Genomic DNA, 71,212 nt, shown 5'->3' on the forward strand with positions numbered 1-71,212 from the left:
ACAATCTAAATCACGTAATCACAAGGAAATTGAATTAGGGTTTACGGAAGAGGGAAAATCAGAGGATCCTAATCAGTGCGCGACCGAATTTGATCTCGGCACCGTAGAGGAAGAATTGATGAAGTCTATACAGTCATGTATGGCTTCAGCCCTCTGAGAATCGATCGGCGCGACACTCGTTCTCGCCCTCTCTTTCAGCGGCGGCGGATGGCTGTCGCGGCGGGACTTCTGCGGCGGCGGCGCCCTGGTCGTTATCCGCACGACCACCGCCACCACCTTTCCGCCGACGTATTTGAGGTATCTAACCGGTGTGATGAAATCGCAGGTTCTCATGGTGCAGCCTTTTCTCTGCGCATGCTGATTCACAGCTTTTCTTCCTGCTGAATTCTGTTTGCACAGACTGCCTTTGCCGGACATTCCAAACGCCCTAGCTATGCACACTCAGTACGCTCTGCTTTCGTCTGTGTGTGTGTGTGTGGGTGGGAGAGAGAGAGAGAGAGATGCGAGAGAGAGAAGAGCGTAAGATGAGCTGAAATCATGTTGGGGGTTTAAATAGGTGTTTTGAGTGTTAACTGACGAGCAATTTTTTTGTAATTAGTAAATAATAAACCCATTAATTGGGCAGGTAGGAGTATTCAATAAATTAAGACAGCTACTTCATCCTTCCACGAAAATATGACTTCTCTTTTGTCATTATGGTTCGTTCATTAAATTGCATCTAATAAATCATTTACTATTAATTGTCTAACAAATCAATTTTGGTGGACTTCATTCTCCCCTTTATACACATCTAAAAATCATTTATTAACTAAGCGATTAGCTCCAGTTGGTTCAAACCCATGCCTTTTATTTCAAGGTCCCTTAGGTTCAAGTCCGCGCGGTCTAATTTATTTTGGGTACGAATATTATGATGTATGCAAATCTGGCTTATAAAGTGAATTGTTTATAATTAAAATTGAAAGATATATTCCCTCCGTCTCATTAGTATGGCTCCCTACTTTTGGATACAGTAATTAAGAAAAAAATAATTAAATAATAAAAATGATATATAGTGGTAGGGTCCTTAACTTTTTGTGAGAAAAAATAATTTCAGAAGAGATCGTTATTAATGGGACAGACAAAAAAAGTAAATATGTCATTATTAATGAGACAAAGGAACTAGTTTATAAGAGTTATTTAATTATGTCAAATCAAATAATAAAGATAAATTTTTTTGCGGTACATCGTGTAATTTTTAAATTATGTTGAGCGTGTTTGTTTAGGTACTCCAAAATAGAATGAAATAGCACAAATTAAAAGTTTAGAAAAATTCAAATGGAACCAAGGATTTTATTTTAAAATATGTTATACTTTATATTATATTTTTATAATTGTGAAGTGCTCATAGATCATAAAACATTATAGGTATTTCATCCGTCCCATTAAACTTTGTTACTCCCTCCGTCCACGAAATGAGTACCCATTTGTGGACGGCACGGGTTTTAAGAAATGTATGGAGTGTAGTGTGAATAGTTTAAGGGTCCCACTTTTTGAGTGTATTAATTAAAGAGATGTGTGGGGTACACTTGCCAAAAAGGGAAATGGGTACTCATTTTGTGGACGGACGAAAAAAGAAATATGGGTACTCATTTCGTGGACGGAGGGAGTATTTTTTTCTCAGAATATACCATTTAATATTTGACTTGCATGTACTCTTTTTTTATATGAATCACATACATATTTACACTATAATTTTTACTTTTTTAATTAAGCATGTTAATAAAAATACATCAAATCTAGTGAGAGTGAAAATTATCTAGTAGAGTAAAAAAAAAAAGTAAAGTAATGTTATATAGTACATGACAAATCACGTGATGAGCGTCCTAATAAATTATTGTTCTAAAACAATGTGTAATTATACAACAGTATGTTTGAGATAAAATTGACAACATTTTGGGAAAAAACAATGTGTACATATCCTCTAGGAAAATCATTTGAATTTTAGTTCATTTTGAAAACAGCCCTCATTTTTTTACGCTAACAATGCGTTTACTTTGATTGTAAAATTTTCATTAAAAAATGATAGATAAGAAAATATGAGAAAATATTATTTTTCCTCTTTTCTTTATCATATGTGATATGTTTACTATAAATGAAAAGATGAGAAAATATTAAAAAATATTTTCACACATGTACTTTAAAATAATATTAGCCAACATTAATTAGAGAAAATGGGTGAAAAGAGGCTGCCCCAGAAAATATTTCACCATGTGCTAAGAAAATTTTCTATCATATATAATTACATGTGAAAATAATGAAAAATTAGTGAAAATATATTTTTTCTTTTTATTTTTTCATCAAAGTCAACGCACCTATAATATACCATTGTGACATACTCGTTACATAAATTGCACACACTACACACAGTGTGACACACAGAAAGTACATGATATGCATATATACATTATAAACACTAGACACACACATACTTTACACCTATGATGCACAGATTCTTAAAAAATCAGCATGTACGGCGAATCGGATTCTTTTAGTATGCGATTCTCTCGGATTCTCGTCGGATTCGCACCCGATTCGCCACGTGGCGTATCTTTTAAAATAATTTATAAAAATAAACCGAATTCGCAAATTCCATAGGCGAAATTCACGTATCTCGTGCACGAAATGCCTACACAATGTTATTTTGATAATTTTATTTTCAATTATGACTTACATATTGGACTAATAATATTTGAATCGTTATATTGTTGCTCAATTAACTTATATAATTGAAAATGCTTAACTTTTGGGTAAAATAAAATGTAAATTACATAGAATTAATTTAAGAAAATTTAAATTGTATATAGTTTATAAGCATTATATATCATAAAATTTTAATAATTAGATATATCCTTAATTTTTAAAAATCCGTATCCCTGTACTCGTATCGTATCGCCCCCACATCCGCACCCCGTACCTATGCAACATAGCTTTACACTAATCAAGTCAGTGGCAGACGCATAGAACAATTAATAACAATAACGATGGCCTATATTATTATTCATTTTAAATTCGTGGCCTTCTTTTTGTACCTTCACCGCCGGTTCAACAACAATAGTAAGGAATTATCATAAAAAAATTTACCCTGAATCATCAATCTAAAAGGAAAATTAAAGGAAGAAAAAGTTGGTTGCAGACTTCAATCCTTTCTATGCATAACATAAATATAAATTTGCTTTTTTGTCCTTAATTATAGTACACGGAAAAACTAAACGATTATCAATGTTGATAAAAAAAAAGTAACATGAAAAGTTTGTTACATGATTCTAAAATACGGCACAAGTTTTATCTCCAAATAAAACACTAATTTGGAGACAAAAAAAAATTAGAGGTGGTCTTGGGTGCAATCGATTGTACCGTGCAATCCGATTGTACCATCACTTAAATCATGATCTGTACTCTAACTTGAATCTATATCATGATCCTAACCGTATAAATAACACTATTTTAGATACAGGTTAACTCGGTTGCACTCAAGTTTTTGTGAATAAATTATATACTCTACATTAATCTGTATCGTCTACAATCTACTATTTGATCTTATACATACATGCACTTCTTTTCTTTACTTCTACACTTATTTTCTTTAGAAGGAGAATAGCGGGGTTTGTTACTTTAAATTTTATTGTTAATACTATATAGAAAATATTCCGTTTCTGGAGGTGCCAAATGAATTTTTTAGATTTTTTTAAAAATAATTAATACTAATATGTTTTTTATTCCCCCTTTGTATGATGATTCAAATTAACCTCTAATATATTAATTGAAAAAAAAAGTATTTTATTAATTGAGTTGTGCCTTTTTATTTTATTACCATTTTTTTTTACGGGAATCTTACACTTATTTGATCGAACAAAACTTAAAAAATACTACTACCATCTTCCTCAAAACAGAAAAAGAAAAAGAAAAAAAAAAAGCTACTACCATCATTAAGTATAAGAATTAATGTGCATTCATCTATATTCTTAACATTGAATAAACTGCAGTTACGACTGCACCGTCAAAAGGGTTGACGGAGACATATGAAAACAAAAGTGGTAATATGTGTTAATTATGTTGTAAGATTTTGACAGCCTTAAACTTGTACATACTACTTTTTTTCTTTGTCTTAGATTCCCTAGTATATTTTTCTAGGTGTAACATTTTTTTAGTAATTTTCTAGATGTAACATAAAAATGATATACACATGATATCGACCGATTGAAGCTTTGGTCATGAAAAAAAAATATATATATATATATATATATATATATATATATATATATGCATGCCAAATCGAAAACATATACAGAATTATATGAAATAAATTAATAAACAAACTTTCCATTGGGAACATGTACTTCTGGTCAGTCATGCATTTTCATAATTCTAGTGCATGCCCCACATAACATGAACGGTGACAGAAAACGAGGTAATTAATTAAGTTACAAATTTTGGATTTTATATCATCTAGTAAAAAAATTTACCTTACAAATTATGTTTCACTCCTTAATACTTAAAGATAATCTGTAAATTTTATGTGTGATATATGAATAAATATTTATAATATAGAATTTCATATAACGTGTATGTATAATTTCAAATTTTATTGCAGTCCTTCAAAATTTAAATGCGTTTGAGGTTCCCTCTCTCACTTTTCAACGCCCATATATTACTATTATAAATTAATACTTAAAGATAAATCTGTAAATTTATCTGTGATGTATGAATAAATATTTAATCTTATAATTAATTCTTAATAAAGTTAATCATAGTCAATTTTTATTTATAATTATTTTAGCATTTATTTTTTATTTTAGTTAATAATTAGTCATTAGAGTATATTACATAGGGTATATGTAAATTTATAAGCTTCAATTGTTAATAATAAATACCCGCTATGTCCCACAAAATTGTGCATCACTTTTGGTGACACATATTTTAATAAATGTTAAGTGAGTGTATTATGAATGGAATAAATTGCAATATTGAGAGAGAGAGAGAGATTTGTGGTAAAATTATGAATATGTTGATAAAATGAGATAAAAAAAAGGGGGTTTGTAGTAGGAAAAATGCTCAATCTAGTTGAACGTACAAAAATGATAGAAAATACATATTTTTATGGGACGAAGTCCCTGACGGATAATTAATTATCCTTTACTATATTATAACAATTCAATTATTTCCAAAAAATAAATTTAATAATAAATATTGAGACAAAAGATTGGAATTGGGAGAGGGCCATGTCCCAATTTACTATTCTCAATCTTATCAGCTGGTGGGACAAGTTAAGGTTATGATCAATGAATTTGGAGCAAAACGACCCTTAATGTATGCATATGTTTCTTCCTCATTTGTTCCTTATGATACAAACATCAACTGCCACAAAACAGTAATTCCACAAAATGTACTAGACAGCTAATTGCCAATTGGCCCTTCTTTAGATATACTCATTCGTCAAATATCAACAATATATAAATTAATGATGTTAAATATAATACATATACTTATATGCATATTCACATTTCAGTAGCATAATTTATAATATCACTAGTACCAGTAATTACAAGCATTTTTTTTAGAGCAAGTAATTACAAGCATGTTATTAAATATGAGTTATTTTGGATCTAAATTTTTACCCCTTTCACAATGATACAATTTCGTAAAATAGTCCCTAAATATAAAATTGAAATGATGCAGACTGCACTTTCGCTAGGACTCCTAATCTACCACTATTGTTAACATACTATTATTTCTCAATCATTATTTCCAAGAGTAATGATGAAGCTGGGTTTAGAGAAAACTAAGCTAGCATGGTTATTAACTATCTTCTAAACTTTTTTTTTTTAAAATTTGTTACAACCAAAGAAAGGAAAAAATCCACTCACACTCTAGCTCCTAGGGTGACTCGAACCCCCGACCTATTGGTTGGAGGGGAAGCGTCTTACCAACAGACTGCGCTTCATCGTCAACTATCTTCTAAACTTTAATTTATCTAGACTTGGACGATGAAGCGCAGTCTGTTGATAAGACGCTTCTACTCTAATTAATAGGTCGGGAGTTCGAGTCATCTAGAAGACTAGAGTGTGAGTATGCTTTTTCTTTCTTTGAATGTAACAAATAAATAAAAAAAAATCTTTGAATGTAACAAATAAAAAAAAATATCTGGACTTAGCTAGACCCATATTTTGGGGAAACAAGAAATGAGTAAAGACTAAAGTATCAACTCTGGCCAAGCAAACAAGTACTAATTGGGGATGGCAATTATAGCTAATTAGGGGCCCATGATAATCAAGCACTTAATCAAATAGCTAGGAAGATGGAGATTAATATCTTAACTATAAGCAAAGCAAATACACTACCAATAAAGACACCTTTCACCCTTTATTCTCTTAATGCGCAAATAAATAAAGTGAACTTTTGGGAACGAACACTAAAATATGCGTAATTAGTAGATTAAATGAGTTGGAGAAAAAATATATATTGAGAATTGTAAGAGAGCGTTTACTTTGTATGATAAATAAAATAGATGATTAAGTATTTTTATTTTTAAAAGTATGATATCTTCAGTCCCACTTTTTCATGGGATAAGAATCAAATAGAATTAGCTTGAATGATAAAAATAATCAAGAGGCTTGAGATCGATATTCCAAAATTGCAATCTATCAAAGTAAACAAGAGATTAGTCTTATTATTTTTATCAGTCAAGGCTAATCCTTCAAAGTAAACACCTCCTAAAACTAAGTATAGAGATAGAAAGTGGTGGGCACATTAGTTAATTAATCATTTAATTATTTGTCAAAAAAGAAATGAGATATTTGTAATGGAACATCCCATTATGAAAAGTGGAATATTTGTAATGGGACGGAGAGAATAAATTATTAATACAAAAAAAAAATACACACTTATTATTTTATCCCCAACTCAAAATAGTCTTTGCGGTGAATAAGAGATTTATCATTCACATCTTGGTAGACTCTTGGTTATAAATGAGTGTTTTTAGACTATTATTCACAAGTGCGACCTCTTGTGTGTGAACAGTGAAGTCTTGGGTTCAAATCCCATTGCTCCCCTCCCCAATTCCTCGAAGTTAGAAAAAAATGAGAGTTTTTTAGACTATTATTAATCACAACTCAAAAAATTTATCTGTTTTTAAGATTATAATTCACAATTTAGAATAATCCTCATTGTGAAGTAAAACTTTTGATTATAGTAATTCACAATTCATAAAAACTCATAATTGTGAATCAAAATTTTATACTGTAGAGTGTATATAAATCCCAGTGAAGGTCAATCGATTAGGACCTGACAAAACATGCCTTGAGATTGCAACTTCACAATTCTTAGCTTAATCTGATCCAAGTGTGAACGCGTAGACAAATTTGAAGCCGTACTTGTCGAGAATTTATTGGATCTAATGACAATTACGTAACATTACACAAAAATTGTGTTTTGTTCTTTATTAGTAATATTTTTTGTTTTATTCTTCTAATTTTTCTTTTATATATGAGAATAAATAGTTTTATGTATTAAAATTATAATTATACCATTTCATATACTGAAATGTGAAAACGATCTAAATTAAAATAGTAAGAACGAATTTTCTAGACTCACACATCTAATTTCTATTATATTTCAATCTTATTTATTTATTTTCACTTATATATAAAAAATATTATGCTACATACCTGACTTGAGTACCACTCACATTAACGTTATTATTTTTGTTTTATACAATTATTTGGATTTTAATACCTCATAAAATATTGTTATTAAGATAATTAATTTTATAAATTGTATATAAATCAAAGTTCGATTCGTTATTTTTGTCAATTGTTTGAAAAAGGAAAACGAACAAATTAAGCTTTGAGTTTTATGTAATTTTTAAAATTAACTTCATTAACAATTTATGAAGATAAACATAAATATATAAACCAAAAAGATAACGCTAACATGGATTGAACGTGAGTAGTGTTCACGTAAAGTGTTAGAGTTGGAAACTCTATTTGTTTTTGTTGTCATTTATATGTTTGTGGTATGTATGATCATATGTGATACCAGATGTGTTATCATGACTGGGCAGAATATTTGGAGAATATTCTTTTCGGATTTGATCAAGGTTTATGGATATACTTGGACTCTTTAGAGTGTTTGTTCCGTGTTGGACACTCTTGTGATATAGTGATCGACTTCTCAGAGTATTAAAGAGTTGGTTTAAGCAAGGACTTTCGATTGCAACAACTATATAAGTCGTCTTCAACCTTGAAGAAGGGTTGACCCTTTTTGTGCATTATGTCGAGCAGTTCATGAGCGCCGCACCTTGCTTTGAGAGAACATCATACTTTCGTATTTATGTTCTTGTTTTTCACTAGCTTTCCGTTTATTCTCTGTGTTGAGCAAAGCAAGTCAGTTTTATCTGTTTTGTGAATTATTGGTTGTAAGGGATTAAGTGTGTTCGTCGGGGCTCACACTTAGAGAGTTATTGTTATCTAGCTTTCAACGGTTTATCGTGTGTTGGGATTTTGGGAAATTATAGAGGCATTAGAAAGATTGAGTCTTTGTATAAGTCCTGCTGTAATTTAACCTCACATAGTGAATCGTTTTCCCTGGGCGAGGCCCCCTAAACGTAGGTGTTCTATCACCGAACTGGGATACCATTGCTTGCGTCTTTGGTTGTTATTGTTTCAGTTACTTACTGTTTTTAGTATCTCTCGTGATATTACTTGTGGTATTTGTGCGAGATTTTATGTGTTATTGGACCGGCAGGTATTACATAAAGTACTACTCCCTCCGTCCTAATGAAAGCGGTGCGCTTCTTTTCAACACGAGATTTAAGGAGAATAAGATTGTAGTGTGTAAAGGTGTGTGAGGGCCATTATTTGTAGTGTAAAATTATTACCAAAACAAAAAATGCACCACTTTCATTGGGAGTTGGGATGGCTAAAAAAAATACGCACCGCTTTCGTTGGAACGGAGAGAGTGCAACATAACAGTTCTCACTTTAAATTGATCGGATAAAGTTATTTTTCTTGACATCCAAAACAATAGACATCTCTTGTGCAAAGGGATAAAATCTGAAATCTAAGCTATGCAAAAGAAATTATATAATATAAAAAAAAACATTTTATTTTTCTTAACATTGTTGTGGACAAAGTGGAGTGCTAAATGTAATCAAATTCAAAAGCTCTGGTCCGACGCACGGTATTTTATAAACAAAAACTAAAACTGAACTTTGGAAAAGTTTAAAGTGAAAAGAAATTAGAAAGTGTGGAAATGGGACCGTTGAAGAAAAAAGTTGCAAATGAAAAATGGGAAAGTGATGGTAAAAAGAGAGAAAAAAATTGAATTTAGAGTATAATGGGAATCTGTAATTTTATAGAACAAAGTTTGTGATCATCCTAGGGAATTGTATATGTTGGAGCATATCTACCTTTCGGCATAGAGAGATGATGACCACCTCAAAAATGGAAAAATTATGGTTTAGAGTTTAAATAATCTAGCTTAATAATTGTCTGCTCCAATAAAATAAATGAAGTGAAAAACTCGGGCTTTTCACTTTCACAATATTTCAACATTGTTTAAAAGTTGTTTATGTGGGTTCTTTAAAAGATAGTATTTCAACATTGTTTATAACTTTATATGGATTCTTTGAAAAGAAACAAACTAATACGTAGCTCAAAATGACGTGGTCGAATAGCCAATGAGGCCTAGCTCAAGTGACAAAGTTGAAGCACCAAAAGACTCTTCTTTATTATAAGTCTTGGGTTCAATTTCGTCTGCGTGCGGATAGTTTTTTCACCTTTATGTGGGTAGTTGCGTGCGATTATTTTTGCATTTTTGTGTGGTGTAGAAGTCCCGCCTACGTGCGGGTTGCTTATTCGATTACATAATAGACACCTTTTATAATTCTATTTTATTATTATTATTATTATTATTATTATTATTATTATTATTATTATTATTATTATTATATGTGAATTAGGACGTTAATCGGTTTAAGAAAAAAGGAGACACAAAACTTTATTTTATTTTCAATGGCCTCAGTGCCCTACTAATTTATAGCCAGCATTATATATTAATTTATTACTGGTGCGTATTATAGAATTATTATCAACCCTCTTAACGTGTTTAAATTTAATCTGATGAGATAAATAGATAAAGTATTGATTGAGTATTTGAAAAATAAAATGATCATATCCCTCATCAGTCAGTTTGTTTTTTGTAATAAATTTTGTTGTTGGAACATAATATACTAGATGCCAAGACTAAGTGTATTATTGTAATTTGCTATTTTAAGTGTAACAACACGAGGAAAATTAAAATAAATACAAGGATAAACTAAGGTGGAAACCAAGTTCAGAAACCTTAAATTTGCAAGATGTCTTACTTCCCCAAAAGAGACAACCCATGTTATGTAGGCGCATCCGATCGTAATACATCCACATCGTCTCATACGTCAAAATGAAGATATAATAATTGAAAAAAATAAAATGAAATATTGGGAATTGGGATATGGGTGGCTAACATAAATCTTTTAAATCAACCTCACATATTTGGTTCATTTGTCTGCAAAATGATTGGATCATTGGACCAGTTTGTTATACGTTCAACTATATATCCACCCACGACTTTTCTATTTTTTACATATATATATTCTATTTTCTGAATCATACATTCCCTTGTAAATCAGAATAAATATTAAATAACATAATTTGGGAGAAAGATAAATTAGAAATTATTTTAAACATAAAAATTGGAAATTCATACTTGATTTTAGATCGGAATGTGCTTAAAAGATTTGGGCCCTAACCATAATTCAAAACATTGTGTCGTAGGCCCGGACCGGTCCAATTTCTCCCTTTGGGCTGGGGCCCCGATGAGATAAGCATTAACAATTTAAGGCTATGTTAAACAAACCTTGTCAACAACCAAATAATCTTGATCTCTTTCGGTATTTAATTAATTTCTTTTGTTTTATATTATTAACTAGTTTTATTTTCGTACAGCACCAAGATATATACTTAATTAAAATAATAAAAGATTTAATTTATATTTTTTAGAAATATAAAATTAATGAGTTACTTTTGTTATAGTAGTATAAAATAGTTATAATAGTGTGTGTGTGTGTTGGCCTAATGGTTGGAGGTTAATGCCCTACACCTGAGATCTTGGATTCGAATCTTCCGTTACGCGGTCTTTAAAAATTTCTTTATTTATTTTTATAATTTATATAAAAAAATATATTATACTCCCTCCGTCCCGATCAAAGTGGTGCACTTTTTTTGGGCACGAGATTTAAGGAGAATAAGATTGTAGTATAAAGGTGTGTAAATGTGTGTGAGGCCACATTGTTTGTAGTGTAAAATTATTACCAAAAAAAGGAAATGCATCACTTTCGGTGGGACAGCCCAAAAAGGAATATGCACCACTTTCGGTGGGACGGAGGGAGTAATAGTTAAAATATCGTTAAAATAAAATATTTCCTTATTTATTTATGTAATTTATCAAAAAATTTATTATAATAGATAAAGTATCGTTAAAATAAATATGAATTCATTTTACACAAATTCTCTTGCATATCCAGATGTATGAAGGATTCAAATGTGCAGAGATACATATATATATTCAGACTCAGTGGCGGGAGATAATTACCAACTGAGCATCTGGCTCAGTTGATAGATCTAGTGCTCATAATATACTGTGCAAAAAAAAATGCTTAAATTCAAAAACAATATCTAACGAACCAATAAAAAAGTGACATGTGTCATAATCTTTTATCTGATTTTGGGAGGTTGGGGTCAGTCCATAACTTTGGGGTCTACTAAAGGCAGCCTAATGGGGCAAGCAAGATCATAGTTGGAGGCTATAACTCGTGCTACTAATCAAATGAGTTTTTCATGCAACAAAAACATGCATAAACTATAACACCACAAGGCATGGGCGAAACTATACAACAACATACGAGTAATGTGAGTTTGGTATGTACCGAAAAACTCCACAGTTTTGACAGTTTAATTGCAATTAAGCAGTTTGGAAAATAGATGATGAAATCTCAATGAGACGAACATGGTTGTAAATTCTTCATGTATGGATGCTCAGGGCTGGTCCTGACAAAACTGAGGCCCTGGGCGAAATAAAAAAATGGGGCCCTAATATAATATCATACTACCACTACAAAAAAATGTATAATTTGCGACCAAAATTACCGGCGGCCCACCGACGATGGAGGGGACGACCGTGTTTTTCAAAATAGCGGTGGAAATACCAGTGGCAAGGATGCCTCCGGTGATCACCGACAGGGCTGCCGCCGGTATTGTTAATATTAATTAATTTATATACTTAAATATATTACCGGCGGCGAGGTGCAACTAGCATTTGCATTTTAAATTGAACTTTAACTTTTAAATGCAACTAGCATTTGCATCTCGTGCAATGCACTGAAAATAATTTTTGTTTTTACTATTTGTATAAAATTAATACTACTAATTTAATTATTATACTTATAAATATAATAAAAAATTAAATTTAATTGAATATATTTGAATTGAATCTTAAAAAAATAAAAAAGAATTCACAATTATAAAATTTGATATTAAAAACAAAAATAAAAAAAAATAAGTTAAAAAATTAAAAATAAAATACTCCTAATTTAAAAGAATTAAAAATATATTTATTTAAAAAGATGAGAGAGGAGAGAGAAATTTATAAAACTTTAATATTTAAACATGCATAAATTTTACATTTTAAATCAAATATTTTCATAAAATATAGTATCATATTAAAGTTCTTATCATGATCTTTAATTTGATATGCATATTAAATATTTTATAATTAATTGAATTTCACAATTTTGGAAAGAAATGTAACAACAAATAAGAAGTTAAAGAAAATAAAAAATGAAAATAAAAAGAAATATATATAGTTTAAACATAAACCTTCAATTTTATTATAACTACAAAATTGTCACTCAATTTTGAAATTAATTTGAAATTGATTTCAAATTGAAAACTCTCTTTTTAATATAGTATAGATATACTTTTGACAATAAATTATGTTGGGCCCAAAATCATTTTGTTAGTATACATAAGATCTATAATTAATAGGATATATTAAAAAATTTGGGCCCTCAAATTTTTGGGGCCCTGGGCCGTCGCCCATGCCCGCCCACCCTCAGGACCGGCCCTGTGGATGCTCTCCACTGCATCATCACCGCTATTAATCCTTCCACTTGGCATATATGAAGCAGAGCATTTCCTGCAAAACCACACAAGTTTGATATAAATTTAAGAAATGGTATATTATCACATGACATGATTAAATAGCGCAAGAATTTCAAAAAAGTCAAGGCTGGAACTTAGAGAGAGAAGATTTTAACCTTGTGCATTGTTGAAGGAGAGTATAAACCTTTGCAAGATTTGTCAAAGGTCTACACCTTGTGATTAAATGTTGAGTTACTGTACAAAACATCAGCAAAACATCATGCAGCTGCAAAATAGTGCATTTTTTTTTTCCAATTCTAATAAACGTGCATTTTAATTAAAAAAAAAACTAGATCTATAAATATATCCAACTAGAACAGGTAATTAGTTATATCATATATAGATAAAATTTATTTAATATTACATATTAATAGCCTAGAGTTTAAGTTATATAAAAAAATTGAGTTCCATACATTATGTTGACAACAGTAATACTTCTAAAAAATAGTATATTGAATAAATGATTATCCTTTTTTTTATCAAAAACGAAAAAAATGATAAATCCTTTTATAAATTGGATAAAATAACACCCATAATAAACACTATAATGTCTCTTCGAACTGAAATTTCATTCACGACTTTACCTAACAATACACAGAAAGCGTTTGTTGGGAAAGTAAATTGAAAAAAGCTTGGCAACTCTCCAGTTTGCAGCTAAGGATAACAGGATAACATCTCTCTTCTCTCTTTCTCACTTGTTCAACAACAATGGCGACCGCATCGCCTTCATCAATCTCCTTCTTCTCCTCCTCCATTTTCCTCTCCACTCCCAACCCCTCCCCCAAAACCCTCCACTTCCCCCGCCTAAGGCCGCGCGCCGCCGCAATCCAGGCGGAGCTGGCCACAGTCCCCGTGCTCTCCTTCGAAGGCAACCAGGTGGGAACCACCACCCTCAACTTAAAATCCGCGCCCCCGGAGACCGCGCGCTCCGTCGTCCACCGCGGCATCACCACCGACCTCACCAACCGGCGGCGCGGCACGGCGTCCACCCTCACCCGCGCCGAGGTCCGCGGCGGCGGGAGGAAGCCCTACCCGCAGAAGAAGACCGGCGGCGCCCGCCGCGGGTCGCAGCGGACGCCGCTCCGCCCCGGCGGCGGCGTCATCTTCGGCCCCAAGCCCAAGGACTGGTCCATCAAGATCAACAGGAAGGAGAAGAGGCTGGCGATCTCGACCGCCATTGCGAGCGCGCTGCAGAACACGATCGTTGTTGAGGATTTGGAGGAGAAATTCGAGAAGCCGAAGACGAAGGAGTTCATCGCGTTGATGAAGAGGTTAGGGTTGGACCCGAAGAGGAAATCGATGTTTCTGATGACGGAGGTGCCGGATAGTTTGCGGCTGTCGAGTAGGAATGTGGGGACGCTGAAGATGCTGACGCCGAGAACGCTCAATTTGTTCGACATTTTGGATGCGGAGAGCTTGGTTCTCACCAAAGGGGCGGTCGACTTCTTGAATGAGAGGTATGGATTAGATGAAGATGATGAGGATGAGGATGAGTTTGAAGAAGTGGAGGATGATGCTGCTGATCAAGGTTAACTCTTGTTGGTTTATTGAGTTTAGTTTTTGCTTTTTCTTTCACTTGTTGATTTTTACATAGGCTTGGTTGCGTTTTGGAGGAATCTGTATGATCAAATTGATCATGATCATGAAATTTTTGTAGGATTTATTATGTGTTTATGAGATAAAGATGTTTCTGCCTCTTATGAAAGTTATAAATTGTTGTTTTTAAAAGTAGATGCATTAGACGTGTAGGATGGTGTTAGTAGGAAAGAATGTAGAACTTGAGAACTTATGTAGTTAGATGCTAGTGATTGTTCAACTTTGGAGGTTGGAGAGTGAGTTTATTAGGGGTTCATGGATAGGTTGATGGCACGGCGCAAGAATCGAATGACATTGTTTTGAGGGTTCCTGCAAGAATAGAAGGTGCAGTAGATTAGGATTTCCTGTATTGTGTTTTGATCTACCCTGCTTCAAAGGATTTACTAGAAGGAAGTGTGTCGAGTGCCCTAATCGCGCTGATTTTGAAATTTGATGACAACGAGTTGATGTGCGTTAAGATAGATGCGAATGAAATGAAATGATACACGACCAAGTGGAGCTCGTTGGAAGTGATTCATCAGAATTGAGATAGACAATGAACCGTGCCATTGATGATTGCTTCTATCTTGATGATTTCTATCATAGTTCTTTTGCTCCAATTAATGTTATATTTGATGGATCTACAATTAGAATGTGTTCGAACCAAGGTTTCTGACTGCATGTTTTCTTTCACCCTGCATATATAAAACTCTCTAATATACTGCTGAGGTTATTTGCTTGCTATCCAGTCACAAAAAACCACAAAACATCCATTGATTGATTGCTTCTAACTTGTTTCCAACTTTGTGATCAGGAGCTGAGGTAGAAGGGGACACCGATTCATCGCAGTGAAACTCTCTCTCAACCGGTGCAAACGCTATCTATTGCCAGAACCAACAGCCAGTATTTGTTAATGTTTCAGGTTGCAAGTCATGACTGCCTGTATTTTTTGTTAGCAATTAGTACTGCTGCAATCTCAAATTTTGTATTCTAGCTTCATTGTTCAATGGGTTTGCTGCTTCAAATTTTGACCAGTAGGTGAAAATGTTGCTAGGATGCCTATGTATGTAAACCACACTATTTTCTGGTAAATTCATGTTCGTCTATCTACAATGCTTGTGTCCACTTCATGCTATCTTACTTATAATCTTGAGAGAGAGAGAGAGAGAGAGAGAGAGGCACACATTTACAAACAAGTATCTCTGTAACTGGATGAAAAAAGTGATGTATACAATAGTATAGAATGCAACTTGGTCAATTACAAACAAACTGCCACTTTCTACATCAACAACGTTAGAGGCAATTTCCTTGAAATAGTAGTACGATCTTTCTCAATGAAACCATCGTTCATTTTTCTCAAAAAAAGAAAAAATGAAACATTGTTCATGATCATGGGCATAAAAATGCCTTCAAACATGCATTTTTCCAGTAAGACTGTACAAATTAGATATATCGGGTGTTATTCTATGAATATACAGAGCCGCGAAGGTAAGACGTCGACCACCTAGTTTTGTTACCTGTCTTTTCGTCTCCTCCGTTCGAGCATTTTGGAGCGACGGGTTTCAGAACACCACGATAACATCCGAGAAAGGATCGTTCAAGATGCCATTGTTCTTCATCAAGAACCTGATTGTAGAGGGACAAGAGACCCCTGTTTTCCTCTGATAAAAAATGTGAGCTCAGCAGGGGCAACCACCATTTTCAACCATTCTTGCAGCTCTTCGCCTTCTACTTTCTCCTTTTCTACAATCACAGTTTTAAGTCAAAATAGTTGCTAAATATTCGGATTTAGAAGTGTTGAAACGCGTATGCAGAATATATGTAAAAGTCACGCGGACAATAATACCTTCCAGGTGGGCGCCGAGACCCTCCAAGATTGTAGGATTTGCACGAACAACAGAGAGTGCCACGTCAAGTGCCGATTGCAGTAAGGCTTTAACCTCTCTTTGAACAAGATCAACGAGGTGGCCCTATCAAAATAAAACATAGTGGAATCATTTGAGAAGCTAGATAGCACTTGGAACTATGAAACAAGAGATGATTGACTAAGAAAGAGACATAATAAAAGTGCAGAGTAATACTTGTTCCCTTCCCCATGGTGATCCACCAGAGTCATCCATTCCACCACCAGAAAGAGTTGCCAAGGAGATGGGGCCTACGGCTTCGTTGAGGCCATACTCGGCCACCGCCTTATATGCCATATCAGTTGCTCGTCGAATGTCATCAAGTGCACCTGTCGATACACGCCCAGAGTATATAAACTCTTCTGCTGCACGTCCACCAAGTAGAGTAACAAGTCTCCCCCGCAGCTCATCGATGAAGAGCAAATACCTATCTTCAGTGGTTGGAGGGGTGTACGTAAACCCCAGCGCTCCTCCGGATCTTGGCAATATGCTCAGCTTCTGATGAAGCCAAAAAGATTGACATATATTAATCATATTACTGTTCTTAGACTAGTTATCCAGGAATCCAAAAGAACCCCATCAAAAGAAATTTTAAGAGAAATAATTAAACCACGTGATACGAGAAGTTGCACTTTCAGATTCTTTTTAACCACCAGAGAACGCACCAGACATGATTTTCATGCCTTTTATCATACTCTAATTTCATCAAATGACAATTCTACATCTCAGGCATCAGCAGCAACATTGACAATATGTTTAAAACATGAATGAGCTCAACTTTTGCCAATAGTCTACACTAAACTACTGACCGTGGAGGACAACTTGCAAGAGCCAAAACAATAGAAGTATAGAACTATTATTTGAAGAAAGCCCAAAGAAAATGCCACAAAGCAATTACCTCAACCCGAGGTTGTCCAGAAAGAAGATTTGCAACAGCAGTTCCGACCACTGCATGACCAGCTTCATGCCGTGCAACAACAGCTTTCTCACTGCCTTGCAACTTAGTTGTCTTCTTTTCAATACCCTGTAGTGTAGCATGAACCGTCTAAGAGACATAGGAAACTTAACTTGGTGTACATTGATAGAAGGCAACTCAGAAAATAAAGCAGGGAAGTAGTTGTAAATAACTCCTCATTTTTCTCTGTTTTTATGCAAAAAAATCCCCTTCTTTTTCAGAGGTGCACCAACTCACTTCACGTTTTTAAAAAATATGCACAATCTGTGTTGAGCACTTCAATTTTGCTTGGAAACAAGGGCATTTTGATGCAATTTAAAAAACACAAGGGGGTTCGCGCAAAATTTTGATAACACAGGGGTGCTCAATGCATTTTACCCATTTTTATCTTCCTTTTTGTCGTTTACTTTTAACTTTTTGCCCAAATTTGCAGTCCCTGACTTCAAAAATCCATAAAGGCTTAGATATATACATAAAAGTATGGCAAATTCCCCTTTGAGAAAGAAAAAGGGACTGCAAGTTTTACCGCTATTGATCGCTCGACCGCTTGAATGAAATCATTTTTCTCGACCATGGATTTATTACTCCTTCCGGCCAATAAAGCAGCTTCGTTTACCAAATTTGCGAGGTCTGCCCTGTACAAAATCCAAAAGATGGCAAAATAAAACTTCAATAATGTCTCTTAAGATGAACAACATGCACCAGGAATTCTGAGGGTGAACGAACCCAGTAAAACCCGTGGTCATTGAAGCAATATCAGCAAGGTTAACATCTTTGCCCAGAGGAAGCTCTTTCTTGGAAACATGGACATCCAAGATGGCTTCTCTTCCGGTTCGATCAGGTGTTTCAACCTAATACCAAATTATGCATCTTACTATACAGACAACTGGAAATATGCCTAAACTGTAGCATTCTTAAAAAATGATAGCTATAAAAAACAAAAATCTAGTTACCGTAACCACTCGATCAAATCTACCCGGCCGACGGAGTGCGGGATCTAAAACATCTGCTCTATTAGTTGCTCCAAGTACAATCACTGCTGAGTTACTATCAAATCCATCCATTTCCTGCAGTACTTATCTAGTAAGCGTATTTCAGCTCAGCAGAATTTTAAAAGTGATTCAGAAAAAAGTAAGCTAGATTTCAGAGTCTTACAGTGAGAAGTTGATTTAAGGTCTGTTCACGCTCATCGTTACTCACAATACGGAATCGACCATCACGGCTCTTGGCTACAGCATCTATCTATAAATCGAGGAATTGGTAATCAGAAACTTGTAACTGAGCTGCTAAATTCATTGTGAAGAGCAACTAGGGAGAGTGAGGAGGAACCTCATCTATGAATATTATGGATGGAGCCTCCTTCTTTGCCCGAGCAAAAAGATCTCTGACACGAGATGCCCCCATACCAACATACAGCTCTACAAATTCACTTGCAGAACAGCTGATGAAAGGAACATCAGCCTCTCCGGCAACAGCTTTTGCTAGAAGTGTTTTACCTGTTCCTGGTAGACCAACCTGTAGACAAACAGAGGTTGGATTTCCACTTTATTCAGTGCATGGAAAATAATTAACAGAAGGAAATAAGTTTTAGCTAATTAATTATACAGATGAATAAAGTAAACTGAAACCAAACATTTCAATCTATTTCATGATAAATCTAATGAATCTCCAGATGCTAAACTATATATTCAAAAATATTCTTTCCCAAAGATAGAAAGCAGGTTTCTGTTAAATTGGTCAACAAAAGATATCTCCAGTAAATATTGAATATGACATAGCTTCCAATATCAGTTTTCATTCATGTTTGCCAGTTGTTTCTACTTGCTACAGAGTAGAAGACAACTCACCAAGAGAACTCCTCTAGGAGGTCGTGCACCAAGTTTTATATACTTGTCTGGATTCCTGAGAAATTCCTGGACAAAGAAAGCAAGAATATTAAACAATGAATCATGTGAGTCCTCACTACAAGACTAAAATGCCAAAGTGGAAACATACTGGATTAATATAATTTGCAAAAGATTAGAATTTTATGGAAATTCTAACATACCACAATCTCTTCCAGCTCTTCTTTTGCCTCATCAACACCAGCAACATCAGCAAATGTAATAGTTTCTCCTTGTTCAGAAACTTTGGCTCCCGCAGAATTTCCAGACTTTCGGTTTCTAAGCTGCCCCGGGGTATGCTATATTTTTGCAGGCAATTTTTAAACTGTACCCATTATATTTTTTCTGGAGAGACGTATAAGCAGCATGATGATTCTTACCTGAGAAAAGCTTACGGGGAACCGATGAAGAAGACCTGCTAGCACTGCGACATAGAATAAGGCTATCTGTAAAACAGAAAAAGGAAAGAGCGGAATCATATCTCATAAGTAGAATATCTAGGTGAAGGATGATGGCATAAAGACAAACAGAAATTACAAAACACAGCAATATTTTTGGTGGGGGTGCAAGCTAATGTCATGTGGTGGGTGATCTTTTGAGCTTGTCTGCTGTGGATTATTAGGTTTTGCTTAATTGACTGACAAGTCATTGCTTCTGAAGTAATTAACCAGAAAGTGTTAATGTTATATTTAACTACTAAATTCACAAAATTGTAAAAATACTGAAATGGTCAAAATTAGTTCTTTGAGAAACACCTGTTACTAAATCACAATGAAAATGAAATCACAGGACTTATTTTTTTGGTTTACAGTATTATACTTTTTAAGCTAAATATATGACAAAATATAGCAAAGTAAGCCTTTTGGAGCTTCACAGTAATCACATTTACTTGCAAAATGCACCAAAGCCCCTACACATCTTTGAGTCTTGAAGTGCTTTGGGCATTCAACAACCAAGAAAAAGCAGTCCATAACACGTTCAATCAGCTATCAAGTTTCTTAAGTATTAGAAAAAATTCAAAATTCTATCAGCAGTAACTACAAATTATCCAAATTAAAGCAGGAGCACCATATTTCATACCTAAAAACACTGTGCAGCAACATATCTTTCAAAAATTAATGGAACTTTATTATCATAGATATTCAAAATTATGTCAAAATAAACCGCTCAACATTTGGCAGCAAACTAACCAAGAGACAAATAATTAAACTAAAAACTAATCTACCAACTCACCAATGCAGAATTCAAGAATCCTCCAGACCTCTTATCCGGAGACCCAAACTCCACATCATTCTCCAGCATCTTCTCATACGGTGTCTTGATGTCAACCGGCCTCGTGGTCGTGTAGACTACTCTCTTAGTGGGAGTCACAGTCTTCAACAAAGAATCCGAGTCCTGAAACTTACTATTCACCTCACCAACACCACTCTCCACAACCCCACTTTCCCTCTTCAACTTAAACATAATGTGCACCCCATCAACCTCCACCTTCTGCACCTGATTCCCATTAATCTTACTCACAAACTCACTGTACGGAACAGTAACAAACGTGGTAGGCGTCCTCGGCTCCGAGCCCGGGAGAGGAATCCCGGGCCTCAGCAATCTCATCACAAACATCACAATCCCCAATTGTATGAGCAAAACGCCCATCTCCTGAGCATGAATTATCGGCTGCCACTTCCATTTATTACTATTATTGCCCCACCAATTATTCTTCCCCTGCTTCTCCCTCCGGCCCGAGCCCGAAGCAGCACCCCCCGGCTTCTTCGGGCTCTCCGGCCCCGTCGACGCCTCGGGCTTCTCAGCCGAATCAGTGTCGTGCTCGCGAGGACTGTTGGCGTAGATCTTCGTAAACTTCCAATTCATATGATTCCGCAGAAAATACCCCTGCAGCTTGGAAACCCTAGGCTGCAGTCGGAACGGCGATGTATCGTGGAGGTGACGATTCGATTTCACGTTGAAAGCTCTATACCGACTGCAAACTAAGCTGTAATTCTGAACATAATTGGAATTGTTGTATCTAAACGTCGAAATTCGTCTGTAGATTATCGTCGTGTCTACCGCGACAGCCATTGGGGAATAAAATAATTCTGGTAAAAATTAAATCAAATTGAAAGCACGCGATTCAAGAATACATGTATATATATATATATACATAGACACATTTACAGAGAGAGAGAGAGACGGAGATTTTTTGAGAGCGGGGAGATGTGTGGGAGAGAGTAGGGGGTTGAAGAACGCAACATAGGGCGTTGGATATGCCGACGACGGTGGTTTCTGACCGTTGAAAATGAAGCACGAGTTAGTGTTTTTCGTTTTATCCCATTTTTTAATTGGGAGTCTATTTATCCGAATTTAGATTTTTAGAACAACTAGGGACAAATTGTATAACATGTTTTATTGTTTTATGAAAGAAAAAAAAATTATACTTTGACTCTCAAATTATTGAATTTTTTTATTACTTTTAGAACAGTTAACCATTCTAATTGATTTCTTTCATTCTCTCACCAGTACGACCATTTGTAACTGTGGTAAAAGGTTTTTTTTTTTTTATAGGTGTATATAATTTCATGTTATATATTCATTCCCACTTCACTTTGCCAATTATATCGTATGAGTATAAATATATGATATGAGTGCACCATATGAAAAAGATCATTTGGGATCCCACATATATATCACATTTTAGTATATCACTCGTGTCTCAGTCTTACTATCACTTCTTTTTTTCTTTCATTTTTCCCTCCAAATTCAACGTGTCAAAGTATATGTTCAAGGAAATGAGAGTTATGGACTTATGGAGTTATGGTATAAGACTCCAACACATTCCCTCTATTTCTATTTAGCTTTTCGAATTCCTTCCACTAATATTTGGAGTAGAATACAAATTAATCATTTTTATTTATAAATAAATTCATTAGATAATGCGAAACCCATCATTGTAAATACACATAATGCAACGAAACAATATAATATCCCACATCTACGCAAAATAATAATAATAATAATAATATCCCACATCTTTTGGTTGTCATTGCATGCATAGAAATAGGGGAAAACATGAGAAGCTTTGTGAATAATTGAAGAAGCCCTCAAAAAAAGGATCGAGTGATGCTACCAACCAAAAAAACATTACTATATTTTGGCCACATTTCTCGCTCCTCTCTCTTCCAATTTCTCAGCTTCCTCAATATGCTTTTCCACTATCCAAAAAACGAAAAAACGTAGAACACTTTGTTCTTTTATCTTCTAGAAAGCCAAAAAAAAAAAATTAAAAAAATTGAAAAAAAATCCATCACCTCATCTAATCCGAATTCATGAGATTCTTGATCGAGGAGAGACCAGAAACATGGTTCTCAACGCATACGATGCCAAAGTCTGCGTGTGGAAAATGATAAAGATATCGACAAAGACATGCGTGGATGTCTCCAAAAAACATCCCTACGTTACATCATGTTTCCTCTTCATGTTCCTCCTCTACATGTGTTGCCCTCTCTTCTTCTGGATCCTGATCTACTCCCTCCCGCCCGCGATCTCCACGTGGGTGGTTCTCAGCATCCGGGACGACCGGAGATGCAGGCGGGAGAGAGAGAAGGAGAGGGAGCAGAAGGAGAGGGAGAGCGGCGGAAAGATGGTGAAGAAAACCATGTTCGCGGAGGAGGCGAAGGCGAAGGGCAGGGAGAGGATGAAGAAGGCCTACTTGCGCGTGCATTCCGTGAGGCGCAGAAAGGCCAAGGAGATCGAGCGTGGATACGACTGGTGCCTTCAGGGGAAGAGGAGCGAGGCAGAGGACGAGGACGAGGACGAGGAGGAGTACGAGGAGAGCAACAACCGGGACGTGGTCGATAAGGAGGCGATCGTGGAAGAGATACGGCAGGACCAGCCCCCCGCCAGCGCCGACATCTCGGTCAGCTGCGAGATCTACCGCAACCCGGAGGTGGTGCGGAGCCTGCGGCAGCTCAAGGACGAGGAGGAGGAGGCCAGCAGCAAGGCCGCCATGGACGTCAACATAGCCGAGGCCGAGAGGAACGAGCGCCTCGAGAGCTTGATCGCGAGGCGGCGCTCCAAGAAAGTAGTGAGCAGCGCCGTGAGCAACAGGATGCCGCCCCCCAATATCGTGATACCCAAAGTGAGCTCGTGGTGCAGCCCGAGCAGGCCCGTGGCCCCGTCCTCGCCCGGCTCCGCCCCCTCGATGCTGGGGCCCACCAGGAATCCCTTCGACCTCCCCTACGACCCGCAGGAGGAGAAGCCCGACCTAACAGGGGACAGCTTCCAGCAGGAGTTCGCATCCGGGCATGGCAGAGATTTCACGTTTTGTAGGCACGAGAGCTTCAGCTTAGGCCCTTCTCTGCCCATGGATTTCTTCGAGGACCGCGACGACGCCTCCTCCATCGACGATTTCGGATTCAGGCGCCGACGCTCATCCATCGGATATCATCACTTCCCTAAGCCAGAAACTGAAGAATCAGGTAGCTATAATATAGCATCAGATAATATCATCATCATCTCCAAATTTGTTGGTTTTTTAATTAGCTTCTCTCTGTTCGGTGACAGATACGGATTTTGGTGGTACAACGGAGGCAGAATCTGATTCAAAGTCGAATATAGAGAGTGATCATCCCGACAACGATGAGATCAAGGAAGTGATCCAAGTGCATGAGAATCAAGGGCTTGGCGGCGGCGGCGGCGAGGCGAAGACGAGGGCTAATAATGCACTAGACGAGTTAAGCTTGAGCGAGGCCTCGGAGGGTTCATCCGAGGATGACAGACCGCCGGTTTGCAAGATAAACAGAGAAGCCATACTCAAATCGCTGTCTATGCGAAGAAACTCGGTGTCGGTACCAGATATCGAGATGGAGAGCAACGATCAGCTGCAAGAGAACAATCTCAGCTACGCCAACTCTGCTCTGGAGAATGCGAGCAGATTGAAGCAACAATACTTCGCCGATAAGCCTCAGAAGCGGCACGGCATGACCTTCTCCATCGCCTCCGACATGCAGGTCGAGGTCTCGGAGCTCAGCTCACCGCCGCTCACGATCGGGGAGAACATGTCCTACCAGGACGACGCCGACGGGGAGATGGAGCGCAACGCCTCCTGGGACGGCCTCGACTCCTGGGCGGGCTCGTCCCGCCTCTCCGAGGCCGAGGACAACGAGACGAGGCTGCCGCGACCAAACGAGGCCAGAAGCAAGAAATGCGAGAGCACGAGCCGGCCCAGCGATGCCTCGACCAAGATTACCGCTGAGACGACCGCCACCTCGCCGGAGTCCAGCTCCGACGAGGACTCCAGCGAGGAGCAGTCGCCTGCGGCGGAAACAGCTGCGAGCAATGAAGGCGTCCAACGCGTGGAGGGCGAAGGCAGTACTGCTCCTCCGCAGCAGCCGACTATATCGCCGAAATCGGTGCTGCAGCCGACGCTCTCCGTGGCGAGCTTCGAACACGAGGATCGTGAGGAGGTGCGGGCGGCGGAGCATTCGAGAGCATCGGCGGTGCAGTTCACAGTTGGTACCACCTCCAACGGAGCTGCAGCTGCTGAATCATCACAGGTTCGCAAAATGAAATCAGAATCATATATTTCAATCCAAAAAAATAAAAATAAAAAGTATTAAGTCTTTGATGTGCAGCGAAACAAGGACGAAAAACAAAAGCAAGTAGTGGATGGTAGCACCTCAGAAACAAGGCAGGAGAGTAGCTCATCAACATCCTTATCATCCGATGTAGAATCCAGCGACATGGATTACATGAACGACGACGCCATGATTCAACAAATCAATGCTCGACTTTCAACAAACCAACCTACTTTAAGCAGCAATCAGATAGACAAGGTGTGTATGCACATATATTTATTCCTTGAAAAATTGCTTCGATTTGGAGTTGTAACCAGCTGCGTTATGATCACTGAATTAGGGGAAGATGGCTATTGAAGAATCAACGCAATCCGAAACAAGCAGCTGTGAGGATTATGATTCTGAAGTCGAAGATGGGATGAACCATGGAGCTCAACAGCAGTGATTCCAAGTAGCAGATAAAATACAAGTTACACATTTTTTTGCAGAGGAGAAGATGAAGATAAAGATAAAGATGAAGAGATGATGAGTGTGTTTTATGTTGGAGAGATGAAATGTAACATATTTTGCAGGGGTTAGAAAAAGTTGGTGAACCCAGTTTTCAGCTTAGATAGACTGAATATATGCATAGGAGATAGATTTATACTGTGGAAATCATTAGTGTAAACATATCACAATTTCAAAGCATGTTTGATATATATATGCATGCAGCTTGAATTGGAGCTTCACCACTTATGTATTAGATTGTATTAGTATGAAGAAAGGTTTACTTTCAATCTGCCCAACAAATTAATCTTTTAAGATTTTCCAACTTAGCAAGAGTGTGATTAATTATATATGCATATGCTTATATCAAATTTATTAGTAGTATTTTTTGTTTCCTTCAATTTTCTATTGGAATTAGCAAGAGTGTGATTTATAGTTACTTTTTTATTTTTTGTTTTTGCCTATAATTTTTATTTCAATCTTTTGCCCATAATATTAATTAGAATTTGTTACATTATAATTAGTTTTTATTTTTATAGTAACTCTTTTTGAAATAAATAAACATGATGTATGGATAAGTTTGACAAAAATAATTGTGAGATGACGGGCATCTTTAAATGAAGTAATGAACTTCCTAAAAATAGTATTGTGTGATTGTCTTTCATGTTATGATATGATGTATTAAAATATGTCTTCTGACTCAAAATTTATATTCAAATACTAATTAATAAACACCTTCAAAATTAGACTATTAAAATTTTATCAGATTTAGATGTTTTATTTACCGATTTAATGGAACTAGAAAAAAAAAAGTTGTACTACATCGAAACACAAATTTTAATTAGATAATTTAGATCCCGTGGTGATGGAGCAACAACCGTTGTGAAGGATGTTGTCATAAAATAATGAAACAAAATAAAAAAATCTGTTAAGACAAAGTCGCGATTATGATGTTGTTGTAGTAGAAGAGAGAAGAAAGGGATCTCAAGTGATTTTCATTATCTGCCTCGTGCAGACTGCAGCATAGTGCTCTACGTTATTCATTGTACGATTCGGTATTGCCGTTGAAATTTTAAACCATCTCTCTTCTCTCTCTTCCGCCATTCTCACCGCGAACCAAACAATCCACTATTTCAGTTGAAAATTCCAAAGTGAAGCAAAAGATCAAGAGAATCCAATCCGAAGCGATGAACTGCATCTACAAAGACCCTTTAGCCCCAATCGAGGCAAGAATCAAGGACCTCCTCTCTCAAATGACGCTCAAGGAGAAACTCGGCCAAATGACTCAGATTGAGCGCGTCGTCGCCACCCCTTCCGCCATTAAAGACCTCTCCATAGGTCACTTTCAACTTATACTAGCACTAACTTATTTGTGGGCTGCCCCAAAGTTTCTTTTTTACTTACTTATGAATTCTTACAAATTGTTAGTATTGCCACTTTGCTTTGGATTCTTGATTTTTCCCTTCTGTTTAGTTTCCCAAGTTTGTAGGAAGAGTGTATGATGACATAGACTGCTGCTTTCCTCTATATGATCTTAGTTTTCTGAAAAATATTTGGTATTTTTAGTACTGTCTCAGTTTTCTGTAAAATATTAGGCATTTTATTATTATCTTAATTTTCTGTAAATTATTAGGTATTGTTTGGTCAAATTATTGATTGATTATGCCATTATGCACTCATGCATTGATTTTGGTTAGCTGCTTTGTCTCCGGAACTACAGATGTTTCATTCAAACTAGATTAAATTTTGAGCTCCAAAGATCTTCATATATATGACCAAGGGTTGGAATCTTTCTGCAAAGTCATACGATTTTGATTGCATTTTGTGATTGGATTGGTGCAGGGAGTATACTGAGTGTTGGTGGGAGTGGGCCTTTCGAGAACGCAAGGTCCTCAGATTGGGCGGCCATGGCGGACACCTTCCAGAAGGCTGCGCTGCAGTCACGGCTTGGGATCCCGTTGCTGTATGGGATTGACGCTGTTCATGGTAACAACAATGTCTATGGGGCTACCATTTTTCCTCATAACATAGGCCTTGGAGCTACCAGGTTGAGTTTGTGAACTAAATTCTTTGAATGCTAGCTCGATTTTATAAGCAAATAGTATTGAATTATACGTGGATTGTACACTTGTAGAGATGCTGACTTGATCCAGAGGATTGGTGCTGCAGCAGCTCTTGAAGTTAGGGCAAGCGGAATTCACTACACTTTTGCTCCATGTGTTGCTGTGAGTTTGTATTTTACTGCGTCTTTCATTTTCTAAAACTGATTGATAAATTTATATTTGAAGAGAAATAAATGTATACCTCATAGTTTTCTGCGTGGAGGCTGTGTTCATAGCCGTTTATGTTTACTTACATTTAAATAGTACACTGCATTTGGATGTGGGCTTAACTGAAAAGATTGAAAAGGAAAAACAAGTGAACGAAAATCAATTTCTTTGTCTTAACAGTGTAACATGATAAAAATAGTTGATAAAATTGGCACTAGCTGAAGAGGACTAGAAAGGAAGAACGATGTTATTGAGTATCATTAGAAGTTAATTAATCCAGATTCATTAGATACAAAAATATCTCTCATATAGCAGTTTATACAAGTTTTACCCTTGTCTGCTTTATGAGACCTACACAAGCAAAATACTCCCTTTTTTCAGTAAAATCGAAGGTCTTGTGAAGTACAGAGACACCGAATCTCGTTTCCATTTATCTTAACTGACTCAGATGCAAACAGAATCATGAATGTTGTGGTATAACTAGAGTCGATAAACTGTCAGACACTAACATAATATGTTTGTTGAGTTGCTGGTGAACCTTAGTTCGCCTCTTTTCTTCTCTTTTGCCTGCTTTATGTTATGTCTTATTTCTTTGCCATGTCGTCATAAATTAAGATTATGCAAACAGGTTTCTAGAGATCCTAGATGGGGAAGATGCTATGAAAGTTTTGGTGAAGACCCTCAGATTGTTAAGATGATGACTTCGATGGTCACGGGCTTGCAAGGACAACCTCCCCAAGGATACCCAAGCGGCTATCCCTTCGTTGCTGGAAGGTAGAAACCACTTGAAAATGCACCTTTTGCAAAAAAATCTTATTGTTAACAACTTTCACACATGCAACGGCAACTGTAGCTAACAGATTACAATGCGTCTACAGACAGGATCACACGAAAACAATCAAATGAACTGGCGGGACCAACTTTTGTAGAATAAGGATTATACATAGCTTAGTCAAAAGAATGCAAGTTTTGGTAAATAAACACAAAATAGCAGTATTGATCCGTACGGACCCTACCTAATGAATAACCAGTGAAATTTTGATAACTCAGTAGTCGACATATTCTAGAGAGCTTATAGGCCTGCCGTATATTCATTCTTTAAATGCTTTCTCCATAATCCGTGTAGTTCAAAATTCCCTTTATCTGGATTGTTTGACTGATGAGAATATTTAACTTACAGAGAAAATGTTGTTGCATGTGCAAAGCATTTTGTAGGAGACGGTGGCACCAGGAATGGCATTAACGAGGGAGATACTATATCATCATATGACGAACTGGAGAGAATTCACATGGCTCCTTACCTTGATTGCATCGCTCGAGGAGTATGCACTATCATGGCATCCTACTCTAGCTGGAATGGGACCAAGCTACACAGTAGCCGTTTCCTTCTTACCGAAATTTTGAAAGAAAAGCTCGGATTCAAGGTAAGCCGCCTATACGGATCCAGAAAACGATCCCACTCTATGCTATATCCTCAATCCAAATGTCTGCTCTTTCTTCTTGTAGGGGTTTATCATTTCCGACTCCGAAGGCCTCGACAGGCTATCCAGTCCTCATGGATCCAACTACCAGCAGAGTGTTCTTTCAGCAATCACTGCAGGAATCGATATGGTAAAGAATCACTGCTTGTTGAACAATTTCAAGCTTATTTGTCCTGAACATAATCCCCTTTACTGTCTCGACAGGTGATGGTTCCTTTCCGGTATCAATTATTTCTGGCGGATTTGCTGCATTTGGTGGAGTCTGGGAAAATACCAATCACCAGAATCGATGATGCAGTCGAAAGAATTCTCAGAGTAAAATTCGCCTCTGGCCTCTTCGAACATCCCCTGAGTGATGGATCGTTTTTGGGTACAGTCAGATGTGAGGTGAGCTTTTTAAAACTTGTGGCAGTGTGCATCAATAATGCAGTCGGATATTGAAAAAATGGATAACCCTCTTGTCCAAATTATAGGTACCATGATTTTGGTCAAATTACAATTAAAATTCTAAATCTCAAACATTCTCTATCAAACAAAAACCTTAGATAATATAAACACCACAAGTCTTTTTAGCCATATAAAATCCTAAATGTCCAAATCCAAAATCAGTTTGTGGCTCTATTATTGGATTTACACCTAGATTTGAACCATCATTTTCAGTTGCATTAGATCTTGGAAATCTAGTGGTTGGTTAGTTGATAATGTGCTGTAGCACAACAAAATCTAAGATAACTTGATACATACATTAGAACAACTTAGAATTATGTCTAGTTATCTACACTGTTTTCTAGCTAAAATGATATCGCTGAGCTCGGCTGTATCTTTGAAAAGCAGTTTTTGTTTTTTCTCTTTTCCTCCAGTCTTCCTTGGTTGCAGAGACTAGTATTTTACAATTTTTCCCTTGAAAGGGAACCACTAATACATGGATCATTATGTCAGCAACACAAGCAACTAGCACGTGAAGCAGTTCGCAAATCCTTAGTCCTGTTGAAGAACGGTAAAGATTCAAAGAAGCCGTTTCTTCCACTGGACCGAAACGCTAAAAGAATTCTTGTGGTCGGAAGGCATGCTGACGATCTGGGATATCAATGTGGCGGGTGGACAGCGACTTGGGAGGGAAAGAGCGGCAGAATAACCACTGGTAAGTTATCTCGATCATCGGGGCACAGACAATATAACATATAGTTATTATGTGCTGTTTTTCAGAACACAAGGTCTGCTTCTGTTGATCTCCTAAGCTTATGGCATGAATTGCTGGTCATGTCGATTTCTCTCGACTTTGTGCTTATTATCCGACTCGTGTTATTTCATCATGTTTTCTAGAATTCTAACGAGGAGTTGGGAATACGACAGGCACTACAATTTTGGAAGCTATAAGAGAAATTGCTGGGGCCAAAACAGAGGTCATATATGAAGAAAATCCATCTGGAGCCATAGATGGGAGAGAATATTCCTTCGCCATCGTTGTCGTTGGCGAGGGTCCGTACGTGGAATCTGGCGGCGACAGTTCAGACCTCAAGATTCACTTCAACGGAACCGAACTTGCCAGTGCCGTTGCTGATCAAGTCCCCACATTGGTGATCTTGATATCCGGCAGGCCTGTGACTATAGAGCAACGGCTCTTGAATAAAGTGCACGCTCTCGTTGCTGCGTGGCTGCCCGGCAGCGAAGGGAGTGGAGTCGTGGACGTCATCTTCGGAGATCACGAGTTCCAAGGAAGGCTCCCGATGACCTGGTTTAAGGACGTCGCGCAGCTCCCCATGCACACGGAGAGCAACTCGTACGACCCTCTGTTTCCGGTCGGGTACGGCTTGACGAGCAGCAACGATGCTCTCAAGGACTAAATGCTCATTGTTTTGCATTTTAGTTAGTCTCATTATCATTATAGGTTATATCGGCTTAATCCTTTTCAACCTTATTGCTTGTGTTAGGGCTTCGAAAATTTACAGAATGCTGTGAAATCGCCACATCATGCAGTGTAAATCGAGTCTAAACGAGCTTTCAATAATTAAATTTCTTCTCATGCTAATGCTAATGCTACCCTTTTTTCTATAAATTCCAAATATTTCTTATTTTGATCTTTATAATCACCAAAAGCGTAGCCACAAGAGAGAAGCGTGAATGCATACGTTCCTTCATATTTAAGTTATATACTCTTTATGTCTCCTTGATTTATGACAAAAGATGTCAATCATGCATTTTTCTTCTTGTTATTGTATGAAAACCAATTAACATCAAGAATAGGCCACTACCCTACACAACTCACCCACCCCACCCAAAAATCAAAGGGCAAATATGGTCTTTACTTCGATTCATTATAGCAACAAGAATCAGAATATAAAGCCAAGAATAGAGATAAAAACCAATTGGATAACCGAAAGTTTAAGGTTCTAGTACTATTTATGTGGTTGGAACTGGTTAAGTAGATAATATTTTGGAATAAAGTTGCTTACTTTCTGCTGCAACTTGTTCAAATTCTTCTTTTTTTTCTTCGTATACATGTATATACATATTGAAATAGGGAAGATTAGCTGCTCTAATATACACGTTCGACGCGAGAACAATTTAAAGTCGAGACAAGAGTTAGACTATTTCTCGCATATCGGGAGAAGGTTTAGGTTTTCCAATCCCTTGAGACAAATGTATGACCCTAGTGCCACGTGTGTGGTAATCAAGATTGTTTTGACTTTTATTTGTTGTGATAATAAAATTAGTGCAGGTGCAGGGGATAGAATATGGTAGCCATTTCATCTCATTGTGAGGGAAAAAGTAAAAAGGGGTTATTCTGTAAAATGTTCGTTTCAGATTTCATTGAATTATTTGGTTTTGTCCTAGTACTGAATATACCATCTCAACTTGTGGCCAGTATCTTGGGAGTTAAATTCAAAAGTGGGTTCGCCCACAAATAAATATCACACCAATATATGCAAAATGTGTAAAAAGATATTTCAACTCTTTCCGTACCCTATGGAAACCAAGTGAATAATAGACCAAAAAGAAAGAGATGATCAAATATAATACTAATGTGATAATCAATCTAGAATCTTATCACTCAAAGGAACCATCCTCTTGAGAAAGATTTCAAACAAGTTTTCTTAAATTTTTTTTTGGTGGAGAAAAATGAAGTGCAACTGATTCTTGGGAATATTGGAATGCACACTCAGCTTCTACTGAAAAGCTTGCATTCAAGTCAAATCCAGCATGGCCAAGAACAGTAGTTTTATGCCTTATTTTTTGGTGTGTGTGTGTTTGTGTGTACTGTGCCAAAATCTAAGGTATGGTTTCTGAGTCAGCCAAATTTGAAATCTGAGATCCCATTAACACGTTTTATCTCCGAGTATATACCACTACCCTCCAACAGTGTAGGCTCGTATGAGCTCAACCCGAGAAAACGAGGCGTTGGTGAGATACGAACCTAACCCGACCTCAACCATGAGGCGTTGGTGTGATACGAACCGAACCAAACCGAACCTGACTCAACCGAGTAGGTGGATTTTGTTTTTGTGAAGTTGATCTGATCATATGGCAAAATGGACTAATAGAATTCCTTCCATGATGGCTTGATCTTTTTTAAATACAAGGAGTATCACATGAAGATTGTTTACTTTCAATCTCTGGCATTTTGAGATATTTATATATATAACTCTCTTTTTTTTTTCATACCTAGCAGCAGTGTCTACCTCAAATGCCAAATCACATATTCACAAAAAGGGAAAATCAAGAAAAATCACAAACAAAGCTAAGCTTTTAGGCTAAAATGTTAACTATGCCTTTCTCAAACCAACAAGAACAAATGCATTATGCATTGGGGTAGTGCAGCTCCGGCTGCATTTGAAACACCGCGTTTTGGGAGCCCATGAAGGCGTCGTGCACCACGCCCCGTTGCAGATGGTGGCCGTGCATCTTGTGGCCGAACGAGGCGATGCCGTAAGGCGGGGAGGAGAACATGTTCCCATGGCAAAGTGAGCTGAACCCCATGACTGCCTCATTGCTGGCCTGGCTCCACTGGTAGTTGGGGAGCTTCTCCAACTGCGGTGCCAGAACGGAGGGCTGCTCCGGCGAGGGCTGCTTCTTCCTCTCCGGCGAAGGCGCCTGGTGGTCGTTGAGGTTCACCGTTGTGATGTCGTGAATGCTGGCTCGCCGTTTGTCCTTCCCACCGGAGAGCTGCCGGATGAAGTATTTTTGGGCGTGGCTAGCTACTTGTGTTGGAGTTCTTGTGATCACAAAATTCCTAGATATGTTTCTCCAATCGCCTTTTCCGTACTTCTTCAGCCCCATCAAGAACAATCTGTGGTGCAAAATCATTCAAGAATTGTGTCAAAAACATAACATATTCTGCCAAAAAGGATAAATGATCAATACACAAACAAATTCATTCAATTCAAGAAATTGTGTCAAGCATAACATTTTTTCATAATCTTTGCAAAAATTTGATCTTGAAATGAAATCTTTAGCCAAGTTTCTCCATCCAAATGACTAAAACCAATCAATATATCTTGCAAAAACATTGAACTCGAAATTAAATGTTCTCTCAAGTTTCCATCAAAATGATTAAGCCAAGTTGCAATTAAATACATAACCAAATAATGGAGCAGTAGTAGTTAAATAAAGATTGAAACAAACACAATACATAAAGAAAAACTCACTTGTGCTCCTCCTCTGTCCAAGGCACACCCTTCTTCCTTTCCTGCTCCGACGGCCTCCCCGGCGGCGGCGCCTTCCTTCCGGCGGCGAAGGAGTGCTTAAAGCCGTCGTATCCATGGGCGGCGCTGCCCCATTCAAGCGTAAAAGGAGACGAGGTGGTGTAGCCAGGAACAGGGATGAGGCCTGCCTCAATACTACTCACATCATCTTCCAATTCTTTATACTGCCTAATCACATCGCCGACGGTCTTTCCGGGCACCATCGCCGCCACCTTCTGCCAGCGGTCGGGGGTGTTCTCGTCGAACAATGCGAGGGCATTCTCGAAGAGCTTGTTCTCGGCGGCGGTCCACCGCGTGCTCCTGCTCTCGTCAAGCAGCCAGCTTGAATTCGAAAAATACGAGCTTGGTGATAAGATCTCCATGTCCCACCTCATCAAACTTGCATCACTTGAGATAGAGAGAAATGCAGAGAGGTGGGAAGCTTGAGAATGGGCATAAGTCAGTGTTAAATCAGGGAAGCATTTCGGAATCAGAATACCTTTTTCCTCAACGCCCACCTCTCACTTAGAGGAATCTCAAAAAGGGAAAAACAAAAAAGAAAAGAAAATAAATAAACCCACTTTTTTAAAAAATCAATGAAAAATCCTCTCAACTTGGACTAATCCTAAAGATTATAGCAAATTGAAATTTCCTCGAATTTCAGTGACTAAAACCCTTCATTAAGATCTGGAAACACCCAGGAAAACAAAATCTTGAAAGCAAGAAAAAATTATAGGAAAATGACAGACAGAAATTTGATTGATGCGAGCAAAAGGGATTTTTTATGCTGCTGATGTATATACTAATTTGGCAACAAAGAAAACCTGAAGCTTGCAAAAAGAGAAGGGACAGTTAGAGAAGAAGAAGCTGAAGAGGAACCGTGACAGCCTGAAAAAGCTGGGTGATGGAAACTCTCGATGAGAGAGACAGAAACTCTGAATTTTTGAGAGAGAGAGAGAGAGGGGAAGAGGGGTTATAGGATTTTGTGAGGAGAAGAAAAATAAAAAAGTTGGAAAAAGGCTTCTGCTTTCTTGCTTTTTTCTCTCCTCCTTGATGTAAGAGCAGCAAACAAAAGAGAGAAAGAGCAAGAAAAAGGGAATAGAAAGAGAGAGAAAGAGAGCAATCTATTTAGCAAGCCTTCAAAAAATGAATCTCAATTCACCCTGCCACCATAACATACACACAGAGAGAGAGGGAGGAGAGAGAGAGAGAGAGATCTGGCAAGAGAGCCAACAACAGAGAAAGGGAGGGGAGGGGGGTGGGTGGAGGGGGGTAGTGGAAGGTGGTGAAGTTTGATTGGATGAAATGTGTTTGTGGATACTGCAACTTATGAAAAAGGTATCATATTATAATGCACACTGCTCCTGTCTCTTTTTTATTAGAAAAGAATAATCAAAGCTGAGAAATACTATTTTTTCTTTATTTATTTCAATTCATTTTATTTTTTATTATTAATAAATTTGGGTAGTATGGGCTGGCAACTCATGATGGTCCATGAATGGAACCTCAAATTCAATAGGTTGTCCTTCAATGACAATGGTCAAAATCTCATTCAACTATAATGCATACCACTAAGTTTTTATTGTTCAATTTTAATTTGGACTTTGCACCGCCATACATGCTGCATTTGCAGCCTACGTTATTTAATCATATCTACTAGTATTTGTTTGCACTAACTAATATATGTGTTGGTGTTGGTGTAATTAATATTTATGAATTTTCACTATTTTAAAAGGTATAAAATGGAATTACATCAATAACTTGTGCTTGTTTTCATGAAAATTAATGTTACTTAGAGGATTTATGCTATTTGATAATACCTTGGCTAAAAAGCTTCTATTATAATTTTTGGAGTTAGTGTAATAATACTTGTTCCATTCTTGAACAAGTAATTGTCTCCATTCATTTTAAAATAAGTGTCCTATTTTATGTCAAACTTCTTCTCATATTATCTTTGTTATTGCTATCTTTTTTCATGCAATAATTACAAATAGAAAGAATACATTGAGTTCACTTTATGATTAAGTACAGTTGTAATGAAGTGGTAAATTGAAAGTTAAAGGAATGATAGGTAGTGTAAATGGATAGAGACTCATTAAATCTGTCTCTTGCTTTGATCAATGACCATTTGTTGTCACTTGTCAACAGGTGAATGCCCAGCCAATCATGTTTGTTGCAATCCTAGTCAACTAACTACTGATTAAGGTTAAGATTGACTTATCTAATATTTTAATATTAATATACTTGATAATTATATCATTAAGCTAAACTAATTGTGATTTTAAACCATGAACTTTCTTATCTAAAGTCAACAAGGGCTTAAAAACTGTATAAACCCAAACGTCTCAGCAATTTTGCATATTTCAATGCAAGCGGATTTCATTTCACGTTTCTTATTTATTTTTATAATAAGATTTAGAGTCATTGATTCGTTGATTCATTGATAATTCAAATGGGATGGAATCGAGATAGTCAGTTCGAGTCCATATGAGTTAAAATTTCAGAACAAAAATTAAGAGTAAAAAAGAAGCTATGTGTGTTCTCATAAAATAAATAGGACATAATTAAAGGGTTCATCCGTTCATATCACTTTTTAGATATAAAATTTGTAAGATATAGAGCATTAGGGGTGTCTAAACGGGACGGGTCGGGTACCCTACCCGAAATTTGCGGGTACCCGACCCCGGATTTTGCTCAAATAATAGTCCCGATACCCGCCCCGCCATACACGTCGGGTACCCTAATACCCGACGCGGGTACCCGGCGCGGGTATTAGGGTACCCGCATACCCGGTCGATTTTCAATTTTTCCTTCTTTTTTTTTTCTCTCTCCCTCTTTATTTTTCCATCAATTAATTCAATCCTTACCTAATTCCCACTATTTAATTTCAACTCTAATTTATCATTGGTTAATCAATCAATAAATGGTCATGGATATTGGATAGTTTCTTCAGCTTTCTAGTTTCTACGAATTAATAGCAGATTAATTGAAAAAGATTGCATATTTGCTTGCATTTGCAATTTTACATGATCTTTAAAATTTTCACAAATCAATACTCTGCGTGTGCCAATGATTCCATAAACCCCATATTACATTTTTTGACTTTTAGTCTCTAAACGCCATTAGCATTTAGCAACATGATATGATAGAAATTTTCACGTCTGTTTGTAAGTTCAGTGAAGTAGTGATTTAGAGTAAAATTTTTAGTTTTACAAATTACTATTATTAAAAATTAATATATAAAAATATAAAATTTATATTATATTAATATATAGATGCGGGTATCCGGGTATACCCGAGACCCGCAAAATTTCACCTTCTGATTCCCGACCCCGACCCGATTCCCGTTTATTTCGGGTATCGGGTACCCGGTACCCGGTCGGGTATCGGGTTCGGGACGGGTAACCCGATACCCGCATCCCGTTTAGACACCCCTATAGAGCATCCTTCCATATTAATAGAACAAGTAATGAATTGATTTAGTTTTCAATTTAAATACTGTCCGTTTTTTTTTTTTCATGCAGAATAATTGCATTGGCAATTATAAAATTACTAGCATTTGCACTCGTGCAACGCACGAAAAATATTTATATATTTTATTATATATAAAATTGATTATCATTTGGTTATTATATATAAAATTCTAAGATAAATATATTTAACTTTAGTATAAAAATAATAAAGAATAATTCATATTAATAAAAAAAATGATATTGTGAAAAAAGAAAATAATATAAGTTAAAAGATAATTGAAAAAAAATAGATTTATTCAAAAAAAAGAGGAGAGAGGAGAGAGAATTTTCTTAAGTTTTAAATTTTTAATCTTTAAATAAATATAATTTTTATATTTTAAATCCAATATTTACATAACATATATCAAATTAAAGCACTTGTCATGATCTTTAATTTAATATGCATATCAAATATTTTATAATTAGTCGAATTTCACATTTAAAAAAATAGAAAAATAAGAAGTTAAAGAAAAAAAATGTATAGCTTATAAATAAATCTTAAATTTTATTCTAATTATAAAATTGCCACTCAATTTGAAATTGATTTGAAATTGAAAACTCTCAGTATAGATGTGAAACTAATATTTGAATAAAAAATAACGACATGAAATTTAATGTCAGTGGTACAATCATCTCGGATTTTTTTAAAAGAATTATAAGAGGTCCATTATATAATCAAATAAGCCATCCGCACACAGTGGAAACCTCTACACCACACAAAGATGATAAAATAACCACACACAAGTGGGATCACTACCCACACAAAGATGGAAAAACTACCCGCACTCGGGCAGGATTGAACCTAAGGCCTCTTACGGAGAATATTATTTGAGTGCATCAATTTTATCATTTAAGCTAGGCATCATTGGCACAATCGGCTCAGATTTAAAACGCGACTATTGGATCTAAAGAAAATATCTCAATTTAATTTAAAACAAGATCAAAATATTGAGTAGTTTGCTGTGAATATATATAGTATGTTTTTTTTTTACAAATTGGGAGAAACTTGGATCATGCAGGAAAGTACTCCCTCCGTCCCAATAATGTTGTCCCATTTCTTTTGGGCACGGAGATTAAGGAGTGTAAAATTAGTGTAGTAAAATAGAGGTCCCACATGTTCAAGAAAAAGTAAGTATAGCTTAACCCCTTCCCAAACATGTGTCTCTCTCGGCGGCCGGCGACACCAAACACTAAGCAGAAGCTGCGCGGCCGGCGAGAAACATGAATTCAAGGAACGCAGCAAATTCAGCAAATTCATAGCTTAACCTCTTCCTAATTCGTGTGTTGAGAAACATGAATTCAACAAAAAATAAATTCAAGAAACGCAACAAATTCAGCAAATTCAGCAGCAAGATTTTTCATTTCCGGCGAGAAACATGAATTCAACAAAAATAAATTCAAGGAGAACTAATCAACACTCTGCAAATTCAGTAAACAAGAAAAAGAAAACCAATTCAAGAAATGCAGTAAATTCAAGAACAGAAAAACAAAATCCCTAATTTATATCCCCTTCTATCCCTCTTCTTTAGTTCCTAAATTCCAGACAAGATTCGCCACTCACCACCACTTCTGAGAAAAATAGAGTAGGAGAGGCGAAGCACCATGAATGGTGGAGGAGAGAAGAGGCGACTTGACGGCGATAGGCGGCGTGAGAAGAGGGGCAAGAGGCGGAGGGCGCTCTCCGCTGTCACTACAACGAGTCCGACAAGCCCTAATTTCTGGGGGAAGGGGGGAGGCGGCGGCGGCGGCGGCGGCTGAACAGATGGGGAAGAGGGAGGCGGCGCCCGCGGAACAGAGGGGAAGCGGATTTACAGATGGGGAAGGTGGGAGGCGGCGCCGGTGGAACAGAGGGAAAGCAGATTTACAGTTGGGGAAGGTGGGAGGCGGCGCCGGCGGAACAGAGGGGCAGCGGCGCCGGTGGATTTGCAGAGGGAAATGGTGGAGTGAATTTAGAGAGGGAGAATGGGGGAGATGGTAGGGAGAGAGAAATAGCGAGCAGATATGAATTAGAGAGAGAGAGAGATAAATTAGGGTTTAGAGGGGAGAATTAATTAGGATAGTGTTTAATTAGAAATTAGTTAGTTCCTAAAATTTTCCAAAAAAGGAAATGGGACAAGATTATTGGGACAACCCAAAAAGGAAAGTGGGACAAGATTATTGGGACGGAGGGAGTAATTTCCAAAAGACAAAATCATACTCCATTTTACCCAATATGCATAGAATGGTGCAGTAAATGCACACGTTGAGGACGAAATGAAGCATAAAAGGCAAAAGATTTAACCGTTTGTGGTTGAAAGCATGGACCCAGAAAACTAGCCGCCAAAGTAGGGTACAGATCAAATGTCCATTTCGACTATGGAATTTTGGGACCATAGCCTACACCCCTCTACCTTTCATTGCTCGCTAGTATTTCTTTTTCCACATTTTTAAATAATACTATAATCCTATGCTCCTATATCGATGTACGTCGTCAATGATATTCATAATTTATTTGAGGGTTGATTGCGGAAGTAATTTAATGTTTGTTCGTATTTGCAATGCTTCATATAAATTCTTTGATTAACAAAGATATAGTTATTTTAGTTGTATATGTTAGAAAATTTTGATTGAAAAGTTAAGAATGTTGATCGTGTAAAAATTGCGAACTCGGATGGATGATATGTTAATTCTGGCCATTAATCATTTATTTAATAAGTATAATTATAAAAATATGATTTTTTTGTGTTGATTATTTTACTATTAGCCTTGAAACTTTGCGGATTAGAATTAGATAATTCGTAGTATATGTGTTTCAGCTGTAATAATTAAGACCAAAACTTCATTATATATAAACTGTATCAATACACGAAAGATTCAATTAAATAATATTTTCAGAGAAAAATCTAAACTCTCCTCGTCCTGTGTTCTTTGATAGATTAATATAAGAGTGAAAATTTAAAATGTCTTATTTCTTAAGTTTTATAGTGAAAATGTCTTCTTTTATAAACATAAGCATTTTATGCCCTATTCTTTAAATACCCTTTGATTTGATGGGTTTGCTTGATTTTCTGTAAAAGTCTTATATATTTGATCGATTTGACAGCTATCACTTATCAGTCATAAAAGTCAACGATTTGACAGTATCAGTCAAGAATACATATGAACGATGGGTGGCTAGATCATGTGTCCGTCCGGGCGGACACATAATTTCACCGGGCGGACACATGATTTTATCGGTCGCACACATGATCTGGGTGGCAAATTATGTGTCCGTCCGGTGAAATCATGTGTCCGCCCATGTGTCCGACCGATAAAATCATGTGTCCGGCCGGTAAAATTATGTGTCCGCCCGATCGGACACATAATCTAGCCACCCACCGGTCATATGTACTCTTCACTGATAGCTGTCAAATCGTTGACTTTTATGACTGGTGGCTGTCAAATCGGTCAAATGTGTAAGACTTTCACAAAAAATCAAGCAAACCCATCAACATCAAAAGGTAAAATAGGTACTTCACATAATTAGGGCATAAAATGCTTTGTATGATAATTTAAGGTATTTTTTCAAAAAAATTTAAGGAAGTGAGCATTTTTACCTATTATAACACTTAAAATATTATCTCATTATGGCTCCACATCAATCAAAGTATTTCCTCTAATTTTTGTATAGTTTCATGACAAATGTGCCGTTTTAGACTTGATCATTCTTGATTAGTTTTTATAATCGTTTATGATCTCTAGTCATTTATTTAGAAGTATAATTCCGTATTTAATTAAATTGTTTACTGATTATTCTCAATCTCATATTTTCAGGAGAATAATATCTCAAATTAAGTGAATATGACTCACAAATTAATACTCTCTTCATCTCATTGATAATAACTCACTTTTCTTTTTCGTCTATCTCATCAATAATGGTATGTTTCAAAAAGAAAAACCACGCACATTCTCTTACAAAAAATTGTGGGTTCCATCACTTTTATCATTTAAACACTTTTCTTTTTAATAATCGTGTCGAACAATAATGAGTCATTATTAATTGGACGAAGGGGGTATAATAAAATAGAGTTACCCTTTTAATAGCAATTTTCTGGAAATATAACATATTTTTAAATTTGACATATTAGTATATATTTAAATATAAATTGGGTTGTAGCATTAGCAAGTGAAAAAAGTAGTGAAATTAATGCTTATTTTATATCTAGTACACATTACACAGTAACACAACGAGTTTCAGGGTGTATTGGATTGAGATTCTGTAGGATTTTAAAGGATTTTGAAAGTCTGGGTGTATTCAATCCAGACTTTTAAAAGTCATTTAAAATCTAGAGGTATTCAATCCAAATTTTTTAAAGTCTTTTAGAATTCAGAGGTATTCAAACTAGACTTTTTAAAGTCTTTTAAAATCAAGTGGTATTCAACATTTAATGGATTTTAACAATCCATGAATTCTGATGGATTTGTCAAAAAAAAAATACAAATGACGAAATTTGAGCTTCAAATTTGAGATTTCGATAAATTCCTCTAAACTCCACGCGACTCCACGAGGAGTCTATGAATTTCGAAAGTCCTATAAAATCATACAGAATCTCAATCTAATACACTATCATCGCGATTGTCCGTCACCAAAAATGTTGAAATGTTGATTTGATCTAACTTTCACACTACAATACATTATTGAGTACTCGTGTATCAAAGTCAAAATACACTTTATTTAGGGTTATTATAACAAAATAATATGAACTTTGAGTCCATAGTGACTTCAAGCCCAAATTTATGAAACTTATAAATATAATTTGTATTTATCTCCATTAGTCAATTTATAATCCGAGTCAAAATTTTACATTAATTGAATATTGAAGCGATTTTTTTGTTAAGTTTTTTATTAAAAAATAACTACAATATAGATACAGTAAAATAGCTAAATTCTTTTTTAATTTTACAAAACTAAATAAATTACTCTCTCCGTCCCGCGAATCTTGAGTCAATTCTTTTCAGCACGGAAATTAAGAAAATAGTATTTGTTTGTTAAGTGTGGTGGGTGAAAAAGTGAAAAGGTGAATATAGGAGAATTTTTTTGCCAAAAAAAGAAATGACTCAAGATTCGTGGGACAGCCGAAAAAGGAAAGTGACTCAAGATTCGTGGGATGGAGGGAATATTTTTTATTTAAATAATTTATAACTAGTCATAATGTGATTACATAACACCACTATTATAAAAAAGAGCGATACAATCACATTATGACTGCTCACAAACTAGCAAATAGCAAGAGAAAAAAATGATTTATTTAATTTATTTAAAAAATATATATTTAGTTATTGTACTGTATTTTTTATATTGTAATTATTCGTTTGGTAATTAGTTAAATAGATACAATATAGACAATACTGTAAAATAACTATTATTTTTATTAAAAATAAATATTTTTTTCCTTTTAATTAATTTACGAGTTTACAATGTAGTCACATAAAATTTATTGCATTAAAATTGAGGACAAGACAAACGTTTTCAAGTGTTATTAACCTTAATTAATAAGATTCTACTACATCACGGATGACCGTCCCTACTTTTTATTGGTCATCTTAATTATTTAAAATTTTACTATTCCTATCTTCTCGGTGAAATTAAATTAAACGTTAATAGCCCTCGAAGTTTACACAAATTCTGCTCCAACAACAGTGGACCCAATCAGCGCGCCTGCTGCAATTGTAATATGACACGCTAGACGGGTGCATTAGACCATGTTACAGATGATAAATGTCATATATACTTTTCCTATTTTTTTTTTTCTTTTTGACATTGTTCGTTAGTGGGAAGAGGGGTGAGAGAATAATGCGAACCCCCAACGCGTTTCTGGCGCGTGTGTCACAGGCGGGCATTTCTACTATTTTTAGTTGAGGAAAGAGAAAGACGTACTTTAATTGTTGATGATTTTTTTTTTTTTTTTTGAGTTTGTGAGTGGTTATTTAAAAAAAAAATGTACTCCCTCCATACCTCAAACATCTTTTTTCTTTTTTTATTTTGATCCGTTCACAAAACATCTTTATAATCTACTTTTGAAAATAATTACATTCACTATTACACTTACAATTTTACATTTTATATGATTCATTCTTCACTCATCAAATACACAATTACTATCTTTTATTAAAACCTATACCACCCTCTTAGAAAGATGTTTGGGGAGGGGGGAGTATCATACAATCGGACAATGTTTATGTTCAAATTTCATTTTTTTATAGAGGAAGAAATATTACTATTACACAAATACTCGTGTGCAACGGTTGCACCATGCAATTGGTTTCCAGAATGACACTATTTCATTCAGGAAATGACACATGAACATTTATATATTGAAGTAGTGTCGTTAATAAATTTTTACATTTTGTGAAACCAATATAATTTGGGATGTACAAGAATAATTATAATTGCAAAGTTTGAATTTAAAATACTTGAAGTGTGTGTGCATACATAGTACTATATTCAATAGTTTCAGTCTTTTAAATTATACTAGCATTTGCACCCTCTGCAATACACAAGAAATAATTTTATATTTTTATAAATTTGGTACCAACTCAATTATTATATTTATAAATTTAATATAAAATCATTTTAACAAAATATATTTGAGCTTAATACTGAAAGAATAAAAAAATAAAGAAGAATTCACAATAATAAAAAATTGATGTCATGAAAAGACAACAAAAAAGTTAAAATAAAAATAAAAATAAAAAAAAGAATTGAAAAATAGATTAATTCAAAAAAAAAGAGAGGATAGCGAAAGTTTCTTTTAATTTTAATTTTTAAATAAATATAATTTTTTCATTTAAAATTAAATATTTATATAAAGGGAAAATGTGCAGATTGGCCCCCGAAGTAGTTGCCCCTATAGCGTATAACCCCTCTTACTCACTGTGTGTGCAACTAAACCCTTGAACTCCGAGAAAAGGGTGTGCAAATTCCCTCCTCCGACCTAACGCCGTTAGGTGTCCGTTAACGTTTGGGTTTAATTGCACCCTCTACTTCAGGGTGGATCTGCACCTTAATTTTAAGATAAATAAGGTGCAGATCCACCCCTGAAGCAGAGGGTGCAATTAAACTCAAACGTTAACGGACACTTAATAGCGTTAGGTCAGAGGGGGGAATTTGCACCCTTTTCTCGGAGTTCAGGGGTTTAGTTGCACACATAGTGAGTAAAAAGGGGTTATACGCTATATGGGTCAATCTGCACCTTTTCCCTTATATAAAATATATCAAATTAAAGTTCGTATCGTGATCTTTAATTTGATACGCAAATTAAATATTTTATAATTAGTCGAATTTCACAATTTTAGAAAGAAAAAAAAAAGATAAAAGAATAGAAATAAAAAATATAGTTTACAAATAAACCTTCAATTTTATTATAACTACATAATTGTCACTCAATTTTGAAAACATTTTGAAATTGGTTTCAAATTAAGATTTCGAACTTTTTAATATACTATAAATATACACGTATAACTGACATATAAAATGATTTAAATATATAAATTAATTACTAATTTTATTAAGATATTAGAAAAATAGAAAACCTATGGAATAAAAATTGGTAAACTCATCACCATCCAAAATTTCTGCATTGGTCATATCATCAAAATTTTATGCATTAGTCATTTTAGAAGCAGTTTTTTTTTTAACACGATTTTCTCCATATTTTTTTAAAACCTAAATTGTAACCTTTGAATTCTCTTTAATTTACAAAATTAGCATCCAAATCAATTTCATATTGAGAGTTATAACTAATCTATTTTTCATACTCTAAATCGATATATTTTTTTATAATACCCGCCCATTTTATAATACGATGGGGCACCTTTATAAACATTTACGTTTATAGAAAATGAAATTACGGACTACATCTGAAATGTGGATCATATATACGTGCCACATATGGCACATCGCGCCATTAAATATATTATTTTGATAATAACAACAATAATAGTCAGTAACTATAAATGAAACTATTTGAAAAACTATAAATGAAACTGAAAACCTAGTATAATCTCAATCGCTTATAATCTTCACCATGAAACAACTCATTGTAATCGTACAGCTCAAAAATTAAAAACTGAAAAGAATAATAAACGCTAAATGGAAAGTCATGTTTTCAAATTATTTATTTAAACAGAAGTCAATGCTAAATAAATACTATTCGTTCTTCACAAATATCCTCACATAATTCATTATTTACACTAAGGGGAGTGATTTTTGGACACCAGGTGTCTTAGACACCTTCATAAAAAATCGATTTTTGCTTAATATTTGTATTGGGCAAAATTCGTATCAGGCCCAAATGAATTTATTCGGTCCAACTAGATGATCCAATCGGATGGGTCAGATTCGATCCATATCGAAAGTCCAAATTTAGGCCCATAGACATACAGGTTCGTCATGTCAAACCCTAGAAAGGGCTGCTACTTGGTGAAGAGGAAAAGGAAAATAGGCATCGTGGGAGATCTTCTCCTAAAATTTCGGAGCAGTTAGGGTGAAACTTAAGATGAGAAGCAACCCTAGCCGCCAAGGGACTAGTATATATACAACCCGACTAGGTCAGACGACCCATCCAATCATTCATACTCTAATCACTGCTACCCGCACTCATATTCTACACGATTTGCTTCTTTGCTCAATCAATCTGCTTCCACGCTCTCACAGTCTGGAGTTCAGAACAACCCTGATCCGTCAGGCTGACTAGTCCGACCAGCCAGACCGACTACTTCAATATTGCTCTACTATTTCATTAATTTCACGTTTTATTATTATTTTTTACGAATTCCATCAAATATCTTTTATTATTGAACTGACTTGAGCGTCGGAGGCCATTCCATCGACACCCCCACCGGTGTTCCTAGAAGGGCTCTAACGTGTTTGTGGTTCTCAGGTTGCTAGTGCCCGCCGATCCGGACGTACCCGACGTCCTATTTCGTGGTTGTTGGATCCATCCCCAACAATATTTAATTTCATCGAATTTTTGTTATTTAGTGATTTGTCTAAAATATCATTTTTAAAAAATATATTCAATTGATTTTGTTATTGTTTTCATTTTTTATATATTTTTATATAAAAAATAAATTAGTGAACTTGAAAATTAAAAAATATATAAAAATAAAAAATAATAACAAAATCGGTTGGATATATTTTTAGAAAGGATATTTTAGACAAATCACTAAATAACAAAAAATCGGTCAAATTAAATATTAAGCAAAAATTAAATATTTATAGAGGTGTCTAAAAATCATTTCCCGTACACTAGAATATCATTGTACTCCACACATAATTATATCTTTTTTATTATCCTCCCCTATTTTTTGAACAAATACTATTCGTACTTAACATTTGTGTCCAAGCCGTGTTGTCTATTGAATTGGGCCGGAGAGAATATCAACCATAGCTAATAACTGTAAAATAAAATGAGAAAAATAAATAAATTAAAATTAATAGCGAGCATAATAAACTGTACACCTAATATTATAAATAAAATCTTATGAAACTGCAATATTATTAATATTATTATTATTATTATTATTATTATTATTATTATTATTATTATTATTATTATTATTATTATTATTATTATTTTACATGTACTTTGTTTTGGACTTTGGAGTGTCTAATTTTAGTTGATATGTTGCTTTTTTGAATAATCACTTTATAATGCTCCCTCCGTCCACAAAAAATAGTCTATTTTTATCATTTTGGGATATCCATAAAAATTAGCCCATTTTCCATTCTGAAAACTACCTAGCGCATGGTGGACCCTATTCTTCGCTCACAATATAATAACCGTTTTTATTAAAATTTGTGCCGTTTTTTACTAGGATTATTTTTTTATGGACATAGTGAGTATTAAATATAAATTCACGTATTTTTAAATCATAATCTCACTCAACCAAGTAAATTATGCTAAACAAATAGAGCAAGTCGACGGATAGATACTAAACTAACTACCTAAGAGTGCCTCCATTGGTAGGTGCAACAATCGTGTTAAAAATTAGAGCCCAATTTTTACATCTCCAATTGTGAAATATGAAAGTTCAAAGTTCAAAATAAATTTTTAAAATTTGAAAGCTGACTTATAATTTTATTTTGGGTCCATTGCAATTTTTGATTGAGTTGGTAGGTTTATTATAATAGTGGAACTTATATAAAAAATTGAATTTATAATTTTATTATTAGAAATAAAAGTAAAATAAAAGCTAATATATCTTAGACTTACATGAAAGTTGAGATTGGTTTTTCTATTTATGAATTTTTATGAAAGTATATACTACTTGGTTTTCTATTTGTGATTTTTTTTTTTACTTGAGTAAGAGGAACGATGTGATTTGAACGCTAAATTTCATTATTTATAGACAAAAATTCGCACCGTTTGATATGCCCTTAAAATATTTGTGAATTTTTATTAGGTGGCGTAAAAAGGGTAGGAGTTATATGGCGAGTGAAGGCTATAATAATTGGCGCTTATAGAGCACTAACCAATAAATACAAAGCGGTCCCCTACAACTGATGTGACCAACTGCTCCACCGCATTTGTCCGACCCCTCTCCCACCCCACAAAAACGCCTACTATATTTTTTATGTTTTATTTATTCACTGATTAATTAATCATATAAATTTTATACTATGTGCAAAATATCCGTAGGTCTCGAGGTAGAATCTGTTTTTAAGTTTGTGATTGAGTTTTTTATGTATATTAAAAAAAAAATCAATACACATGAATTTATAGGATTTTTTTGTATGACCGTATGCACAAAATGCACATAATTTTATAATATTCTTTTGAAAAAACAAAAGATTTTTGTTGGTGTGGACTTGAGCCCCTTCCCCTTAGCCATGCCCCTTTTCTTTAATTCTTGTTGATATAACTGCATGCATTGGTTTTTCGATATATTATAATCTAGTTTATGGATATAGTGCCTATGAAGTCTAGTTCAAGTAGCAAAATTAAGATATTCAAAGACTATTTTTGTGATAGGTTTTGAGTTCAATCCCGCCTACGTTCGGGTAGCTTTCCCATTGGGTAGTGTTCCCACCTTTATGTGGGTAGTATTCCACCTGCGTGGGATTGTTTTTTCACATTTGTATGGTGTAGACACCTTTGTGTAGATAATATTCCGTTTGCGTGCGATTGTTTTTCCACATTTGTGTGGTTGTGTGGGTAGTATTCCGCCTACATGCGATCGTTTTCCCATATTTGTGTGGTTGTGTGGGTAGTATTTCGCCTGCGTGCGATTGTTTTTCCACATTTATGTGGTGTATGTAGAAGTTCCGTCTGCGTGTGAGTTGATAATTTGATTATATATTAGTCATATATCTTAACGAATGACGATATTAATCTATCTATTAATGAATGTCACTACTTGGTACAATCAATCTTGAAAATTTCATATATTAGCCATATATATTAACGAATGATGATATTAATCTATCTATCAATGAATGTCACTACTTGCTGCAATCAATCTTGAAATTTTCAGTTAGTATATGTATGTATTTGTAGACACCTAATTATATACTAGTATAACAATACATCTATAACCAGGGTTATACCGCAAACTCCCTTCCAGTATAAACTACAAATTATACATAATGATTAATTCATTGTGAATAATGATAAATTTTAAAAATCCTAAAATTTTCTCTTTACAAGATTTGTATTTAAGACTATAGATTCATTCAACAAAATAATAAATTCACCTCAAATATTTACGGTATAAAAATTAAAAAATACATATTTTATATTTTAAAAATAATTTTAATTTGGTCCATGCAATATGTGCAGGTGTGTCTACGAAGCAACCCATACCTACAAAACCGAACCTCGCCTCGGGAGGTCAAGTGCTATGAATTATTGAACATTTGGAATAGCAGCAGCAATTGCATGACGTGTAATTTTTCCATGCTACCCCTTGTTTTGTTGTGTTGTCACGTCAGTGGTCAAGGGTATATTGGGTATTACGATAAAAGTCCATCACCCAGTTTAAGGCGGCTTAATGTCGGTAGGTAAGCACGTAATGGAATCAAATTCTTCTCATTAATGGGCTTTTGTGGGCCCATAATACAAGCCCATATACGAGTTAATTTTTAGCCTTAATTTAAGAGAATATCACGTTTTCGTACCAAGTGTTCGCGTTTTTTCAATAATGTCTTATATTTGTGATATGGTAAATATCATTTTAAATTTTAATCTATTTTCATAATAATAATAATAATAATATTTTGAATTATTAAAAAGATATTTTAATCATAAATCATTAATTTTATGTTAATTGCATCAGTCATCCATTTTTTTGCTCTAAAAAATAGATACGGCTTGCGTGAACATGGCGTAGTTAAGATTATTCCTTTTTAAACTTATATGGCACAAACAACATTATTTGGTGCGTTACTAATTATAAAAAGAATCTCCCACGATCCTCCTTTCTATTACAAAAAAGACGTTATATTATGTCTAACTAATTGTAAAAATAGCGCCCATAAATAAAATATAGTGATGAAATTCAGAAAGAAAAATATATCAAAAGTATAAGTACTTAAATATGCATCTTTCCCCTTATTTTTCCATCACTTTTTTTGCGAATTACAAGAGATATCTATTATCTAATTAAATAAGCAATTCGCACACTGGAGTGACCTCTATACAATACAAAGATGGAAAAATAATCGCACGCAAGTGAAACCACTACTCATACAAAGATAAATGAGAAAACTACGCCACACACGCATGCGAGATTAAACCCTCTCACAATGGATGATTATAAATACTACGAGAAGTCATTAGACAATTTTATGTCAAGAAAATGGGGTAGGACATATTGGAATTTAGAGTGACACCTTCATTTTATTTAAATTTGCCATACAACACCCCCCCCCCCCCCCCCAAAAAAAAATAAAATAAACCCAACCCACCTATGATTGTTTTATGGCACATGAAACATGTTGTCTTGTTTGTACTTTCCTGAGGCCATCACCTCTTTCTTTATTAGGTAAAACCCTCCCGCCTCGGTCCTCGAAAAACAAGCTCTTTTTATAAATGGGATAACGTGGCATTTAATAGTTAATAATATCAATTAATAGGGCCATAAATTTGAAAATAAGATAAATATAATATTGCAACAGATGTCATAAATTTGCGTCCATACCATGGTGTCGGATTTTGATTTCAATCAATCATTGTTGAATTATATGTACTATTCTATATTATTTCATGTGGTTTCATAATAGTACTTTCTTTGATTAATTGAACAAGATATTTTTTGCACTCAGTTAGCTAATAAAGTTTTTCTACATAATTAACTGATGTTTCGCGCATAGTACTCTCTCCATTCCATGAAGCATAATTTGGCTTTTTTCGACACCGGAATTAAGAAATTGTTATTTTGTGTGTTAAGTGTTGTAGGTGAAAAAATGAAAAAGTGAATAAAGGATAAATTTTTTGTCATTTTTAAAAACATGTTAAGGTTCGTGGAACAAACCAAAAGGAAAACTGTGTCATGCTTCATGGGACGGATGGAGTATTTTTTTTTATGAAAATAGGAAACTAATATTAATATCTGAATGAGCAATATCGATAAGTCATGACGAAAAATCATGCTTCTAAATCATTACATTCGAAAGCTAGTAGTATATCTAGCAAACTCATGTGTGCAACAAGCCAAATTAACCTCGCGCCGCATATGACAGATTTCGATCACAATGTGCCTCTTTGCGAGTTCGAATACTTCCCAGAGCTCATCATTTAGCGACTCTGGTTCGTTATACATCTCATGAAGGATATGTATAGCCAAAATAGAGTCCGAAATTATAATAAGAGAACCAATATCATTGTTAATTTATCTATATTTATGAAAAGAGGTGGTATTATCTAATATGTATGTTAAGTGTTAAAACCTCGTGAGAGTTCATAAAATAGTTATTGTTAATGTATCCCTTTAAAAAATTAAATATGAGGTCGTTTACCATTTTTAGACAAAACCAAAATCAGAGTTAAATTCACTATGACTTTTTCTACTCTGAAGAATAATAAACAAATTAAGAAACAAGTGGCGAAAAAATAAGTGTACAAACTGAAAATATAAGCTTAATCAAACACGCTCTAAATATACTCACCTCCATTAATATTGTGATTTGTGGAGTTCTAAGTTTGTAAAACATAACATTTTTTGTACACCCCAAAAATTTCTCCTACGTACGTGTCAGTAAGGAAGAAGTAATAGTTGGCAAAGAATCTTTAGTTGGTTAATGCAATTATTTAAATTACGCGACAATAGATTTTAACCAAAATTTATGTATTTACATGCAATTATCCATTATTTAAATTCAACAATTACACATTATACTCCCTAACGTCCCCAAAAATAGGGTTAGTAAGATAAAGTAAATGAGGAGACGGAGTCTTGTAAAAAATAAATAAAGATAAAATAAATAAAGAGAGAGGTAGATATAGTAGATAAAATAATTTGTTTTCTTTTTTGAGTTGAGATATTATAAATGAGATAACCTTATAAATGGGACGGAGGGAGTAGTACATATGATCGAGAAGTAAAACTAATTTTTAAGATTGGGTTATAAATAATTAGATGAAAGTATATAAGTGGAATGTGCGTGGTTTAAGTGTAGGGGGACAAAAAGTGATTTAAGGAGTCAGCAAAGTTTATGGCCAAATTGATTAGGTCATTAGAAGAATAATAAAGTTTTAATTAGAGATTTCCAGAGCTCCAATTTTTTGGGAAAGCTATGTGTGTTATGTGCTTTACACTTTCTTTAGCTTTTTAAATAAAAAGATATGTTAGTTTTGAACTTCGGAGACAACTCTTCTTTTCTTTTTCTTTTTTCCTTTTTTCTCTTTTATTGGATTTTTTTAAAAATAATGTAATGGTGTTCTCTAGTATATAGTATGAGACATTTTGTTCAAATATTAATCATTTTATTATTAGATCAACATACATATGTCTCTTTTTCATTTTTCATTATCCCCTTAATTCGATGTACTTAATTTTATTGAAGACACAAATGTGTTCCATTTTAGTAGTAAAATTAATAACAAATATAGCTCCTACATATGCTTCTGTTAGTGAAATCGTTTTATTGCATTATATTAATTCTGAAGACAACTTAATTTGTCGACAATTTTTCTCAGAAATATAAACCTAATTTTATATTTATAATTTTTGTTTTAGAATCTATAATCATTTGAAGTATTTAATTTGTTTTTTGATGAATGAACAAGTAATTTTAAAGATCGGATGAAGGTAGACTTCAATTTGAGATCTTTGATTATAGACATTAATCACTCTACCACTAGATAAACACACGCACACTCATTTTGAAGTATTTTTATCCAATTGAAAGGTCTTTTTTTATACTTTCTATAGCTTGTATACATTGTCATTTTGTATAAAAACTTATAAAATTCAAATATATTTTATTTTGAAATGTACACATACATCATATATATGTTTATACGTGTTTGAAACGAGAAATTTGCTCAAAATAAACGAGGAAACGAAACTAAAATAGAATATTGCATTATACTATATTTTTTGTGAAGTAGGAGAATTTGAATATATTCGCGCGGAAAGGTTAATCGCAAAATTTGTATGTGCAATTATGTGAATATACAAAAAAGTTGAACTAAAAAATCATTGCTAATTGAAATTGAAACTCCACATCATAATCATAATAAAATTATCGCTTAAATTTTCACACCAATTTGAATACAATCTTGTTGCAATTTGAGACTGGTAAAAAGCTCATGGGTTGGTAGATGTATTAACTTATCAGAGTTACTTTCCATTATTTTTAAACATGATACAAATTTTAATATGTAAACATCAAGTTCTAAAATTCAAATCCCATCGCTCCTCATTTCCCATCACAAAATTAAATGTTTGAATAATGCCCACAAACACTCTCCCAAAATATTTTTAAAAAGAAAACATAGAAAAGTAAGTATAATATGTGATAAAACAAGACTGGTCATATACATGCAATTACTCATCTATTAGTTTACTAGTTGATTGCCAAATTAAATCTGATATTTCTATTGCATCTGAATTTATAATAATAAATTTCTTAACATATATCATAACATATTTGAATGTTATATTTGGAATACTATTTCATAATTAAGTGATAGATGCTTAATTCAATGTATTCATCGTATTTTGCTCCATTACTCTGTTGGACACGAAGAACCCTCCACACTCCATGTGTATGGAAATAAATAAGAAATTTTAATGACAATATGATGCTTCATTGCAACTCAAGTAACTAATTTGGTCAAATTTTCGAATTGTACGCAACATTTCAAGAATTTTACTTGTCAACCATGAACTTCACATTTTTATTTCTATCTTGGATCTCAACTCTCAAGGCATGATTCCCATGAGCGGAAGCTACTTGTTAAGTATTTAATGACATCATTATAGACTTTTTTTTATCGTTAAAATTATACATGGCAACTTAAACAATATAAATTTCGAAACACGTCAAATTTGGTGGGTTTTTTTTTTTTTTTTTTTGAGAATTACTAGAGCCATTTAATATATAATAAAATCAGTAACCCGCACGCTGATGTGGCCTCTATTCCACACGAAGGTGGGAAAACAACCGCACGCAGGCGGTACACTACCAACACAAAAGTGGGAAAACTACCCGCACACAGGCGAAATTAAATCTAAGACCTCTCACAAAGTAGAGTCTTTGAGTGCCTCAACTTTACCACTTAAATTAGGCCTCGTCAACAAATTTGGTTACTTTAATTGTTCCAATTTCCCATTCAAGTTTAATCCCTATCATGCCGGCATTCATAAGATTGCAGAAAAAACATTAAAAAATATGTAATAAAAAAACAAACAAACTATTATTATAACTGAATAACTCATTTTAACTCGACCTGATGGTACAGAAATTGGACATCTATTTTCTTATATTTAAATAATAATTAGTTTTTTTTTTTTTGAAGTGATAGTAAAAGTATGTTCAACTCAATTCAATATACTAGTATATTTTTTTTGAAGTCGCAGTCGATCTCCATGTAGTGGAATCTACACATTGCACATGTCCAAGCATGACCTAATTATTTTGTCCACTCTTCGATTTTAAATAATACGAAATCGAAAATTGACGCTTGGCGCAATGAAGGGTAAAACAATTTATTATTTTTACCAAACTACATAAAAATAAGTAGTATTGTTGGAAATGATGTGGGGTTGTTGCCCAAAAAAAAAGGAAAAAATGATGCGATGTTACATAATGTGTGAGGGTTTAAATAATAATAAGAAAAAGAAAGGTAAGAGGGGATTGGTTGGCAATTTGTTTCCATTAAAGGAAAGATTCGTATGATTTTGTTCTCAAATTGCTAAAAGTCAAAGAAGAGGCATGTGACTACCCACTCCGGAAAGCGTGTGCATCGTATTCATGTGGGCGTCACTGCAACGTCTAATTACTCTCTCTTTCTCTTACTCCCCAAATCATTTTGAGATTTTTTTTTCTTCTAATAATGCTATTTGAATATAAATATATTCGAATAAAAATAGTTTAAATATAGTTAAAAAATTAATTTATTTAAATTTTTTGATTTAAAACAAAAAAAATTCGTTTGCTTATTGTTTTATTCATACTATAATTTTTTTGTATTTTTTTATCTTTATTATTTTTGTAGGTACAAATATTACAAAAAAAATAATAATAATTAAAAATTATAAAAAAAACTACAATGTGGAGAAAATAATAAAACTAACTAAATTTGAATTAAATAAATCGATTTTTTAAAATATTTAACTCTTTTTTGTTCAGATATATTTTGTTCAAATAGCACTACTCTTTTTTTAGGTGTGATGGAAGATTGAACTATATACAGAATATTGTATTTTCGAAATAATAATAGTAATAACAGGAAGAATTTTATTTTTAGTTGATAGGTTGAAGTGGAAATTTATCTCTCTATATATATATATATATATGCATAGGAAAATTTTTTCTTGTCTTTGGGTGCATTGTTTATAATTTTGGAAAATATTTAAGCCCACTTTAAACTTCTTTTTTCCCTTTTTAAACTTTTACAAACTGAAAATGGTAAATTGAATTCGTTGAAATAAGATTGGATAAAAGAGGAAAAGAAAAAAGAAACATAAAAAATCTTTGAGAGCACGAAAACGCCGACTAAGGCTGAGCATCATTAAAAAATGACAAATTGAATAATTCTCCTAAAAAATTAAGATTCCTTTTGGGTTGTGTAGGGATAGGATACTGGGAATGCTTAGACGCCTTTTTAATGTCCTTTGAAATAATTCATAATTTAGATTTTGAGTTGAATTTGGTGATTGGAGCTTCAAGATATGGATAAAATGAGGAATATTTGGGTTTGCGCTATTAAATAGTACTATTTGCTAATTTGGTGCTTGAACTTTGTTGTGACAAAATGGTATTGGAAATTGTTCATATTCGATATTTATTTTTTTCTTTACCTAATGTAGCAAGTTAATATACTTTTTTTTACGTGTCATAAATTATGTTTAGTGTTAAACTTCTACTCACGCGTTCAATAATCGTAATCCCAACTTGCTCTTTTGAGATGGGCAAACATGAAATTTAACGGTATTTTGTTCTTTCGACATCTAAATTCGTGAAAATATTTGCCCACCCACGAAATTTAAGACATTTATTGTGTGATTGAAATCAAACAAACTTAGTTCTAATCTCTTTTGCACCTAAAATATCATAACGTTGTTTAAATGAAATGAAAGACCTTTTTATACTTCAAACACATGAGTCAAATAGTGAAATTTCAATTTCCAAGGAAAAAAATCAAAGCCAGGTTAGGAGGATGAATTGGAACTATAAAAAATGTACATACAATTACAAATATTTGGATGAGATCTGTTAGTCGTCAGACGAATCAAATATCTTGATTTAAGCTCATATACAATAATGTAGTTGTATTTTGTTGAAGTTTTATAGTGTTTAGATTTGGGCCACAATCCATTTGATAGACCTTGATTTGTTAAACATTGTCAGCCCAAATCGATTTCATCAATGTACAAAAGCCCAATTGTGAATAATGGCCGAGTCAATACAAAAAGCTAGAGACAATATCAAACAAAATAGAGCCGCAAAATATTGGATATCAAAACTCTCACACCACACTTTTTGAATTCTTTGACAATCATCCTTTGAAACATTACACGTATATTTTGCAAAACTAAGATATGCAAAGCGCCTACAAAACACTTGTACAATTGAAGAAACAAAAGTATAGAAGGGTTGTGGAAATTTAAAAACTAGAAAGAAGAGACCCTAATTAGGTTGTGATTTTTTAACATTTGGGCAAATCATTTGGAGGTGGCAGAAGAGACTCATTGGGCCCTTTCCCATTGTCCACTACAAATGCCATCTTAAGCCCCCATGACGTGTGCACTTCTAGGTGGCAATGCAAAAACCATACTCCTACAAATTCCATCACAAACATTATTCAAATTTAAATCTATATTTATAGTATTTAATATGATATTGAAATGTGAATTTGGATTCAAATTACTGTTTTACTTAAAATCTTTGTTAAATTGAATGTTTTACTTTTACTTTACAAATTTCAAAAATAAAATAAAAAAGTACCTGGATTATCAGCTCTGAATCTGATGGCAACCCATCCTCCCGATGGAACAGCAATGGTATTCCTCTCGACCGGGTCAACAAGGTTGAATCCTTTCGGATCCTTATCCGGGTTGAAATTGCCCAAACCCTTGCCCACAGCGAAGAAATTGGATCCGTGCAAATGGATCGGGTGATTCTCCGGGAAGAGCATGCCGGTGCCCTGCAGCACCACCTGCACCGTCGAATTGTACGCCAGTCTGTACAGCCTCGTCCCCATCATCGTCCGCAGGTTCTCCGGCTGCTTCGCTCCGGTGTAGTCGTACGGCGCCGCCGGCCTCGCGGGGAAGTCGTCGGTGAAGACGCCGCCGATTCCGAAGAAGTGCGCGTTGAGGAGCGCGATCCTCGGCATCACGAACGTGACGTTGTTGATGTCCGCCACCACGCGGAGGCGGAGGCTGTTGGCGCAGCCGGGGCAGTCCGCGAGGCCGAGGCCGATCGTGAAGAGCAGGGAGTGGTCGATCCGGAGGGGGACCCGGGACGGGTACGCGGCGGAGTTGAGGCCGCGGAGGGACTGTGTGAAGGCAGCGGCGATCGGCGTCGCGTTCTGCGGTGGCCGGTCCGCCAGGATTGTGGCGGCGGAGGCCGAGGTCCCGGCGTAGATCACGGTGGCCGTGGCGGTGGTGTTGTCGATCGTGACCGGAGAGGACTTGAAAGGGGAGGCCGTGATTTGGTACCTGCCGACGGAGTGGAGAGATTTTAAGCCATCGATTTTGGCGGCAAAATTCCATGATATCAAATTAAATCAAATATGAAATAACCTAGCTGTAGGCTGATCGGTGGTGAGGAGGACGTTGGTGGTCTGGCCGGGGGCGAGCAGTATGGTGTCGGTGGCGAAGGGCTTGACATAGGCGGCGTCAACCTCGACCACCGTGAGGTTGTGGGCGGCGATTTTGAAGAAGAGCTCCGTGTTCAAAGCGGCGTTGATTATCCTAAGGAGATATGTTTTGGCGGGCATAACTACTAGCTTGTATCCTCCTTCACAACATCATTAATCACAATATTAATAAATTCAAATTCCAACATACTAAAAAATAAAAAATTAAAGTGGTGAATTTCACCTTGTCCAAGACAATCGGACCTGGGACCAGGATGACCGTTGATTGTGTGAGCATCTGAAACATTGGGGGCATTTCCTGAAGCCATTGCTTCATCTATAACTGCTTCCACATCTGATTTCCACCATTCCCCTGCATACTTGCTATAGTCAGGTTTATTGTCATTGAAACTGTATTAACACTTTAAAAGTTAGGTTTAATTTGCAATAATGTTCAAAATTTGAGATTTGAATCGTAATTGTCTTGATAAAATGACTATAAACACATTTCAACATATGGAGTATTATTTTTGACACTTTGAGTCAAATCACCTAGAGTTAGTTCCAAACAACAACTGTATCTCATGTCTAATTAATCACACAACATAAATTAACATTAACATACAAGACTCTAATCAATAATTACCAAATTAAATATATCTCGTATCTTATTGTATGAATATATAGTGTGATTAGGTAGGTACCTAGTAGTAGGACCTCCTCCTTGTGGGGCTTAGGAAAGGGATAAGGCTGGGCATGGTTGGGAAGGACAATAATGGCGCCATGAATGGTAGCTCTAAGCCATAGTATGTGTGCGTGCCACAGAAGCGTGCCTCGCTGCTCACTTACTGTAAAATTATACACATAGCTTTCACCCGGTTGGACCGGACATTGGGTTATGTAAGCCGGTCCATCCGCCCACCCGGTCCGGAGTTGCCTTATTCCGTGCCTATTATAAAACAAAATATTCAGTAGGGATTTTTTGTATGATAATAATAATAATGTATCAATAATAACAAAGGAAGAAGAGGGATTGGAAAAAATAGCATAAAATATGGTTGTTTTTTTTTTGAGGAAACATAAAATATGGTTATGTATGAAGGAAATTGACTTTTTCTTGAGTGACATAATAATCTAACTTAGGAAGTCGAGTAGTGTGATATATATGGATTAAATGTGAAGCCGATTTATTTATAGTATATCATACTTAAAAGATAAAGTTTATGAAAAAATGAGGGGAGAATCACCAGTGGATAGTCATATTATAATTAACGTGATTGACGACTTTGATTAATAGAGTGTCGCCTTCTCTGGCGTAGATGTTTGGACCGGGAAAACGTCCATTAACAGTCACTACTTGCTTGCTTGAGCATAATTTTGTTGAGTTTTTCATCACCACCTGCAACAATACATTTATTCTTAATGATATCATTTCACTATTTTTAAATATATGTATTTTGAGAATATTATTTTAAAATTTAATAAGCATTTTTAAAAAAAAATCAAGAATTTGGACATCGTTTTTAAAGAAAAAAAAACAAACTTTTGGTATTGAGGGCCAATAAAATTTCTATCAAGGGCATTGATTAATTAAATACTATTGGGAAAAATATAGAAAGGGCAAACAAAAGTATGGATATAATATAATTAATTAATTACACATATATATCCAAAAACTAAAGAAAAAAAAATGTATAATGATATCAACGTAAGTTAACACCTAGCAAGTGTAACTTTTATAATATATTGTATATATATAGAAAGGGAAAATGCTAAACTTCAGAGAATAAAATACATTTAGTTCTCTTTTCTAATCAAAGACAAACCAAATGAGATAAAAGACTCCAAGACAAAATATATACTTATAAATACAAACAATATTGATTCAATATTTTCATATAACTAATCTCATATTTAAACTAATTAACTGTAAACAAATTTTTGTATTTCTATCAACTCTCACGAATCATATATAATTCACAAAACATTTCCTAGCAGCTTATAGCTAGTACAAATATAACTATATGTATCTTGCATTCTTGCTACGTGATTGATTAATTAATGCTGCTACGATTAAATATATATATATATCGATTTTTACTTACATTGAATTTATATCGACGAACCTCCGATTCCACCATTGTAGGCAGTAAAATAGTGATCAGCAGCAACAAGAATCGTAGCCAGGCAGCCATCTCTCTCTCTCTCTCTCTCTCTCTCTCTCTCTCTCTCTCTCTCTCTCTCTCTCTCTCTCTCTCTCTCTCTCTCTCTCTCTCTCTCTCTCTCTCTCTCAGTGTGTGTGGTTTGGGAGAATGTATATTTATAGTCGTAGTTGTGATTTCAAATTTGCATGCATATTGTGCTGGATGAGCAAGCAGGATAGTGACCTTTATATAAAGGAAACATTTTTTTATCAGTTTTCGTGGGAAACTGAATACTTATGAAACAAGATTTTATTCTTTTAATATAGAAATTTCAGAAGCTAGTGTTTTTCGGTTTAATTGAATTTCTTTCACCAGTTAAGAACATGTTACACACGAGAAAATTAATTAAATATATGTGACTAACAAGTCAAATTATATTGAGTCGCTAGCGCCAAACAAAATCTTTACTCACTATATATATTTTCCTAATTTTGTCCTTTCCCCCATATATATAATTGTTTCTTTCTATCCTTGAGAACTGATGAAGAGGTGATATTTTCTGTTTTTTTATTTTTGGAGGCAGGTGATATTTTCTGTTTTGTTTCTTTATTATATATGTAGAGGATCAAATAAAAACTTTTCTTGTTGTCAGGTGTAGAACTCAATCAAACCATTAATTTTTATTTTAAAATATATTTATTGCAATATTTTGAAATGAAATTAAAGTTATGTTTACTTGATATTCTATCGGGACATTTAATTTGGTAGATTTGATAGATAAGATTGATAAAATTGGAGAATGATTAAATAATTAACTCAACTTTAAGGTGATAAATAATCATTCAATCAGGTCGAGTTATCCGTCAGGAGCCGAATTATATGCACCAAACATTTAATAAGTTAGATTATTTTATCAATTGTAACTTTTCACTCGAATCAAAACCCTCCTAGATATGTGGAAAGTGAACGTTGTAGTTTAACTAAGATGTTAAAAGTTATAATCGTAATTTGCATTTATTCTCAAAAAATATATATATATTCTCATTTATTGTGATTGTAATATATTAGGGCAACTCGTTATTCGGATTGTACTACTTTAATTTCTTTCATGCATAAGCAAAAGCATACGTGGCTAATCATTCTATAATTTAAAAGTTGATTTTGCCCTTTTGCGTTCTTTTTGAGCAATTGTCAATCGCTTTTGAGTCTCAAACGTGTAAAATACTTTTTAAGATTGTATCATTCAACACAAACTATTAAATAATTCTAAATATCGATCCAAATTTTGAACATTTTGTCACCATTCAAACATTGAGTCTTTTTTTTTTACTTAAAGCTGCAATTAATCAAAAGACACAATTACCGAATTTAATCATTTATCACAACTTGTGTTTCCATTTGTTTCTAAACACTAGATCTCCCATATTAATTAAAAAAATTTATTTATTCTGTTATACAAATTGTGATAATACCATATAATTATATTATTGTGATTTATAATGATGAGAATCCAAAAAATACTCGGTACTAATGTAATGTTAAGATTTACGTGGTAATAATGTGCACTATTATATGATACTACAACATTTGTAAAAATTGAGGAAAGTGAGATGATAATGGTGACCACTTTAGTTAAATCAACAAGTAATTACGTGGAGATCAGATTATATGGAGAGATCTCGAAGATTAGATAAAACAAAAGAAGAAATATATCTCAAGTCTAAAAATGTATTATTGCTATATATGAGCTGGCAAATAAATTTAGCCACAAAATATTTTACAAGTGGAAAGGTACTCCATAAGGTATAAAAGTGCTATGTGCACAGATTATTAAGAATATAATGTGGCTTAGGATGTTACTCAATCTATGTGAGAAAAATGAAATAAATAAAGATTTTAGTTGGCCAATGTCTTTCATGGTTTTGAGAAGTTTGTGAGTCTTAAATATGGGTGACAGCTCAATTCTCCTCTTAGAAGATAATATAAGTCAAACATCTATTAAATTTTTATTAGTTGGTCTTGTTGTAACTTTGATAATTTTAATTGATTTCGTTCAACTTCAATGTATATTTGCAGAAATATTATCACAAAATGGCAAAATTGCAACATCTACACGAGTAAATATTTGAAAATAATTTGTGTATTGCTCAAAAATCGATGAGGAAAAAAAGTACTATGAAGTTGTTTGTGAATAGTAGTAACTGTGCTTGATCCCAATTTCTTCAAACCCAATCATTCAAAAAAAAAATCACACTGGGTTTTGTAGAGAAAAATATATGTGAGTGGAAACTGTTCTCTCTCAAGAATAGTCAAAGAATATAAAAAAAAATTGTAATTAGTGAGATATCAAACAAACTACATAATTAACACTCACACGTTTGCAACCACTCATCTACAACTAGAAATAATCAAATCAATTTTTATTCGCCGAAGCATGGGCACTTCGAAAAGAAAAGTTGATTTGAGCATTTTCAGAAAATAGATAAATGATATCGTGGTTGACTGAAATGTGCTTAATTAAATTACAGATAAAATGCACTTTTAGAGTCTAGCCACCAAAATTAGTATGAGAGACTCCAGCATACGTGGATATAATAGATCATAATTAAAAATTGATAAACCTTGATTAAATTTAATTAAAATGAATGCACCATACGTCCAAATATACACAATTTTTTGTCAATATGCAATTTTCCATAAATAAATAATATAATTAAACCCATAAATTCGTAACTAAAACTACATAACATCTTTGCAACGAAATGCATGTACAGAAATTACCAATTTAATTCATAGAGCTAGTGACTGAAAATATATTGAAGAATACAATACAATTGAATATAGCGATTAATACATAAAATCTGCAAAATGAGAAGTTAATGAAAGATCAACAGAACCTCTGCATAGTGTTCTAACTTCCTCTGCAATAATGTTCATTATCAACACTTGCTGCTCGCTTCACACCATGGACGGAAGAATGATCGAGGATCGATACATCGTGCTATTTTAAGCCTTAAATCGCCTGAACTCGAACCATATCTCATAGTGGTTGAAGAGCAAACTATCGTGTGTATGCTTGCCTTTATATTCGAGACCCAGATTAGTCAGCCTTTTCGTGCATTCTTCACCTCCCAGACGAGAGCAGAACTTGACGTTATGTGACACAAAGATTCGACCTTCTAGAGGCTTCAGCCGACCAACTAACCGCTCCAGACCAGTCCAGACGAGCTTGTCGGGCATATGGAGGAAAACAGCACTGGCATATATCAAATCGTACACAGTATCAGAGCCAAACTTACTGAAATCCATGTCTTCGCCTCTTACAATCAGAGGCCGCTTATACAACAAGCCTTGCGAAGGAAGCTCATAGCGTAGTGCAGCCATTAGAGAGAGCTCATCCCTTTCTAGGCAATGAAAATTCTCTGGATCTAAGTACCGTATGAAATGCAGGCCAACACGAAGTGTGCCACACCCGATCTCAAGAACTCTTGAATTTGGTGTTAGGTGAGCCGACTCTGCAAGAAATTCAAACACATCCCTTCCTCCTGCCCAAGGCTCCCCATAATTGCTGTGATGTTCTTCTACAAGTAGCTCACCGGGACAAGGGAGGGCAGTATGGTTATTAGCATCTTCTCCTTCATAGTGAGATATGCCTTTGAACTGAAGAAGATCCTGGAGCTGCTGTTGACGAGTTCGGGGGTTTATGCCCTTGCGTAGAATGTTCTGCTGCATATGTAATCCATTGGCTTCAACACGACTCTTCAACCAATCTATGTCCTCAGCTGAGGTTGTAACACGCTGTCCACCTACCTTGCTGCTATAGTCCCCAGTAGGGATGGGGCAAGAGCAAGGAGCAGCGGGGGGCGAGGTGGCTGAGAGCAAGAAGAATAGGAGGATTGCAAAAGCTGCAGCTGATAGAATGAGGGTGGGAACTGAAATCACCACTCCCTTTGACGGAAGCAGTGCCATCCGACAATCAGTGAATCTGGGATTTACTGGACCCTTTTTGCCTCTGACCGGAAGCTTAGCTGGATTTTAAGATTCTACAAACAAACTGGGAATTATAATACAATCTAACTAAACAGAGTCCATCTTTCTCGAAGTATCACTTGGTGAAATGACTGCTAGATATCCAGATAAGAATACATGAGCAATGTTCCTTGATCAAGAATCTTACAGTTTAAGAAACACCTCAGTATATTAAAGACATAAAGTGGATAAAACTCATACGAAAAATTAAGGGCATTACTTCAGTGCCATGATGGATTGAATATGAAGCTCCAAAAAGTCTAAAGATAATTGGTTCAGGATGATAGGTGAGATATCAGTTGACAGAACCTCATATTTTTCCCTATGCCTCGGGCTGTCTCGCGATACCCTCTAATGCATAATCTAAATGAACTACAAATCTTAGAAGCTACTTCAAACTTGCCAGGTATTATCGACATCTACAATCTCTTGAAATTTGAAAGTCTGATGCATAAAGATATGGTGAAGTTTTTGTCAGATTAAGTGGATTACAGTGGATCAGGACCTGCTTATTCTAACACTGAAATCAATCAACTACATTGCACCTGTCTATGAAAGCAAGATAGTTAGCATCTAATCCAATTTTTCATTTCTCATCATTTCTTCCAACATTTGATAAATATGGAGCTTCATTAACTACACAGACAACGAAATGATTTTTCAAACAGGAAAAAAAAAACGTAAAGACTTAAATAAATAAACCAGTTCCGCAGTGATTTCCAACCAAATTACACAAACGAAAGCTGTCCGAAACTCTTTGATAGTCAGATATTCAGAACCAACAAACTTTCAGAAGAAACCTCAACTACGCTGAAATCAAACAATCGGAGCAAAAAATCTTACTTCAATTTCAAGAACTGGTCGTGGATAACTGCAGCGCAATGCGGCGAAGTGGAGGCAACAAGTTCCGAGGGATAACGACGAAACCGATTGTGAATCTGAGACGACAATACAAACTACTCCTTCTCTGAGAAAACCTAAATCGATGAATTTCCAGAATACAGAAAAAGCTTGAGACTGAGTGGAGGCGTTGGTCGATGGCGAGTTTGAGATCTTCGGGAATCGGTCGTCAATGGCGGATATCGTCGCCGATGAATTGGAGAAGCAATAATATCTGTGGCGGTGTGATTTCATCTGAGATTTGCAGATTGAATTGCAGCCGAGGGTAATAGAGGCATTCAAGGAAAATAGTAGAGGGCATTTTTGGTATATCGCTCCACCTGTGCAATAATCTACTTTTTTTTAATGAAATAATCTACGAGTCTATTTGCTTGTATTGTTTTCAAATACTAGTAATTAACTAATTATATTTTCGGAAAGTTGGAAATTGTTACTATATACTCTCTCCGTCCCAACTTTTTGTATCCACTTTTAGTAGTATTTATTATCCTGCAAAAATAAAAATATATATTTTCCTTACAGGATTCTTATTTCTTTTTCGGGTTTAAAAGTTGAAAATTTTAACTAGTTTCACTAAAACTTATTGTAAGTCAATTTTTTCTACTATTATGAGCATTCACTTTGAGTCAGGAGCGGATCCAGGATTTAATGTTAGGGGGGCTGAATTTGTTGAATTACGACATCTGAAAATATTTACATAGGGGTCTCCCGGTGCAAATTTTTTGGGCATTCCGTATAATATATTTTCATGCATTTTTTTAACAATCACTTAATATAGATATTTATTTGCAATTCAATATCAACATCAACATCAAGTAGATAATTGAGAGTTGAGAAGATAATAGAGAATTTTTGAATTAATCAAATAGATGAGAGAAGAATGCTTGTGCTTGGGAATTCGCAAACTTCACATTAATTCTTTTAATGTTTGGAATTGGAGCAGACTGCAAGACTCCCATGTCAACTTATAGTTATATGTTAAGTTTTCTCAACTTATAATTATATGTTAAGTTTTCTCTTTTCTTGTTTTAGGTTGGGCTGAGCTGGGATATGTGAAATGAGCTGGACTGTGCTGGTATTAGGGGTGGAGCAAAATACCGAAAAATCGGTATACCGTACTTACCGTACCAAAAAAATACTGAAAATACCGAAATTTTGGTACGGTATTGTACCGTACCGAAGATTTTCGGTACGACAACGGTATCATTTTCCTCATACCGCGGTATACCGATATATACCGATACCGCGGTATATGCCGAAAAACCGGTATATACCGTTGTTTAGGTATGTACCACTGGTATATACCGAAAAAATTCGTATGCCGTCGGAATCAATTATTTTTTTGTTTTGTTGAAGATGTGGAGTTTGATTGTTAGAAAGTTATTTGTATTTGTTTAATGAAATTTCAATATGTACAAATATACGGTATATCTTAATGGTTTGGCAATTTAGGCATTAAACGATATAACAATAATTTCGGTAATACCGTAAGGTATGGTATACCGACTTTCGGTATGGTATACCGCACTATCGGTACATGATGAGGAGTAATATATGCAGAGCAGAGGAATCTCTTTACCAGTGGAATCACGGGGAGCAGCGAGGTAGATTTCATCAAAAGAATCGTACTCGCCAGAAGAATCATCCTCACCAGAGGAAGCGCACTCGCCAGAGGAACCATCCTCGCCAGAGGAATCATACTCGCCAGAGGAACCATCCTCATCAGAGGAATCATACTCGCCAGAGGAATTATCCTCACCAGAGGAATCTTGCCCGCCAGGGAAGTCACTTTCGCCAGAAGAGTCTCGTCCACCAGAGAAGTCACTTTCGCCAGAGGAGTCTCGTTCGCCAGAGGAGTCTCGTTCACCAGAGAAATCACTTTCGCCAGAAGGAAGCAACAAAAGCGCGGTGAAATCTCCCGCGTAAAGACGAATTTCCTATAATACCCTCGACCACGCAAGGCGCATGCGTGTATGCCGATTTTACTGTTTTGCCCTCCATGTAATCTATAAATAATCCTTGAGCTCGTGCATTGTAAGCTACGTGATCTAAAATTCTCAATACAGCAAATAGTTTTTCTCCTGAGTTCCGGCTTTCCGACTGTTTTCTTTGTCTCTTCCGTTCAATCACACTAGGTGTAGTCTACGTTCATTGCTCTTTAGTCTAGGTGTTGGTTCCTTGTTTCACCAGTACGACAACAGTATGAAAATTCTCATACCGAAATTTTCGGTATGCCGATCTTCGGTATACCGAAAAGTACGATACGGCAACGGTATGAAAATTCTCATACCGTAATTTATGGTATGGTATACGGTATGACGAAAAATTTTCGGTATACCGTACCGATCCACCCCTAATTGGTATTAAGTTAAATATATATAATATATATATAGGGTAAAAGGTTGGGCTTGCACTGGCCCAGTGCAACCATAGAGTAGGTCCGCCCCTGCTTTGAGTAATAAATGGATATATAAAAGTAAGTGTTAATAGATCAAAATGCTCACTTTAGTAAATTTCATATGTATTTTATAAAAAAACTAATTTCTATTGTCAAATAGTCAAATTAAGATGAAAGGACGAATATATACTTTTGGATGTTGAATTGTTGATAGTTTGCCCTTTTTTTTAAAAAAAATAATCTTACTCTCTCTTATAGCATAATTGTATTTGCATGAGAAAAATGTAATACTAAAAAGTTATAATTACAACTTAATTATTATAGTTTTCGGTCAATAATTTTTTCAAATTATGAGAGTTATTTTTAGTTTTATTTTTAAATAATGTATTCCATCTTTTACTAAAATGTCAAAATAATACATTAATTAAAAAAATTAAAACGTAAATTTTTATAATGAATTAAGTGCGTAATCGAAAAACTATCTGCCCGACTACAAAATACTTCCTCCGTCCCGCGAAGCTTGAACAGTATTTTTTTCCGTTGTCCTGCGAAGCCTGAGCACTTTTCTTATATGACAAATTTTCCCCTTTGTTCACTTACTACACTTAACACATAAAATATTAATTCCTTAAAACTCATACCAAAAAGAATTTGTCAAACTTCACGAGACAGAGAGAATATAAGTGTAAGACTGTGCAAATCGTTACGATCATAAACAAGTTAAAACCGACCGAAAATATATATTGCACGACCTTGATGTAGGGAACGGATTGTTTGTACGATCGAGAATACGTTATTTACATTGTCTTAAATCTTAATGTAGGGAACAAATTAATTAGAAAATGATTTGCACAGTCTTAATTAATTAACTATTGATCGAATAGTAAAATATTGTGCTTTAATTATTTCATTTCTCCCTCAAATAACTTCTTACGAGGTGGCGTAAACTTAAAGACGAAAATGTGAAAATGTGTAAAATAAGGAGTAAATAAAATATTGAGAGTGTTAGCTTAAAAAAAAAATATTGAGAGTGTAGGTTTCAAAAAAAATATTGAGAGTATTGAAAAAATGAAAAGTAATGGTAAATATGGCATTATTAATGGAGGAGTATAGTCCAAAAATAGAAAGTGATTTTTTTTGGAACGAATAGAAAAAGAAAACTATAAAATTATTTGAAGGACGGAGGGAGTATAATTTTTTTTCTTAAATACACACAATTGTCTGATTGCACAAGAAAATTTCAAGACATTTCAAAAAAAGTTAAATAAATCTATCAACATTCAAGGATATATTAGTCCATTCATCTTAATTTGAGAGTAGAATGCATATTTTTATAAATTTGATTATTTTTCATATAAATTTTTTAAAAATGAGTATTTTAATTTTTCACCCTAAAAATATTGTAAGCTAATCAAGAAATTCTTTGGTAAATACTGAGAGCTCTGAGACCTCTGCCGGCTCTTCCTATCTTAGACGGCTTGTACCTGCAGCATCTCTTGTTGCACTGCCATTCGAGGACCGTAGCGGCTGCTTCATTGTGCTCGACTCACCGAGCGAGTCACCAGGTCAGACTCGATAGAAGCCAATGTTATTAAAACTCGAATATGCACGTCGAAGCTCGGTGGCGTCCCCATCCGAGGCGGAGGCGGCGTGTCTCGAGCCTCGAGCATGTAACGCGATTGCTGGAGCTCGACTCCCAATCATTGTTCGCGGCCAACATGTTCCCCAACAAGTCATCTCGCGCAGTTGTTTCCAGAGTTTTCCGCAATTGTAGATTTATGAGTGAAGAGATGATTTGAAATAAAAAAATGTTAGTACTATTTTTTGTTATTCTATAATTTATTTTTTTATATGTATATTTAAATAATAATAATTTTACGTCAATTTTTGGCGAGACATGTTAATCTCAATTGGTTGTAATTTTTGACTTGGACTATAAATTGAACAGTAAATATAAATATATGTTATACTCCCTCCGTCCACCAATTAAAGGCCTCTATGAAAAAACACGGGTTTTAAGAAAAAAGTGTATTTTTATTAGTTGAGTGGAGAAAGGGTCCCACTTTTTAAGAAAAAATGTATTTTTATTAGTTGAGTGGAGAAAGGGTCCCACTTTTTTGTAAAGAATCTTTGACTTTTTTGATTATATAATGAATAAAAACTTACCAAAAATAGGTAGGCCTTGTTTTTGTGGACATCCCAAAAAGGCAAGTAGGCCTTGAATTGGTGGACGGAGGGAGTAGTATTTATAATATTTGTAAATTTGGGCTAAAAATGTACACATGAAGTTAAAGTTCAAGTTATTTTTTTATACAATATTTTTTAATAGAAAATATACCTTTTCTATTCTCCAAAAACTTGCTCGCTTGAGAATGATTGAAATTTTAATAAATAGTCGAATGTATTATACTATTATAATTGAAATAAAGGTTTCATTCATTCGATTAATTTAATGATTGAAGTGAAAACGTATTATTAATTGAATTGCGTTTGGTTGTGTGAGAAATGTAGTAATTTAAATGGAAGTTAATTCCTTTCGTAATGAATCCGGTCAACCCAAATTTCCCACACAAATTTTTGGGGCAAATTACGAGATACTGTATCATTAATTCATCACTCTCGTCTATCAACTAATAATATCTTTTTCAATGCTTATTATTATCTTAATATATTGTTATCATACGCCTCAGAAAAAAAATATTGTTATCATATATACAATCTACGGCTTCCCAAAGATTAAATATTCCTACGCATATATATAACTTAAATTAATTACGAGGATGATTTTATAATTAATCCATGTTCGAGATTCTAGGATGAATTTGACCCAAAATATCATCATCATTCATTATATAAGCCAAATAAATCATATATAACTTAAACAAATTACGAGGATGATTTTAATAATTAATCCATATTCGAGATTCTGGGATGAATTTGACCCAAAATATCATCATCATTCATTATATAAGCCAAATAAATCAATAATCATGATACTCCCAACCAAAAAGGCATTCACACCATATCAACTTATTTGTGTAATTAGAAAATTATCATAATCATGGAAACCAAAAAGGTCAGCATCCAATTAATTCACACGTTGTTCCACATTACAATAATAATAATAATATATACGTACGCAGAATCCATCATTATTACTAATTGATAATTAAGAAAAGTTTTGGATTTTTTCGAATTTGGTGTTACTTCCGGACAATGTATAGATTAGAGAAAAATGTCAACCTCATCTCAACCACAATTAATTATACAACGTTGTTGGAATATTCACACCTACATATATAAATGTTAAACAGGGAAGGACCTATAAATTTAATAATGATTGGGCGAGATTTCATTTGATGATTCTAATGAAGTTTTAGTAAAAAAAAAAATGAATTGAAATTACACAATTATGACCGGATGAAATTAGCTTATATAGATAATAAAAAATTAAATCATATATATTTATAAGTAATAAAAAAAATTGATCGGGCGACGGCCGAAGGTGCATGGCCTTTAGATCCGTCCCTGATGTTAAATTTATTTCGAATAAAGCAGTTGTCTGTATCCAGACGAAAAAGTGGAGGTTCAAATTTGAAATGAACTTAAATCAGATCAGTATGAGTAAACAGCTAGAATTAAGGTTTGCTTCCATTCCTTTTT

At 34.8% G+C, this 71,212-nt stretch overlaps 7 protein-coding genes across 9 annotated transcripts; 3 read left to right on the plus strand and 4 right to left on the minus strand.

Moving 5' to 3' along the window:
* The first annotated feature begins 13,849 nt into the window (after positions 1-13,849).
* LOC130992003 (50S ribosomal protein L4, chloroplastic) lies at positions 13,850-15,962 on the plus strand. Its single transcript, XM_057916450.1, has 2 exons — positions 13,850-14,802; positions 15,664-15,962. Exons 1-2 carry the CDS (start codon positions 13,983-13,985, stop codon positions 15,699-15,701), a joined length of 858 nt encoding a protein of 285 aa, XP_057772433.1. The 5' UTR covers positions 13,850-13,982; the 3' UTR covers positions 15,702-15,962.
* Positions 15,963-16,034: 72 nt separating this feature from the next.
* Positions 16,035-21,910, minus strand: LOC130992002 (ATP-dependent zinc metalloprotease FTSH 7, chloroplastic-like). Its single transcript, XM_057916449.1, has 13 exons — positions 20,825-21,910; positions 19,972-20,037; positions 19,756-19,890; positions 19,556-19,621; positions 19,038-19,223; positions 18,864-18,950; positions 18,662-18,775; positions 18,435-18,559; positions 18,235-18,343; positions 17,652-17,777; positions 16,931-17,251; positions 16,696-16,819; positions 16,035-16,592 (listed from the first exon to the last, which is right to left on the minus strand). The coding sequence occupies exons 1-13, from the start codon at positions 21,662-21,664 to the stop codon at positions 16,468-16,470; spliced, it is 2,424 nt and encodes an 807-aa protein (XP_057772432.1). The 5' UTR covers positions 21,665-21,910; the 3' UTR covers positions 16,035-16,467.
* Positions 21,911-22,737: 827 nt separating this feature from the next.
* LOC130992004 (uncharacterized) lies at positions 22,738-25,969 on the plus strand. The gene is made up of 4 exons (XM_057916451.1): positions 22,738-24,060; positions 24,146-25,137; positions 25,216-25,416; positions 25,499-25,969. The coding sequence occupies exons 1-4, from the start codon at positions 22,941-22,943 to the stop codon at positions 25,601-25,603; spliced, it is 2,418 nt and encodes an 805-aa protein (XP_057772434.1). The 5' UTR covers positions 22,738-22,940; the 3' UTR covers positions 25,604-25,969.
* Positions 25,970-26,556: 587 nt separating this feature from the next.
* LOC130992005 (uncharacterized) lies at positions 26,557-31,424 on the plus strand. The gene is made up of 9 exons (XM_057916452.1): positions 26,557-26,982; positions 27,487-27,691; positions 27,779-27,869; positions 28,543-28,688; positions 29,095-29,338; positions 29,421-29,525; positions 29,600-29,782; positions 30,335-30,536; positions 30,749-31,424. The coding sequence occupies exons 1-9, from the start codon at positions 26,832-26,834 to the stop codon at positions 31,237-31,239; spliced, it is 1,818 nt and encodes a 605-aa protein (XP_057772435.1). The 5' UTR covers positions 26,557-26,831; the 3' UTR covers positions 31,240-31,424.
* A 1,494-nt stretch (positions 31,425-32,918) lies between these two features.
* LOC130992006 (transcription factor DIVARICATA) lies at positions 32,919-35,466 on the minus strand. Its single transcript, XM_057916454.1, has 2 exons — positions 34,042-35,466; positions 32,919-33,683 (listed from the first exon to the last, which is right to left on the minus strand). Exons 1-2 carry the CDS (start codon positions 34,470-34,472, stop codon positions 33,194-33,196), a joined length of 921 nt encoding a protein of 306 aa, XP_057772437.1. The 5' UTR covers positions 34,473-35,466; the 3' UTR covers positions 32,919-33,193.
* A 21,264-nt stretch (positions 35,467-56,730) lies between these two features.
* On the minus strand, positions 56,731-60,419 carry LOC130992007 (laccase-4). Of its 2 annotated transcripts, XM_057916455.1 has the most exons (7): positions 60,184-60,419; positions 59,326-59,477; positions 58,783-59,027; positions 58,323-58,451; positions 58,023-58,239; positions 57,226-57,938; positions 56,731-57,057 (listed from the first exon to the last, which is right to left on the minus strand). In XM_057916455.1, the coding sequence occupies exons 1-7, from the start codon at positions 60,271-60,273 to the stop codon at positions 56,927-56,929; spliced, it is 1,677 nt and encodes a 558-aa protein (XP_057772438.1). In that variant the 5' UTR covers positions 60,274-60,419; the 3' UTR covers positions 56,731-56,926. The 2 variants fall into 2 exon arrangements, with proteins under 2 accessions (XP_057772438.1, XP_057772439.1); XM_057916456.1 differs by lacking the exon at positions 59,326-59,477 and having other exon boundaries at positions 60,184-60,368.
* A 2,493-nt stretch (positions 60,420-62,912) lies between these two features.
* LOC130992008 (uncharacterized) lies at positions 62,913-65,483 on the minus strand. Of its 2 annotated transcripts, none has more exons than XM_057916457.1 (2): positions 65,095-65,483; positions 62,913-64,265 (listed from the first exon to the last, which is right to left on the minus strand). In XM_057916457.1, exon 2 carries the CDS (start codon positions 64,189-64,191, stop codon positions 63,229-63,231), a length of 963 nt encoding a protein of 320 aa, XP_057772440.1. In that variant the 5' UTR covers positions 64,192-64,265; positions 65,095-65,483; the 3' UTR covers positions 62,913-63,228. The 2 variants fall into 2 exon arrangements, with proteins under 2 accessions (XP_057772440.1, XP_057772441.1); XM_057916458.1 differs by having other exon boundaries at positions 62,913-64,343; positions 65,095-65,413.
* Positions 65,484-71,212: the final 5,729 nt, after the last annotated feature.

This window comes from Salvia miltiorrhiza, chromosome 7 (assembly GCF_028751815.1).
Source record: "Salvia miltiorrhiza cultivar Shanhuang (shh) chromosome 7, IMPLAD_Smil_shh, whole genome shotgun sequence".
Taxonomy (NCBI): domain Eukaryota; kingdom Viridiplantae; phylum Streptophyta; class Magnoliopsida; order Lamiales; family Lamiaceae; genus Salvia; species Salvia miltiorrhiza.

Bases quoted from the DNA above. Each gene is read 5' to 3' on its own strand.
- LOC130992003 (XM_057916450.1), top strand. From the start codon at position 13,983: ATGGCGACCGCATCGCCTTCATCAATCTCCTTCTTCTCCTCCTCCATT. The intron at 14,803-15,663 runs GTTAACTCTTGT...CTTTGTGATCAG, and splicing joins GGATGATGCTGCTGATCAAG to GAGCTGAGGTAGAAGGGGAC.
- LOC130992002 (XM_057916449.1), bottom strand. From the start codon at position 21,664: ATGGCTGTCGCGGTAGACACGACGATAATCTACAGACGAATTTCGACG. The intron at 19,224-19,555 runs GTGAGTTGTCTT...GTTTGTCTACAG, and splicing joins CTCCTAGAGGAGTTCTCTTG to GTTGGTCTACCAGGAACAGG. The intron at 18,951-19,037 runs GTTCCTCCTCAC...CTCGATTTATAG, and splicing joins CCATAATATTCATAGATGAG to ATAGATGCTGTAGCCAAGAG.
- LOC130992004 (XM_057916451.1), top strand. From the start codon at position 22,941: ATGGTTCTCAACGCATACGATGCCAAAGTCTGCGTGTGGAAAATGATA. The intron at 24,061-24,145 runs GTAGCTATAATA...GTTCGGTGACAG, and splicing joins GCCAGAAACTGAAGAATCAG to ATACGGATTTTGGTGGTACA. The intron at 25,417-25,498 runs GTGTGTATGCAC...TCACTGAATTAG, and splicing joins GCAGCAATCAGATAGACAAG to GGGAAGATGGCTATTGAAGA.
- LOC130992005 (XM_057916452.1), top strand. From the start codon at position 26,832: ATGAACTGCATCTACAAAGACCCTTTAGCCCCAATCGAGGCAAGAATC. The intron at 29,526-29,599 runs GTAAAGAATCAC...CTGTCTCGACAG, and splicing joins TCACTGCAGGAATCGATATG to GTGATGGTTCCTTTCCGGTA. The intron at 29,783-30,334 runs GTGAGCTTTTTA...TCATTATGTCAG, and splicing joins TGGGTACAGTCAGATGTGAG to CAACACAAGCAACTAGCACG.
- LOC130992006 (XM_057916454.1), bottom strand. From the start codon at position 34,472: ATGAGGTGGGACATGGAGATCTTATCACCAAGCTCGTATTTTTCGAAT. The intron at 33,684-34,041 runs GTGAGTTTTTCT...TTTGCACCACAG, and splicing joins TGGACAGAGGAGGAGCACAA to ATTGTTCTTGATGGGGCTGA.
- LOC130992007 (XM_057916455.1), bottom strand. From the start codon at position 60,273: ATGGCTGCCTGGCTACGATTCTTGTTGCTGCTGATCACTATTTTACTG. The intron at 59,478-60,183 runs GTAAGTAAAAAT...GTATTGTTGCAG, and splicing joins TTCGTCGATATAAATTCAAT to GTGGTGATGAAAAACTCAAC. The intron at 57,058-57,225 runs GTACTTTTTTAT...TGGAATTTGTAG, and splicing joins ATTCAGAGCTGATAATCCAG to GAGTATGGTTTTTGCATTGC.
- LOC130992008 (XM_057916457.1), bottom strand. From the start codon at position 64,191: ATGGCACTGCTTCCGTCAAAGGGAGTGGTGATTTCAGTTCCCACCCTC.